Source organism: Oncorhynchus mykiss, chromosome 11 (genome assembly GCF_057628025.1).
Source record: "Oncorhynchus mykiss isolate SJ-2025 chromosome 11, ASM5762802v1, whole genome shotgun sequence".
NCBI classification, from domain to species: domain Eukaryota; kingdom Metazoa; phylum Chordata; class Actinopteri; order Salmoniformes; family Salmonidae; genus Oncorhynchus; species Oncorhynchus mykiss.
This window is the reverse complement of record NC_143032.1, coordinates 46,914,029-46,986,117: the sequence shown is the minus strand read 5'-3', so window position 1 is coordinate 46,986,117 and position 72,089 is coordinate 46,914,029. Positions and strand designations below refer to the sequence as shown.

The 72,089-nt window shown below is 40.3% G+C and overlaps 2 protein-coding genes across 2 annotated transcripts; both read right to left on the bottom strand.

Annotated features, from left to right (window-relative positions):
* Positions 1-19,614: 19,614 nt before the first annotated feature.
* LOC110535027 (uncharacterized) lies at positions 19,615-42,062 on the bottom strand. The gene is made up of 5 exons (XM_090189054.1): positions 41,946-42,062; positions 41,584-41,785; positions 41,195-41,263; positions 39,147-39,452; positions 19,615-20,732 (listed from the first exon to the last, which is right to left on the bottom strand). Exons 1-5 carry the CDS (start codon positions 42,060-42,062, stop codon positions 20,593-20,595), a joined length of 834 nt encoding a protein of 277 aa, XP_090045180.1. The 3' UTR covers positions 19,615-20,592.
* A 4,847-nt stretch (positions 42,063-46,909) lies between these two features.
* LOC110535731 (uncharacterized) lies at positions 46,910-53,339 on the bottom strand. The gene is made up of 4 exons (XM_090190220.1): positions 52,258-53,339; positions 51,363-51,665; positions 50,940-51,035; positions 46,910-48,010 (listed from the first exon to the last, which is right to left on the bottom strand). The coding sequence occupies exons 2-4, from the start codon at positions 51,574-51,576 to the stop codon at positions 47,859-47,861; spliced, it is 462 nt and encodes a 153-aa protein (XP_090046346.1). The 5' UTR covers positions 51,577-51,665; positions 52,258-53,339; the 3' UTR covers positions 46,910-47,858.
* Between the last annotated feature and the right edge of the window lie 18,750 nt (positions 53,340-72,089).

Genomic DNA, 72,089 nt, shown 5'->3' with positions numbered 1-72,089 from the left:
TCACTTTGGATTTGAAGAAGACACTGCACTCTAACCTCTTATGTCACTTACTTCTGGTATAGAAACCTTTTTCATTAGTTTTTGTACAGGCTGTGTGGATCAGTTCTCACTGTGGGTTCCCAAGACCCAGCAGGCACAGTAATAGGTGGCAGAATGGGACACTTTAACTAACTTAATCTTCAGCTCACTGGGGTGAGACGCAGACTCCCTCCAAACAATGAAATCTGCTCCCTGAGGATGAGTGGTAGCACTGCTGCCAGAATTGGCATCAACATTAATCCAAGTGAAGGCTTCACCCTCTCTCTTCTGGTACCAGTGGACTGTGCCACCGGAACACGAACCAGTAACTTTGCAGCTGAAGGTGACACTCTGTTTCTCTCTCTTAGTCTTTGATATCTGATCTTGTTGCAGCCACTGTCCTGAAGCAGCCACTGTAAAACAGAAGTGGATCACTAAAAAATTCACAGTAGAGTTACTCCATTCAAATATATGGATACCGGTTGGATAAACCACTTACCCAGAAAAAGAGAGAATATTATTATACCACAGTCCATGTTCAATTAATATGTGCTTAAGAATTGGGGAAATGAAAAGCTACACGTTATAAATAACATTGAACATCAGACTGACTTAACAGATCTTTACTGAAGTATGGTTTGGATCATATAGTCGATTATGAAGATGAGAGGTGAAAAACCAGCTGGAGTGTGTCGTCTCAAACAGTTCCTCTGACAATGTCACTTCCTGTGGTGCAAAACACTTTCTTTTTCATTAATTCCCAGCTCGAGAATCAAGGTAAAATGTTCTCCATTCTCCTTCCGGGTACCAGTAGACATACGTTGTACACTGATCGTTGTCTTTGCAGCTGAAGGAGACAGCCTCTCGCTCTGTCCTAATCCATTATATTTCCTGTCCCAATTTCTGCCCTGCCACTGACACTGCAATGACAATTGACAACAACAACACACTGAGACAAAAACTTATAGACAAAAGTGAAAAGCAATTAAATGTGTCCACAAGCTTTGCATCAATCATAGACTTAAATTCAGACAGAGACACTATTTTATGCCAGTCATTTCCAGTTGCTCCACGACTAGGGTGCATTGTAGGAAAAAAATGTACAGTACAGTACTTAAATAAAGTGAGCAAAGAATGACAACATAGCCTTGATACGTTTCTGTGAGGATTCTGAGATGTCCTTTATTGAACCTGAAGATAATTGTGTTTAGTTGGAGCAGAGATGATGTGAGGTCAAACACTGTCACTAACTGCTCCTCCAATCTGATATCACTTCCTGTGGTTGTTGACAAGGGCTATGTTCCAATTATATTATCTCTCCTTCCTCCCAAAGTGTGCACTTGTTCACTTCCCTTACAAAATTCTCTTACAAAAAATACACCTACCCCCTACAAATTCCTCATTTTGAGGAATAAGAATTCACACGAGACGCACTATAGCCTGCACATAGCATACATATTGTAGCCTACAACATATTTACAGTACTACATTGTATACAAAGACCACTTCCAGCTGCCCCCTGGTGGCGATTCAAAATATTTACTCAGATATTAAAGTTGTCCTGCGACTAAAGGGGTCAAATTAAGATCATACATCTGTAAAACCAGACACTCCTGTAATCTACATCAACATCTAGATAGGCTGATTGGGTACAATAATCCCTTCATCCAATCCCTGCCTGATATTTTTCTCTACTGTTATTCCTGACTACTCAATTAGATCATATCTAGATGGGTTCTTTTCTTTTGAGTGTGTCAGTGACAAACCAAAATAGGAAAAAGCACAGCATGGTTGTGATGCTGCAGGTGGCAGTGTGCAATAATCAGCTTTTCATATCCTGTCCATTGTTGTCATTTACCAGATGAAAAATTATAGACTACAACTTGTGTTATAATGCAGTCCTATAGGTGTAAATAAACGTATAAGACTACACTGAGATTCAATTTTACCTTCCCTGTACATTATATCTTCCATTGATATGATTAGCCATATACTGTCATTGCTGTAGTAGGGAACTGAACTATAACGGCACTGCCCACGTGTTACCAACAGTGAGGCTCATCCAGTGTATTGTTCCATGCGGCACTATGGAAAAACCTGTAAACTACGCTCACTCTTTCTCAGTCCAGAAAACCTAAACTTGATACGGCATTAAGCCGTCAGTTATTTGAGTGGTGCCACAGTCTTGGAATAAGGTTTCAACATAACAAATACAAAATATTAGGGCTTGGGAATTACAGTTGGGCATGGGCTTGAACTGCTGCCTCAGCATTAAACCTATTACAGATCCACCTCCTTTCAGACCCCCCATGACAATCATTAATGTGGCAACTACTGACTGGGTGAATAAGGCCTCTTCCTGTAGGTACGGGGCTCCATACACACACAAGATGACCCAGAGTGAAATGTGTCACCTTAATAATTCAGCTGCACTCTCAGAGCCATGGCTCTACTTATTCGATTGGTACAGGTATGTAGTACATAAACAAGAGTCAGCCAGAAGAGCACATCAGTTGAGTTTTTTTTCTTCTTCACTTCTCCTTTTGAAGGTATGCAATCCTTACCAACCACAGCTGCAAGCTCAATAAAACTACTACCATGCTTTGTCAAATCACACTAACTTTAATCTAATGCTTTGTGGCTCAGAGTGCAGTATTCATTTAGTTTCATAGTGGAAACGTTTGCTGGCAAGGTTCTCACTTCAATTCGGGCTAGGTGGAGAGCAGTGGTGGAAGGCGCCGTTTAAGACAAGGGAGGGCAATCATTTTTTTAGGCCTTATTTCTAGAACAACATATTGGATGACTGTCATTCATATTCCAGTCGCTCAGCTCATTTGAAAATTGATCGATTTAGGCTACTACATGATACTACATTTTTTTCCTATACCCATCATGAGGTTACGAATGATAGCCTACATAGCCTGCGGATCAAAGTTTATAGCATAGGTGATGTCATAAATCTCCAATGAAGAGCTGAAGGATCAGGTTACAGTGGGTCAGCTCTATAGCGCCCTCTCTCTCCCACAGAGGTGGGAGAGAGAATACTCTGTTTCTGAGCTCTGGAGTATCGAGATTGGAATGTGACTGCGGAACACATAGAGATACTTGGACATCAAAATGTTTTTTCTGTATTCCAAGCAGTTAGAGTGGTCCGTGGACACTTAAGGATCAGTCATGTCGAGTTTGTTTCATTTGGTGACCTCATGAAGGACAGGAGACACACATTACTGTTTCTTTGTTTGTATATAGTCACGCCTAGATCTGTTTCACCTGTCCTTGTGCTTGTCTTCACCCCCAGCCTGGTGTCACCCATCTTCCCCATTGTACTTACACCAGTGTTTTCTGTTGTCTGTTGCTAGTTCGTCTTGTTTGTTCATGTCAACTAGCGGGTTGACTCTGCTCCTACTTTTTCCCAGTCTCTCTTGTTCTCACCCTCCTGATTTTGTACCTTGCCGACCTCTGCCTGACCAGACCTGTCGTTTGCCTGCCCCTGTTGCTGTAATAAACATTCTTACACACAGTCTGCATTTGGGTCTTACCAGAAATGTGATATATACACTTCTCAATTATTGGGTTTGCATCTGAATGTTGTATAAAATAAATGATTGAGTATAGGAATGCTTTCAGAAAGATGTGATCTTAGTCTCCTAAATGAGAATTGTTTTTCATAGTAACATAAGATCAGTCATTGTGTGTCCTATTTCTGAGAGATATAAGACATTTCAGGATTATTATTATTTTTAGTAATGTATCTAACCCTTTATTTTTGGCACTAAACCGTGTCCATATATTCTATACTTCCATTCATTTTTAAACTGGTACGGGGACCTTTAGACGAGTTTTGTGGGGCGTGTGAGAGTCTCACCTTTCCACATAGGTGGATGTAGCCCAAACTTGTTGACCACTAAAGATAGAAATGGGCAGATCGGCTGTACCGAGGAGTCCGAAAACAGAGAACACCATTCTGTACACGAGAGTCTCATCTTTCCATAGTTGGGTTGTAGGCTAAACCGTTCGGGCTCTACAGACGATTCTGTGAGAAGATCGATTTTCTGGATGTCTCATGGTTTGACAAACACCGCTTGATCTCTGCCACCTTTCATCGCATTGGCGGATGCTGTGGATTGAGAAACATTCCATTTTGGGGAGAAGAAAGTTAAAATGGTATGATTAATTTGAGTTAATGATAGTATTATAGGCCTATATAAGTTCTGTTTTGCATTTCTTTAGATTTAAATCAGATGTAATATTTGCTAATTTTGGGAAGTGTATAGAAAAGAAAGCAATTAAAAAGACATTTCGATAGCACTTTACATTACAGCACAGAATGAATTGTAATACCATGATAACGTGGAAACATTACATTAAGTCTAATTTATGTAGGCCTACTACTTCTTTCGATAACCATATTAATTTCCTGGCTAAAATCTATGTTAAAAAAACAAATTAAACACTCCAACCCTGATTTTATTTAATGTGATTGTTTCAAATTAAAAGTACACATAAACAATCGTAAGAGCTTGTTTTGACATAGGCCTACAATTCTGCAAATGCAAGAACCTTAAGATATGTGGAATTGTCTTGTCTGCCCATCACTGTACTATTCTTGAATATTGCAAGACCGAACCCAGATGAGAAAAATAATAATACACCCGCACACTGCTCTTGCTAGTATCACTGCTTGTTAAAAAGCTTTAGGTGTCAGCCTCGAACCCACAGAAAGAGATGAAAAAGGTTAAATGCTTTTTGTATATAAACATCTAGCAGCTTTGAGTAACCAACAACTCATCACACGCTCGAACTGGGGTTATCATTTACATATACGTAATTTAGCAGATGCACTTCTCAGAAGCATTCGAAACGTAGACCTTTCGGTTACTGGCTCAACGTTCTTAACCGCTAGGCTGCCTGCCACCCATATAGCTTGTTTTCAGTAACTACCGTGTCACCTTTCATTTGAAAACCAAATAAATAACCACATTTTTCCACCACAAGAGTGTCTAGGCTCAACATCTGCGTCGGAAGATCCAGATTCAAGTAAACAGGTGAGGTGAGGTGAACTTATGATTTTATTGTTGGGGCAGCAGGGTAGCCTAGTGATTAGAGCGTTGGAATAGTAACCGAAAGTTTGCAAGTTCGAATCCTCAAGCTGACAAGGTACAAATGTGTCACTCTTCCCCTGAACAAGGCAGTTAACCCACCGTTCCTAGGCCGTCATTGAAAATAAGAATTTGTTCTTAACTGACTTGCATAGTAAAATGAAAAAAAATGTCATCTTCTGAAGTGATCCAATAATAAAAAATCACAACTAAGAATAGATTGTCTTATAGTAAAGAAATACGGTGTTTTCGGGGATTTAATTAGATATTATTGTGACAAAACAGCACAGAACTGAAAACCTTAAATATACCTCTATTCAAGTGTCTGCAGTGGGTAGGTCGCACAATCATCAAAAGTCAAATGTGATATTCATTTTAGTTTTAAGGAGGGAACACAATTTGCACCATGTTCAAAATGAAAGGTCCTGCAATTAATGTAAAAAGCATATTGTTATATCACAGTCCCTGTTCAGTGATTATGTGGTTTTAAAAATACGTATTCTCCATTGAACAGTATGAATAAGAATAAGAAATGATCACAGACATTCTAACTGACTTCACAAATCTTTACTGAAGTATGGTTTGGATAATATAGTTGATTTTGAAGCTGAGAGGTGAAGCACCAGGTCTGCGTTCAGTACTTTTTTACTTTATGGAATGTTCAATTGAAGAGAAATGGTGCTGTACTGAATAACCAGTTGAAAAATGGGAAGGGTTTGGGGTTGTGGGCATGTCATTGACTGTGGGTTGGGGAACGCTGTCAACATGGCCACAGCCCTTTAGATACGTCACTCATTGCTTCAAGCCACACCTCACCACACCCACCATATCAAAACGGACCTCAAAGTCTGTTTAAAAACTTACAAAACCTTTTGGGGAAACGTGCCGCTCTGTAGCAAACGTTCAAGTGAATTGAACTCACCTCAGCTGGGGTGTGTCTTCTCAAACAGTTCCACATGAATATGTCACTTCCTATGGAGAAATAAAAATGTATTCACAGCTTGATTAAAACCACAGAGATGTTGTACATGGTGAGTTGATTGGTTCTCATTGTGGGTTCCCCAGCCCGATAACAGACACGGTAGTAGGTGGCAGAATGGACCACTTTAACTGACTTGATCATCAGATCACAGGTGTTCTCCTTTCTCAAGGCTGATAAGTCATCTTTTTGTGGGATAGTTATAGCCTCTATAGACCATGTAATTATGCTTCTGTATGTTGAGAATCAAGGTAAAATCTTTTGGCACCAACAACAAGTTGTACACTGATCATTGTCTTCGCAGCTGAAGAAGACGGCCTGTCCCTCTGTTCAGGTCCATGATATCTGCTTGTCCAATTTCCGCCCTGCCACTGACATTGATTGCAATTACAAAATGTACACATTAACATGCACAAGGTTTGAATTATTATTATTCAGCACAGAATAAAATTATTCAATGTTTTGTTTAACCTTTATTTATCTATGATAAAATCCCTTAAGATTATTAACTTATTTGTGTGACCTTACAAGATTCAGCAGAAGAATATAGCAACAATACAGTGGCATTTAAAACAACAACAGCTCATCAACAACAGCACATTGAGACGAAAGTATATTAGCAGAAGTCTGAAGCAATTACATGTGTCCACAATATTTGCATCTATCATAGACAAATTCAGACCGAGACACTATTTTCCTCCAGTCATTTCCAGCTGTTCAATGACCAGGGTGTATTGTATAAAACATAGATTGCACGTGATGGACACACATAGCCTACTTCAATAAAGTAAAGAATGACAACAGATCCTGGAGATGATGATTCTGATGTGTCCTCTATTGAACCTGAAGATAACTGTGTTCAGGTAGAGAAGTGATGAAGACATGAGGTTAAACTGTCACTTGGTCCTCGTGGTTTCTAACTGATCCTCCAACTTCATGTCACTTCATGTGGTTGTTGACAAGGGCTATGTTCCAATTGTATCATCTACTTATCCTTCCTTCCTCCCAAAGTGTGCACTTGTTCACTTCCCTTTACTGATTTGAAAGAAAAATGGGAGCAGGTAGGCTAGCAGTTAAGAGAGTTGGGCCAGTAATTGCAAGGTCACTGGTTCAAATCCCCAAGCTGACTAGTTGAAAGATGTGCCCTTTAGCAAGGCACTTAACCTTAACCTTCAGCTAGGCACTTACCCTCCTATAAGTTGCTCTAGATAATTGTGTCTGGTAAATGTGGAAAGGCCACTAGCCGATACCTCCACCTATCTAATGCTTGCGGAGAAAGGAGTTCCCACTGGAAAAAAATTGGTTGAACGTCAACCAAAAAAAACAAAGTGATGATGTGGAAAACGATTTAGATTTGTAAAAAGTCCTCGACATACGGGCATTTTGTCTTTTTTTTTCACCCAACATTTAACCTTTAATTCAATGACACTAGCACATTTCTAGTTGATTTCACGCTGAATTCATGGATAGTTGACAATTCAACCAAATTTAACTGAAAACTAAACGTGCCCAGTGGGATATTATTCACCGTCTAAATCCAGCCATTCTAGTATTTTTACCAAACGTATCAATACTTCTCAAATTCAGCTTATAAGTGATACATTACAGAGGTATCCTTGGTCAAGGTCCACCTAACAAAATGTTTTACTTGATGTATTGTAGACCTCGATGTACCAATCCCAGATTGCTCCATTACTGCTGATATTGGTCCGCTGTGTCTTTCTCCACAAGATGGTGATAACACATAAGCCTATACATCACGTTTGAGAAATCAAGTTGAATTGAAAAATGGTTCACATAACAGACCAGTGACTATATCTTTTCAATCTTATGAACTGGGACTGCTGATTTTGGCTAGACGATCTGCTATCCCTGATGTTCTGTTATTATTAATTTACAGCGTTTTAATATACCATTTAATGTTTATAGTTCACCAGTTAAAAGTAATGATGTGTGATCTGAGTAAAGAACAACAGACCTATGACCATGTCAAATATCCATATTTGACATAAACAAGGTTAATATAGTAACATTCAGTGGTGTACTGCTACTTTTTTTAGGTGCAGGAGCCAGTTTTTGTTTTATATCTCAATCAAAGTTTGTACTGATAGATGTAGCCTATTGAATATCCTCATAGAACCCAGGGGGCTGGTGGCACCTTAATTGGGGAGGACGGACTCGCGGTAATGGCTGGAGCGGAATCAGTGGAATGGTATCAAATATATGTGTTTGATGCCATTCCATTTACTCTGTTCCGGCCATTATTATATGCCGTCCTCCCCTGTTATAGAATATGCGTTAAATGCATTTGCCAATTGCAATGTCTGCCTATGCCAACATGTTGTCTCAACAACATTTTATATTTGTAATAACTTCAAAGACCAACTTAGGCAACTTAGGGAACCACACCTTTATTTGCCAAGGAAGAGTATATGATCAGTGAATATATTCAATGTGCAGGCTACAATGTGGGGATCTCATGCATGGTATTAACTACATGTATATAGGACTTGCATCCTTGGCACAATAAAGTTATTATATTCTACTCAATCCATAGGCTTCATTAATGCCATTCAGACTATAAGCAAGGCAAGCAAATATAAGCAAGGCAAGCTTACACAATTGTACATTCAATTTGCAGTAAATACTTTATCTAGCTACATTCTTCACATCCACTGTTTCACAAGATGACAGTCTGGTTTGCTGGTTTTCTCAGGAGTCCCTAAAGCATTTAACAACACAAATGACAATTTAATTCTCATGTCATAACACTAGCTAGCTAGCTGGCTAATGTTAGCTAGTCAGCTAAATTGCTAAATAGTGATTTTTGTAAATGAACTTTGACAAAAAAATATGCACAATCGTTTGTCTCTACATTAACTAACATATTCCTCTCAATTTTTAGCTTGACTCATTATGACATTTTAATTACTTACATTTTCTTCCACTGTAATGTTTTGTCAGCCATCTTTGCTGAAGACAGTCACCAGGGACAGGTGGCTCACATCAAATTCATCATTGGAACGACTCGATATGATTGGTCATATAAAAACCTTGGGACCCAAGTGCATAATGAGTGTTCTAACTCCCCCTTGCGGTGGTCTGGAGCAATGAAGCAGTGACGCCGTGTACCTCTAAGACCCGCAGTGTAAGCTCACAACTTTTTAAAGGAGGTAGACATGCATGTACCTCTTACTGCACTGAATGCCTCTTCTGATCCTACAGCTATTGTATGCCATAATCATGTGCCTATGAACCAGAGTTATACTGATAGCACTGAGGCAGTGTGTCCTAGCAGGAAGTCCACTGTGTGCAGCTCATCATGCACTAAAATAAATAACCTGAGCATGTCTACCTCTCCTAAGCTTCCCAGTAAAGCAATAACAACAATCAAGCATCCCAGAATAGTGCTAAAAATAGCCCATGTTTACGTATGTAGCTATAAGAAACAACGTTCGTGAAATTAAAAAATTGCTAGTAACATAAGACATTCTTACTCTGACAATCTCTCAAACTCACTTAGATAATAAATTTGATGATACAGTGGTAGCAATACATGGTTACAAGATCTACAGAAAATACAGAAATGCCAGAGGTGGATGTGTGGCCGATTTATATTCAGAACCACATTCCTGTAAAGCTTAGAGAGGATCTCATGTTAATACTGTTAATAATATGGCTACAGGTTCATCTGCCTCACCTAAAGCCCATTCTGGTGGGAAGCTGCTATATACCACCAAGTGCTAACAGTCAGTATCTAGATAGCATGTGTGAAATGCATGTGATACCCAAGCCTTCCCCATTTCTCCTTCTCCCAAATCCGTTCAGCTGATGTTCTGAAAGAGCTGCAAAATCTGGACCCCTACAAATCAGCCGGGCTAGACAATCTGGACCCTTTCTTTCTAAAATGATCTGCCGAAATTGTTGCCACCCCTATTACTAGCCTGTTCAACCTCTCTTTCGTGTCATCTGAGATTCCCAAAGATTGGAAAGCAGCTGCAGTCATCCCCCTCTTCAAAGGGGGGGGTAACTCTTGACCCAAACTGCTACAGACCTATATATATCCTACCATGCCTTTCTAAGGTCTTCAAAAGCCAAGTCAACAAACAGATTACCGACCATTTCGAATCTCACCATACCTTCTCTGCTATGCAATCTGGTTTCAGAGCTGGTCATGGGTGCACTTCAGCCACGCTCAAGGTCCTAAATGATATCTTAACCGCCATCGATAAGAAACATTACTGTGCAGCCGTATTCATTGATCTGGCCAAGGCTTTCGACTCTGTCAATCACCACATCCTCATCGGCAGACTCGACAGCCTTGGTTTCTCAAATGATTGCCTCGCCTGGTTCACCAACTATTTCTCTGATAGAGTTCAGTGTGTCAAATCTGCTGTCCGAACCTCTGGCAGTCTCTAAGGGGGTGGCACAGGGTTCAATTCTTGGACCAACTCTCTTCTCTGTATACATCAATGAGGTCGGTCTTGCTGCTGGTAGTCTCTGATCCACCTCTACGCAGACGACCATTCTGTATACTTCTGGCCCTTCTTTGGACACTGTGTTAACAACCCTCCAGGCAAGCTTCAATGCCATACAACTCTCGTTCCGTGGCCTCCAATTGCTCTTAAATACAAGTAAAACTAAATGCATGCTCTTCAACCGATCGCTACCTGCACCTGCCCGCCTGTCCAACATCACTACTCTGGACGGCTCTGACTTAGAATACGTGGACAACTACAAATACTTAGGTGTCTGGTTAGACTGTAAACTCTCCTTCCAGACCCATATCAAGCATCTCCAATCCAAAGTTAAATCTAGAATTGGCTTCCTATTTAGCAAAAAAGCATCATTCACTCATGCTGCCAAACATACCCTTGTAAAACTCACCATCCTACCAATCCTCGACTTTGGCGATGTCATTTACAAAATAGCCTCCAATACCCTACTCAACAAATTGGATGCAGTCTATCACAGTGCAATCCGTTTTGTCACCAAAGCCCCATATTCTACCCACCATTGCGACCTGTACGCTCTCGTTGGCTGGCCCTCGCTTCATACTTGTCGCCAAACCCACTGGCTCCATGTCATCTACAAGACACTGCTAGGTAAAGTCCCCCATTATCTCAGCTCGCTGGTCACCATAGCATCTCCCACCTGTAGCACATGCTCCAGCAGGTATATCTCTCTAGTCACCCCCAAAACCAATTATTTCTTTGGCCGCCTCTCCTTCCAGTTCTCTGCTGCCAATGACTTGAACTAACTACAAAAATCTCTGAAACTGGAAACACTTATCTCCCTCACTAGCTTTAAGCACCAACTGTCAGAGCAGCTCACAGATTACTGCACCTGTACATAGCCCACCTATAATTTAGCCCAAACAACTACATCTTTCCCTACTGTATTTAATGTATTTATTTATTTTGCTCCTTTGCACCCCATTATTTTTATTTCTACTTTGCACATTCTTCCACTGCAAATCTACCATTCCAGTGTTTTACTTGCTATATTGTATTTACTTTGCCACCATGGCCTTTTTCTGCCTTTACCTCCCTTATCTCACCTCATTTGCTCACATCGTATATAGACTTGTTTATACTGTATTATTGACTGTGTGTTTGTTTTACTCCATGTGTAACTCTGTGTCGTTGTATGTGTCGAACTGCTTTGCTTTATCTTGGCCAGGTCGCAATTGTAAATGAGAACTTGTTCTCAACTTGCCTACCTGGTTAAATAAAGGTGAAATAAAATAAAAATAAATAAAATCAACAGAGGGGTATATTTTCTGTGTGATTTAAATATTGACAGGCTTTCATCAGGCTGGCCACTCAAGATAAAGCTTCAAACTGTAACTATTGCCTGCAACCTGGTTCAGGTTATCAGTCAACCGACCAGGGTATTTACAAACAGCACATTAATTAAATCATCAACATGTATTGGTCACATCTTTACTAATGCTGCAGAGATTTGCTTGAAAGCAGTATCCAAATCCATCGGATGTAGTGATCACAATATAATAGCCATATCTAGGAAAACCAAAGTTCCAAAAGCTGGGCCTAAAATAGTGTATAAGAGGTCATACAATAACTTTTGTAGGTATTCCTACGTTGTTGATGTAAAGAATATGTGTTGGTCCGTTATGGGAAGCAACCAGACTCTGCACTTGACACATTTATGCATGCACCCATTAGTAAAACGACTATAAACTGTTATATTCCTGTGGGTTGATGAGGAAACTAAAAATGGTATGGTTGAGAGGGATGAGGTAAAATAAATGGCAAATACGTCTGGCTGCACAACCGATTGGCAAATGTACTGCAAATTGAGAAATAATGTGGCTAAACTGAATAAAAATACAAATAAACTACACTATGAAACAAAGCTAAATGACATAAAGAATGATAGTAAAAAGCTTTGGAGCACCTTAAATACATTTTGAGGCAAAAAGGCAAACTTCGCTACATCATCATTGAATCAGATGGCTCATTCGTCACAAAACCCACTGATATCGCCTGGCTGCAGGGGCAGTATTGAGTAGCTTGGATGAAAGGTGCCCATATCAAACGGCCTGCTCCTCAGTCATAGTTGCTAATATTTGCATATTATTATTAGTATTGGATATAAAACACTCTGACGTTTCTAAAACTGTTTGAATGATGTCTGAGAGTATAACAGAACTCATATTGGCAGGCAAAATCCTGAGTTGAAATCAAAACAGGAAGTCAGAAATCTGAGTTTGTATGTATTCACCAGAGTCCCCAATGAAATCCCCTTGAGATATGAATGATGTTGCACTGCCTAGGAGTTCCACGAGATGTAAACCATCAATAGAAATTATAATGAGGCTTCTATGTTGTTGTGGGAGTGAATGAGAGCAGAATATCAGAACAGAATATCAGATGTCCATCAAGCAGCCATTTTGTGATCGCGCTTTTTCCTCATGGTAGTCACTTGCGTTCCATTGCTCACTAAGACAAGAAGGAACACTCCGGTTGGAACTTTATTGAAGCTATATGTTAAAAACATCCTAATGGTTGATTCTGTACTTAGTTTGAAATGTTTCTTCGACCGGTAATATCACTTATTGAAGTTTTTGTCCAATATAACGTTGACCGGAATTAGCGTTTGGATATGTATACCAAACGCGCTAACAAAAGAAGGTATTTGGACATAAATAATGGACATTTTCAAACAAAACAAATATTTATTGTGGACCTTGGATTCCTAGAGTGCTTTCTGATGTAGATCATCAAAGGTAAGGGAATATTTATCATGTAATTTCTTGTTTATGTTAACGCCCTCTTTGCGGCTGTGGTGTTTTTATTTTTGAGCGCCGTCTCAGATTATTGCATGCGTTTCTTTTTCTATAAAGTTGTTTTTGAAATCTGACACAGCGGTTGCATTAAGGAGAGGTATATCTATAATTCCATGTGTATTATCATCTACATTTATGATGAGTATTTCTGTTGAATGATGTGGCTATGAAAAATCACTTGATGTTTTTGGAACTAGTGAATATAACGCGCCAATGTAAACTCAGATTATTTTATATAAATATGAACTTTATCAAACAAAACATGCATTTATTGTGTAACATGAAGTCCTATGAGTGTCATCTGATGAAGAAAATTAAAAGTTAGTGATTCATTTTATCTTTATTTCTGTTTTTTGTGAATGCTATATTTTCCTGGAAAATGGCTGTGCTTATTGTGGTTTGGTGGAGATCTAACATAATCGTTTGTAGTGCTTACGCTGAAAAGCCTATTTGAAATCGGACACTTTGGTGGGATTAACAACGAGAATTGCTTTAAAATGATATAAGACACATGTATGTTTTAGGAATTGTAATTATGAGATTTCTGTGGTTTGAATTTGGCGCCCTCTATTTTCACTGGTAGGTTTCATATCGATCCCGGTTTCGTGATTGTAGCCATAACAGGTTAATTACTTTTTCATTGGCAAGATTAGAAAACTTATGCATGGCATGTCAGCAACAAAAGTTGACTCCAAGTATATCTGACCAAATTATGAAAGACATGCACTGTAATTTTGAATTCCGTAAAGTGAGTGTGGAAGAGGAAGAAATTACAGTTGTCTGTCAACAATGACAATCCACCGGCGTCTGACGACTTGGATGGAAAATTATTGAGGATAATAGCGGACGATTTTGCCACTCCTAATTGTCATATCTTTAATTTAAGCATACACGAAAGTGTTTGCCTTCAGGCCTGGAGGGAAGCGAAAGTCCTTCCCCTACCTAAGAATAGTAAAGTTCCCTTTACTGACTCAAATAGCTTACCAATCAGCCTGTTACCAACCCTTAGTAAACTTTTGTGTTCGACCAGATACAATGCTATTTTACAGTACACACATGGACAACAGACTTTCAACACGCGTATAGGGAAGGACATTCCACAAGTACAGCACTTACACAAATGGCTGAGAGAAATTTATGATAACGAAAAATGTTTTATGGCTTTACACCCCCTGCTATATTGTGGATAAAGAGTTACCTGTCGAACAGAACACAGAGGGTGTTATTTAATGGAAGCCTATAAACACAATCAGGAATGCCCAGGGCAGCGGTCTAGCCCCTTTACTTTTTTCAATTTTTACTGACGACATGCCACTGGCTTTGAGTAAAGCCAGTGTGTCTATGTATGCGGATGACTCAACACTATACACGTTAGCTACTACAGCAACTGAAATGACTACAACACTTAACAAAGAGCTGCAGTTAGTTTCAGAATGGGTGGCAAGTTAGTCTTGTATTTGGGACAAATCACTCACTAAACCCTAAAACTCAACTAAATATTTTAGTGAATAATATAAAAATTGAGCAAGTTGAGGTGACTAAACTGCTTGGAGTAACCCTGGATTGTAAATTGTCATGGTCAAAACATATTGATACAACACTATGTAAGATAGCGAGAAGTCTGTTCATAATAAAGCCTTGCTCTGCCTCCTTAACAGCACTATCAACAAGGCAGGTCCTACATCAATGTTGTGTTGTAGATATGTGGTAGTAGAGTAGAGGCCTGAGGGAACACACTTAACGTGTTCTGAAATCGGTTGTGAATGTATTCTAATGTTACATTTTTTAAAATATCTGCCTTCATTTTGCTGGACTCCAGGATGAGTGAAGTTCATTAGGAAAGTATTCAGACCCCTTTGCTTTTTCAAAATGTTCTTACTTCACAGCCTTATTCTAAAATTGATTAAGTTAATTTTTTTAGTCAGCAATCTGCAGACAATACCCCATAATGACAAAGTGAAAACAGGTCTTCAGACATTTTAGCTAATTTATCAAAAATACAACATTGAAATACCTTACAGTGGGGCAAAAAAAGTATTTAGTCAGCCACCAATGGTGCAAGTTCTCCCACTTAAAAAGATGAGAGAGGCCTGTAATTTTCATCATAGGTACACTTCATCTATGACAGACAAAATTAGAAAAAAAATCCAGAAAATCACGTTGTAGGATTTTTAATGAATTTATTTGCAAATGATGGTGGAAAATAAGTATTTGGTCAATAACAAAAGTTTATCTCAATACTTTGTTATATACCCTTTGTTGGCAATGACAGAGGTCAAACATTTTCTGTAAGTCTTCACGAGGTTTTCACACACTGTTGCTGGTATTTTGGCCCATTCCTCCATGCAGATCTCCTCTAGAGCAGTGATGTTTTGGGGCTGTTGCTGGGCAACACGGACATTCAACTCCCTCCAAAGATAATCTATGAGGTTGAGATCTGGAGACTGGCTAGGCCACTCCAGGACCTTGAAATGCTTCTTACGAAGCCACTCCTTCGTTGCCCGGGCGGTGTGTTCGGGATCATTGTCATGCTGAAAGACCCAGCCATGTTTTATCTTCAATGCCCTTGCTGATGGAATGAGGTTTACACTCAAAATCTCACGATACATGGCCCCATTCATTCTTTCCTTTACACGGATCAGTTGTCCTGGTCCCTTTGCAGAAAACAGCCCCAAAGCATGATGTTTCCACCCCCATGCTTCACAGTAGGTATGGTGTTCTTTGGATGCAACTCAGCATTCTTTGTCCTCCAAACACGACGAGTTGAGTTTTTACCCAAAAGTTATATTGTGGTTTCATCTGACCATATGACATTCTCCCAATCTTCTTCTGGATCATCCAAATGCTCTCTAGCAAACTTCAGACGGGCCTGGACATGTACTGACTTTAGCAGGTAGGACACGTCTGGCACTGCAGGATTTGAGTCCCTGGCGGCGTAGTGTGATGGTAGGCTTTGTTACTTTGGTCCCAGCTCTCTGCAGGTCATTCACTAAGTCCCCCCGTGTGGTTCTGGGATTTTTGCTCACCGTTCTTGTGATCATTTTGACCCCACGGGGTGAGATCTTGCGTGGAGCCCCAGATCGAGGGAGATTATCAGTGGTCTTGTATGTCTTCCATTTCCTAATAATTGCTCCCACAGTTGATTTCTTCAAACTAAGCTTCTTACCTATTGCAGATTCAGTCTTCCCAGCCTGGTCCAGGTCTACAATTTTGTTTCTGGTGTCCTTTGACAGCTCTTTGGTCTTGGCCATAGTGGAGTTCGGAGTGTGACTGTTTGAGTTTGTGGACAGGTGTCTTTTATACTGGTTACAAGTTCAAACAGGTGCCATTAATACAGGCAACAAGTGGAGGACAGAGGAGCCTCTTTAATTAGAAGTTACAGGTCTGTGAGAGCCAGAAATCTTGCTTGTTTGTAGGTGACCAAATACTTATTTTCCACCATAATTTGCAAATAAATTCATTAAAATTCCTACAATGTGATTATCTGGATTTTTTTTCTCATTTTGTCTGTCATAGTTGAAGTGTACCTATGATGAAAATTACAGGTCTCTCTCATCTTGTTAAGTGGGAGAACTTTCACAATTGGTGGCTGACTAAATACTTTTTTGCCCCACTGTATTTACATAAGCATTCAAAATGTGTCCTGTGAGATTTGAGAATTGAGCTCAGATGCATCCTGTTTCCATTGATCATCCTTGAGATGTTTCAACAACTTCATTGGAGTCCACCTGTGGTAAATTCAATTGATTGGACATGAAAAGACACACACCTATATATACCTATATATACACCTATATATATATATATATATATATATATATATATATATATATATATAAAGTTGACAGTCAAAAACCAAGCCATGAGGTTGAAGGAATTCTCTGTAGAGCTCCGAGACAGAGGCACAGATCTGGGGAAGAGTTCCAAAAAATTTCTGCAGCATGTCCTTGAGTAGCCCAGCCAGAGCCCGGACCTGAACCCGATCGGACATCTCTGGAGAGACCTGACAATAGCTGTGCAGTAACGCTCCCCATCCAACCTGACAGTACTTAAGAGGATTTGCAGAGAAGAATGGGAGAAGCTCCCCAAATACAGGTGTGCCAGGCTTGTAGCGTCATACCCAAGACGACTCAAGGCTGTAATCGCTGTCAAAGGTGCTTCAACAAAGTACTGAGTGAAGGGTTGGAATACTTATGTAAATGTAATATTTCATTTTTGTATTTTTAATAGATTTGCAAACATTTCTAAAAACCTGTTTTTGCTTTTTCAATATGGAGTATTGTCTGTAAATTGAAGAGTGAAAAAACGATTTAATCAGTTTCAGAATAAGGCTGTAACCGAACAACATTTTGGAAAAGTCAAGGGGTATGAATACTTTATAATGCACTGTAGCTAACGGGGATCTATAATAAATACAAATAGGCTATATCCCAGCTGTTGAGTTTTGACCGCATTAGAAAAGTGACTATTCAGCCTCAGCGAGCATCCTAAAAGCTTGTAAACATTTTTGTTGGGGTGTAACTGTAACATAGGCCCACCACTACTACTATGCTATAGCCTATGCTATTTGATCTTGCATAATACAGCCCCAAGTCCATATCAAACTGTTTTGATGACAGACGTTTTGGAAACACCTCATAGAGTTTTATGTCTGTGGCTGTTATTGTTATTTCGGATTTGGCCCAGGAGCGCAGAGCTTGTTGGACCAGGAAAGAGCTTGGCACCCAGTGTGTTCACATACGCACCGTTCTTTTGTAACTTAAGTTCAGCAGCCACTCAGCGAGTTGGTTAATTCTAAGCTGCTATACATATTTATTTGGTTTGTCATTCTATCGTTTTCCATGGAATTCTGTGGTAATTAAATAGCCAATAATTTATTTTGAATTTATCATAATTTCTTTTCCTCCAATATTTTTCCCTTCTCTGTGCATTCTTAAATTGAAGAAAGTGAGGGAGCGCAGCATATTTGAGTAATTTGCAGCTTATCCAGAGCGACTTTGTCACTCCCTGGCCTTAGTTATCTTTGTTTTCTTTATTATTTTGGTTAGGCCAGGGTGTGACATGGGTGATTTATGTGTTGGCTTGTCTAGGGGTTTGTATGTTTATGGGGCAAGACCTGTCTAGGTAAATTGTATGTCTATGGTTGTCTAGATTGGTTCTCAATTAGAGGCAGCTGTCTATCGTTGTCTCTGATTGGGAACCATATTTAGGCAGCCATATTCTTTGGGTATTTTGTTGGTGATTGTTTCCTGTGTCTGTCTTTGTGCCACACGGGACTGTTTTGTTGCGAGTTCATGTTGTTATTTTGCATATGTGTTCATGTTCAGTTTTTCACATTAAAAATCATCGACACTTACCATGCCGCATATTGTTCCAATCCTTGTTACACCTCTTCAGAGGAAGAGGAGGAAATCTGCCGTGACAGACTTACAGTAGTGAGTGAGTGAAAAGATTTTCGTACTGGTCACCCGTGGGAATCGAACCCACAACTATCTGAGCCACAACGGACGACTTTGGCATCAGATGTTGAATTGAAGATGGTCAGAGCATGTTTACACTATAATCAGTAATTCAACCATCGTCGGCATTAGCAAGTGTTGATGTCTGGGAAAACATTCTGCTTCATGTAGCTAACAAACTGTCAATACAAAGAGAATCAGATTGAATCCACTAAAGGGGGTATTATCTTATTCAATACAGTAAAATAAGGTATACCGTTCAAGGCATCAAGTACTTTTTCACAGTCGCAAGCCTGTGTGCATGTTGCAACACAACACCACATTTGTTCAAGAATTACATTGGGGGAGCAATACAATTGCCCAGGGAACAATACAAGATAGCACCGCCACTGCAACGAAGCAGTACTGCGTAGCTTTTTAGGAGTTTGTTATTGGTTTTAGTCACTCTGAATAAGAATTACCCTCCGCTAAATGTAAAAATGAATAACCAACAACTCATCACACGATCTAGCTGTGGTTATGCAGCTATATCTTGTTTCCACCTTATTAGAAAACCAAATAAATATATTGACCACATTTTCCCACCAGTATTGAGTCTAGGCTCAACATCTGCATCTTAACACGCAGATAGAAGCAAAAAGATTGAAAAAAAAATATGAGCTTATTGTCTCTGCTTCAAAGAGATTCAATAAAACACTTTTCACAAATAAGAATAGATAATCTTTTAGAAAATAAATACAATTTTGGGGGGGGGGGGGTTTAAGTAACCTTTATTTTTTCTGTTATGGTGACAATTTCATCTTACAAAACAGCCCAATACAGTATGTAGAATACTTTGCAGAGCCATGTTTGTTGTAACATTTCTTTCATGCAGTGATTATTAAACCCTTCCCCATCTGAAAGGACATGATAAATGTGTTAAGCAAGGAAAATGTCACTCTTCATACAAACCTATCAATGTAAACACCATCAATGTAAAAAAAAAAAACAATTAATAAATTCACTCATAGACCAATTTGTCTGCTCAATAAGCACATATTTTTGTTCTTCAAAGAAAATATAAAATATGTATTTTCTGTTACTCCTGTTCATTAACAAAATAATTGAATTATGATATGAAATATGTTAGAAAACAAACACATTTATTGGGGCGAAAAACACTTCATTACACACGACAAGTTACTAAATATTATATTGGATAATGTTACATAGGACTTTTAGATATCATGGCCCTACATATTTAATAACGTATCGGTAAATATAATACTTAGGTTCATATTTTTGTATAAATCAAATACAGATTTTGTAAAAAGTGATTTAAGCTTTGACAGATACTCAAGGGCAACTTTCATAAAATAGTCTACATTTAAATCGTAAGGATCTACCTTCAAGATTTTATTTTTCACACAACCTTAACTTAACCTTTATTCAAGTGTCTGCAGTGGGTAGCACCCACAATCATAAAAAGTGTAATATTAGGCTTCATTTTCATTTTCAGCAGGGAAACACAATTTACATTAAATGTTCTGCAATTAATGTCGTAATTGGCAGTTGAAGTTATGGGAAGACATGAAATCTATGGCTCAAAATATTTTAGCATCTTAAATATACAGTTTTGAAAAATAAGAAAATTGGCCTACAAATGAATGTTAGACCTCAATAGGATGTAAAATCCATGTTATTCCCAGCCTACAACATCTTTATTCATACTGGGGGGTATCCTTTCTACATGTGTTGTGTCCACTTCCCCATGTTCCTGTGGTGCAGCAGGAGAGAAAGCCCACAGCAGTACACCATGCTCTTCACTATCATCACTGTATAAACCAGAGAGGCCAGGTTCAGACTGCACATGAAGAAGAAGCGATCTGGGGAAAATAAAATAATATATTGGCAGAGATTTTAACCAGTGAATTTATTTGAATAAAGTCTTGTTTTCTGTAACTTTTTGTTTGCCGTCATCTTCTTCAAATAAGGCTTTATTTATACAGCACATTTCAGACATGGAATGCAACACAATGTGCTTCACAGGAAAAAACGAATACAAACAATGAAAATAAAAACTGAAATATTTACTACACAACAAACACAAGAGGAAAAAAATAAAACAATAACAATAAAAACTGTACGAATAAAAAAGCACCATCAAAGCTAAAAAGGTGTGTTTTAAAATGTATTTTAAATATGTCCAGAGTTTCAGCCCCCCTCAGGTTCTCTTGCAATGGCCTCAGGTTCTCTTATTCCAACGGCTGGGGGCATAGTAACTAAAGACTGCCTCTCCATACCTCCTTGTCTTTGGCTTTGGGATAAATAAAAAGCCAGTGACTACAAAGGGACCTACTGGGTACATAACTTAAAAGCTTGTCTGACATATTGGAGTGCACAATAGAGGATTGATTCCAAAACCAATAGAAGGCTAATGCGATTAGCATGAGGTTGTAACTAACAAGAACATTTCCCAGGACATAGACATATCTGATATTGGCAGAAAGCTTAAATTGTTGCTAATCTAATTGCGCTGTCCAATTTACAATAGCTATTACAATGAAATAAAACCATGATATTGTTTGAGGAGAGTGCACAATTTTGAACAGGAAAAGTTATTAATAAACAAATTAGGCACATTTGGGCAGTCTTGATACAACATTTTGAAGAGAAATGCAATGGTTCATTGGATCAGTCTAAAACTTTGCACATACACTGATTTCATCTAGTGGCCAAAATCTAAATTGCAGCTGGGCTGGAATAATACATTTTGGCTTTTCTCTTGCCAAGATGATGTTAAAAAAAATACAAAAAAACTGTTGTTTTTTTCTTTGTATTATATTCTCCTACATTCCTTTCAAATTATCACAAACTTCAAAGTGTTTCCTTTCAAATGGTACCAAGAGTATGCATATCCTTTCTTCTGGGCTACAGGCAGTTAGATTTGGGTATGTCATTTTAGGCACAAAAAAAATACAAAAAGGGGGCAGATCCTTAAGAGTTTTTAACATGGATTAATAAGTCAAATTTGCAGGTTCTTTCATTTAAAATTTGACATTTTAAACATTCCCATAATAACCTAGATGAACCAACTTCTCAGGTTAATTAAAGTTGAATTCCTAGTTGTCTATAAAGTTATAATTAATCATTATCATTGATTAACCAAATCAATATGCTTTTGCAAATTCATTCATGTCCAACTCCCACATTACTGATACAGTACTGATGGTTCATTAACATCTATAAATAGAATAAAATTGTCTTTGAAGCTTCCAACGTTTTCCAAAACCAAACTTTGGAAAGATAGGAACTTTATTATTATTATTTTTTCTCCTTTAAAATGTTTTAGCTAAAATGTGCAAGCTATCAGAGCGAGTGGTCCCCACTCCCCGCTAATTAGTGAACCCTCACCCACAAGATGATTGATCTCTGACCTTAGCAGCGATACCAACCCTAACTTTGCCATTAGCGGAGAAACAGTAGAAATCGCGACAAACGCTCTTCAAAATCAACCTTCGGGCACAGGCCTTGTAAAGGTTCTCTCCAGTTTAGCCCGGATGTCTTGCCATCCGAGATTGGCATCGGTCCAATACCGCAGTGCACAGCTGAAGCACGAGCAGGAAATGGTAGACATAAAGGGACAGGTGGAGAGAACCGGGAAACTGATGATAAATGCAGAAAAGGGATACATTTAGCTAGCTATGGAACTGCGTTTGAAAACGTAACAATTAAATGTAATTGCAAAACCTTATGAAGACGAAAGAGCAGAAACTCTTCAACAAAATCATCTTCTAAAGGAACAAAATCGCCTTCTACAGGAACAACTCGATTTAGCCAAAACTAAATACGACGATGTCCAAGCCAAACTAGATAAATCTGACGAGTTATCTACAAACTGGAGCGAGCAGCTTGATTTCATGCATGCAGTTTTGTGGAACGATACTCAAAGTAACAATGTTCTACTCAAAAAGGCTGCAGACCAAAGACGATCAGAACTTCTTCGGGATCGGTGTCCCGTTCAACGGGACGGTTATGCTAACATAGGCTAATACAATTAAGCATGAGGTTGTAAGTAACAAGGACATTTCCCAGGAAATAGACATATCTGATATTGGTAGGAAGCTTAAGTTCTTGTTAATCTAACTGCACTGTTCAATTTACAGTAGCTATTACAGTGAAAGAATAGCATGGTAGTGTTTAAGGAGAGTGTACAATTTTGAACATGAAAAGTTATTAATAAACAAATTAGGCATATTTGGGCAGTCTTGATACCAAATTTTTAACAGAAATACAATGGTTCATTGGATTAGTCTAAAACTTTGCACACACATTGATGCCATCTAGTGGCCAAAATCTAAATTGCATCTGGTGCTGGAATAATACATTATTGCCTTTCTCTTGCATTTCAAAGATGATGGTACAAAAAAAATATGAAAAAACGGTTGTTTTTTTCTTTGTGTTATCTTTTACCAGATCTATTGTGTTATATTCTCCTACATTCCTTTCACATTTCCACAAACTCACAAACACGATAGCTCACTGGCTAACACTGACAAACAAGCTCGGAATGAACACCCACATGCTTACTATCATATGCTTTGTTCAGCTTACTTTGGCCTACTCACTGAAAGAGGAATGGAAGAGCTTTTACCATTCAAACAAATGTTTCTGTCGAACATGTATCCCACCATTAACTTCTTGGGCCCTACAGCCCACATTGGCTTGCCTATCTTACAACTCAGAGAGCTTGCAAGCACAGCTTTTGAGGCATCAAAAGCTCGCAACGCTAAGAGCTTTGACAACTCGGTTTTGAAGTTTGACCAGGAGCACTCACTCCAGTTGGAGGGTGCATTATCAGGTATTGGAGCGTTAAGAGATGACGCGCAACATCGGTTTCTACCATGAAACCACGAATACAATAACCTCTATGGTCGAAATAACTGTAAAGTACATCGCCATCGAAATGACTAACGCTCTTCAATCGACCTGTTCGCTACGTTCCTGCACTCAACCCACAAAAAGTGTCAGAGCACAAGGGTAACAAAGGGTTAAAGGACAATCAAAACCTAGACCAATGTTCTCTAGAAAGAGAGAACATTTTGATAGGTTAATCGAGACTACGTACAACACCGTACGAGGCCGCCAGAGCAGAAAACAAATCTAGTTGTAAACTCCCTTATGAGAACAGTGAGGAGCAGACAGGCCCATAGAAGGGGATAATCTTAGCTAAGATATTACTGAGGTGTACCACACTGGTCGTAAAAGAAGTACAGTGGTCTTCCACCTCCAAAACAAATGGAAAAAATAATCGTGCCTTGCCATGTGTAAGTTCAACTACAATACAAATAGTAAAATGCTCTAATCATGTGTTCCGGTGGGATAATATTTCAGAATAAATCAGTAGGATAACTGTTCCCTTTGAGTACCAGTACCAATGCTACCACAGTCAGTCCAGCAACAATCAGTAAGAGGATTAGAGACCTCACAAGTCAAATTGTTATTGATAATAGTGACAGAGGAGTTAGTAGTCACTCAGATTGCAATATGTGTAAGGGAATCTCCAGAACATTATTCTGATGGTCAACACACATGTCACTAATAAATAGAACCCTCCATTCAGGAGGAAAGATATTAGAAGTCATGAACCACGATCACACCGCGTATGACTGGTTCAGTGCTTAGAGAGTACTTCCATCATGAGGTTAGCTCCTCCGTGGATAACATAGCTATGAAATAGACTCCTTCATACCTATCACCGCTACAATGGTGTAAGACACATTAACGTGTAGTAAAACTACTTTAGGTCCCCTTAACACGTCTTGAGGTCAACATCAATTATTACTGACCTCCAGGCATTAACCTGGAAATCATCTGATGATGTCAGAATCAATCTGAACAGGTTGCAACCTACCAGGACATTTGGTTCTTTCCCTTGGCATGTGTAATTATGTACGCATATAAGCACGCGAACAACGGAACATTTAATGAGGATTTATGCTCGGATTATTTAAGGGGTCGAACGAAATACCAGCCTTAGTAAAGTTGAACATTTACTCTTACGCCTTTTCGACTCTACAGCTACCGAACTACCAGTTTCTCCACAGAGGTCCATAGGTGATCCCTGTAGACTGGCCAAAGCTGGTGCCTTCAAGCTGTAGACTAATCATATAGTTATCAACTTGGAATAGTGCCCTAAGCAACACACCGCAAATTAGGAACCCTAGATATGACATTAGACAATGCCATGATATGGTCACTTTGCCAGGACCTTGGACGTATATAGAATACAGTTCAATTAGATGATTTTGGTGTGATATACAAAATCTGATTATCTTTTGTTCATGCTTTCATTACTTTTCGTTTCAGTTCCTTTGACACTTAGGAAGTGATAGAGCCATAATGAAAGCCCCATACAACCATCACTTAGTGCCACAACGCCACTCATTTGGGAAGAAATTGAATTATATATTCTGTGAGTGTGTGTGCGTCTGCTTAAAACCTGTTAGGTCAAGTGGAAGCATATGTCACTTTTTGATGAATTGCGTGCCCAAACTGAACCGCCTCCTACTCTGTCCCAGATGCTAATATATGCATAGTATTATTATTATTGGATAGAAAACACTCTGAAGTTTCTAAAACTGTGTGAATGATATATGTGAGTATAACAGAACTCATGTTGCAATCAAGAACCTGAGAAGAAATCCAAACAGGAAGTGAGAAGTCGAATTTCAAAACGGTGCCAATTTAAATCCCAGGTAGATATGAATTTGTATGCACTTCCTAGGGATTCCACGAGATGTCACCATCTTTCCATCCTAGTTGTAAGATTGTACTATAAAGGACGGGCTCATAATAGCTATTTGAATGAGTGGTCAGTCAGTGCGCATCGAAATCATGAAGCGTGCTCACGAGAGAGTGTCCTCTCATTCCAGGGCATATATTCAGACAATGAAATTCTCCGGTTGGAACCTTATTGATGATATTTGTTAAAAACATCCTCAAGATTGATTGCAGACATGTTTTGACTTGTTTCTACAACCTGTAACGGAATTTTTTGAGTTTTTGTCATGGAGGAAATGGTCGCGCCTCCATTATGGTGGATTACTGGACTGAACAGCTAACAACAGGTGGGCTGATGATGGGCTTTATGGAACTTTATGGAACAAATCAGTCATTTATTGTCGAACTGGGATTCCTGGGACTGCCTTCTGATGAAGATTATCAAAGCTAAGTTAATATTTATAGTGTTTTTTCGAACTAACGTTGACGCAGGTACTTAGCGCCATTCTCAGATCTTGCTTTTTCCGTAAAGTTTTTTTAAAATCTGGCACAGCGGTTGCATAGAGGATCAGTCTATCTTTAATTCTGTGAATAACACTTGCATCTTTTATCAATGTTTATTATGAGTATTTCTGGGAAAATCACTGGAAATTTTGGAATCAAAATATTACTGCACGTAACGCGCCAATGTAAACTGAGATTTTGGGATATAAATATGCACATTATCGAACAAAACATACATGTATTGTGTAACATGATGTCATATAAGTGTCAACTGATGAAGATCATCAAAGGTTATTGATTTAATTTTATCTATATTTCTGCATTTTGTGACTCCTCTCTTTCGCTGGAAAATGGCTGTGTGTGTTTTCGTGACTTGACTATAAGCTAACATAATCATATGTGGTGCTTTCCCTGTAAATCATTTTTGAAATCGGACAACATAGGAAGATTAACAAGATGTTTATCTTTCATTTTCTGTTTTGGACATGTTAATGTGTGAAAGTTACATATTTATAAAAAATATTTTTGAATTTCGCGCACTGCCTTTTCAGTGGAATGTTGAGGTGGGGTTCTGCTAGCGGAACGCCATTCCTAGACAGGCTAAGTTACTGCCCAGATCTTCCAGTCTGGACGACCAGACAATGGGTCCGAAACAGCGATCCCAATCCAGCCATCCACTTCCCATCCTTGTGTCGGCCTGTTCCATTTGCAGAAATCCTACCCGGGTTGACCACCAGAGGGAGACTGCAACGGCGATCACCAACCGGACATCCCTTGGCCATTCCTGTGGTACTTTGCAGCTTCCAGGAAACCTACCAAGGTAAACCGCTAGAGGGGAACCGCAACTGCAATCACCAACCGGACATCCACTGCCTATTCTTGTGGTGGACTGCTCCGCTTTTAGAGAGCTTAACAAGGACAACCACCAGAGGGGGACTGCAACAATGATCCACAACCAGGACATCATGTGGTCTTTGTTTTTATGTTGGTTTGCAACATGCAGGATAATCACAAGATTCAACCCACCAGAGGGGGACTGTCATGATGTGACCTGGGGGGAGGATCATAGCCTCCCCCCCCCCCTCTCTCTCTCTCCACAACAAGTCATAAATACCTGGTTGAAACTGCCATGTAGTATTGAGGGAGAGAGTCTACCAGAACAAAGAGCTTCTCTTAGTTCAAAACTCTTAATCCCCAAAATGGGAGAACTAAATATTATTTATACTTTGGAGAATGTGGGAATGGTCCGTGGACACTTAAGGGACATTCAAGTCGAGTGTGTTTCATTTGGTGATCTCATGAAGAACAGGAAACACATACAGTATCTCTGAATAAAGTGTACATTTCCCAGCTGTCAAGTTTACGTCTAGATATTGTGAAACGTATGTGATTAAATATGAAACTATTTGTGGAAAAATGTAATGTGATGTTTTCCTTCTAAATGACTATGGATTTTCATTTAAAGATTAACACGTGGCCATGCCCATGTGAGCGTAGACATTATGTCGGCGTTATGGAACAGCCCTTTTCTACTCCATAAAACCACCCGTGACGAAATTTACATTTCATGCCAAAGGGATCCACGGTAAGCCGGACATCTCAAATGGTTAAGAAGTCAGAGATCACTGGGCCAGACTCCCCACGTTGGAATGGCTACAATTCTATAGGCCACAGAGACCATACACCTGTAGTTTTGGCTACAGGGCTAGACATTTTTCAAATCTGAGGCTATCGATCACTGCAGAAGAAGGAGCAAATTCTAGATGACACAAATTAGTAGTCTGCAGCTATAAATGACGTAAACCTAGTACGAGAATACTGACACCCGCCAAAGCATCTATTCTATGAGAACATTTCTGAATGGTACTCTGAAGTAGCCATTCTATCCACCTACAACCACGAAAGCCATTGTAACTTCTGGGGAACTTAACCAGAGACTCTGATGAACTCTACAGGACGAGCAAGTGTTTTCAACGGTGAGACAAAAACGACATATGGGCGTAAATATATATATTGCAATTATTCTTGAATGAGTTCATGTGCAAAGGATTAGCATTTCAATTAGTATAATTATCCACTGTGTGTAGTGATTCCATTTAGTCTTTTCCGCTCTCTCAGTCCCCACCCCTTTCCTTTGTCTATCAAGCCGTCATATTGGCTTCATCTACTAGGGACGTTTTCTTTGTATCATTGCTAGTAACCAATATCTACTGTATGTTTGATGTATTTTTGTGGTTACTTAGTTAGTTAGTAAATAAATATTTAACTTCTTACGGGCAGGTAAAGCCTCTTGAAACTCTGGGGGCAGTATTTCATTTTGGATGAAAAACGTTCCCGTTTTAAACAAGATATTTTGTCACGAAAAGATGCTCGACTATGCATATAATTGACAGCTTTGGAAAGAAGACACTCTGACGTTTCCAAAACTGCAAAGATATTGTCTGTGAGTGCCACAGAACTGATGTTACAGGCGAAACCCAGATAAAAATCCAACCAGGAAGTGCCGCATTTTTTAAAATCGCCTCATGCCAATGACTCCTTATATGGCTGTGAATGAGCTACGAATGAGCTTACGTTTTCCACGCATTCCCCAAGGTGTCTACAGCATTGTGACGTCTTTTTAGGCATTTCCAATGGACAATAGCTGTAAGGGACCATATTTAGCGAGTGGTCACATGGTGTCTCCCGGAGAAAATCTTGCGTAAAATACTGAGGTAGCCATTTTTCCAATCGCTTCTTATGAGAAACCAATTGCCTCGACGGATATATTATCGAATATATATGTTAAAACACCTTGAGGATAGATCCTAAACAACGTTTGCAGTGTTTCTGTCGATATTATGGAGCAAATTTTGAAAAAAGTTTGGCGTTATAGTTGAAGCATTTTTCGGTCGATTTCTCAGCCAAACATGATGAAGAAACCGGAGCTTTTTCGCATTTTTGGAAAAAAGGAACATTTGCTATCTAACTGGAAGTCTCCTGAGTGAAAGCATCTGAAGTTCTTCAAAGGTAAATGATTTAATTTGGTTGCTTTTCTTATTTTTGTGAAAATGTTGCCTGCTGCCAGCAGAGCCTAGCATAGCATTATGCCATGATAAACTTACACAAATGCTTGTCTAGCGTTGGCTGTAGGGCATATTTTGAAAATATGAGATGACATTGTTGTTAACAAAAGGCTAAGCTTGTGTTTGAATATATTCATTTCATTTCATTTGCGATTTTCATGAATAGGAAAAGTTGCGTTATGCTAATGCCTTTGAGGCTATGATTATGCTCCCGGATACGGGTTTGCTCGTCGCAAGAGGTTATTAACTTCTTGTTTATCCAGCCGCTGTGTCAGATTTCAAAAAGGCTTTACGGCAAAATTTTACGTGGTGCCCCACCTTCCTTGATTAATTTATTCACGTAATAATTAAACAAAGAAAAATTATTTTATATAAATTAGTCTTCACATTTAATGATAGTCCATACTCGACACCACAAGTATCTCTTAGATACATTTTCGTCTTATACAACGGGTGGGTCTCATCAGCCCAGGCAGGGAAGTTATTTACTTGATTTCCACAATAAATAGCATCTAGACATGATGTAACATTTCTTTTAGACTAACATTTAGTTTGCAACAGCGGAGATTTGTATAAACCGTTGTGTCTGTTTCTCCGGCATTTGCCACATTGTTTCAATATTAAAATTCGATCTCCTGATGTCCCACAGTAATGAACGTGTCCGGAGTCCGGACAAGACCGACAGGCAGGCAGGCAGTGATTCTCAGCCAGTCGAAATCATGAATCAGCTGGCATAATTTTTATGGATTATACAAAAAAATGTCAATTGATGAAAAGACAAATGAAACGCACTAAGTTTGCAGTCTTTCCATCTTCAGTTTTAAGTGATTGTATTACTGTAGCTGTGTTGTTGGCTAGCTCCTCTGAACAACAGTGTCCTGATGAGTGAGCATATTTTCTATGTCAGGCGAAATCGTGCGTCATTAGATCATTGTTATGGATGATCCAAATAAATGTCACTAGAAAAAAGATTAAACAAATGCAAATGCTGCTACTTTGCTGTTATTCTGGCTGCACTTTTTGACATGACTGGAAGTTAGCCATAGTTGGCTAGCTAGCAAGCAAGGGATAAGAACGTTGACAGCCTGGATGGCAATGGAACATTTAGAACAAACGACTGGGTTGCGTCCTTAGATAGAGTACAAAAAGACTGAACGACTAGGTTGGGTCGTGTCTCTAGCAACAGAACCAATAGAATGAAAGACCAGCCGGCTTGAGTAGCAACCCTCGATTTGTGTCGGGACTATTTCTTGTGGAAGGATGAAATAGTATTAATAAACTCATCAAAATATCATTTTTAGTGAAAGTATATCAATCATTATTTGAATATGTTGGTAACCTATAAAAATGATAATGCCCTCGAAGCTGGTGTTTGGAGGATGTACTGGCACTGTTTGCCAGCCGTCGACTTCCTCTCGGGCATAACAACACCCCTGCCAATATATCCAACAAACACCGGCGTCTCGGGCATTATCACTTGTTTTATCCTGCGATCGATAAACTTACACAAATGCTTGGATTGCTTTCGCTGTAAAGCATCATTTCAAAATCTGTCACAACAGGTGGATTAACGAAAGGCTAAACTGTGTTTTCCTTTATTGCACTTGTGATTTCATGAATAGAAATATTTATAGTAATATTTATTGTATGCAGCGCTATGCTATTCAGCAGTTGTTGATGACACTTATCCCGATAGTGGGATTGCAGCCATATTAAATGTCATTCTCAACATATCCCTAAAAATAGCAAGTTACAATGTTTCCCTTTGTTTACACTGTGTGGTCCTGTCATCATGATTACGATAGGCTAGCTTGACAGGAGCTACATTTAGCCGACATTAGCTTGCATTAGTATGCTAATGGTCTCTTATAGATCAATTAAACGTATAAATTTTTTTTGCTAAAAACGAATATTATCATTACACTCTGCTTAACTTGGTGTTTCATGTCCTATGCGTTATAACTCGTTCACCATGATGATAACATTTAAAATATTTAGTTTATCTAGTTTTCAGTTGGCTTGGCTCTCTCATTCAAATTGAATGATTCAACTGATCAGGGTTGCCAGGTCAATCAAAAATGTCTAGCACAATGACCACCCAAAACCTACGAAAAGGCCTGAAAACTATCCCCATTTTTCTTTCACAACAAGAGAGGAGTTGCGATATCTATACAATAATCCCATTTTCCGTAACGTTATTGAGCCAATTAATAAGGAATATCATAGTAATGTTAGAAGCAAATTTCGTGTTTCCTCAAAATAATAATTATTGCAAGCTATGACATTGCTTAGTCATAGCAGTCAAACGAGTTAAATCGACATTTATTGACAGAACATTTTCTGCCGAGTTTGATTAAGGCAAATTATATTTTCTCTTGCCACATATTCAAATTCATTTATTACGTCATAAGGATCTGGGTATGGTATATGGCCAATATACCACGGCTAAGGAATGTTCTTAACCATGAAACAATGAGGACTGCCTGGATACAGCCATTATCCGTGGTATATTGTTCATATTCCAAAAAACCCCAGTGTGGCTTATTGCTATTTTCAACTGGTTATAAATGTAATTGGAACAGTAAAAAGCAATGTTTGGTCATACTTGTGGTATATGACAAATCAGCATTCAGGGCTGAACCAGGTTTAGAGATAAATCTGACAGAAGAGTTTGAGTGATGAAAGTTGGACAGAGGATCTCAGTCTCTGAGCAAGAAACATTTGGATGAACATAAAAAATGGCAATGGTGCTGTTATTATGTGCCATATGTTAAGACTACAAACCGTTATAAATGGCCCATTTGCGAGATTGACTTGTCATTTCAATAGGCATAGACTACTGATAGGCCTACATCTCTTTTCAGATAGTCTACAGTAATCTAGACAAGATGTAGGCAAGATGTAAACTGAACAATTTAGCAGCTTGCTTAGTTCAAATTAACAGACTAATTTATTAATGAATAGGAAGGCGATTTCATAATAAGAAGTGCTTGTGTTTTCCAGTAGCATGCTAGAATAAACTACTAAGGATGGGGTCATAATTTCAATCACTGAATTAAATATGAATAATATGTATATGAACTGAATATGCTTGTCAACAACAGTCAGTGTTTATTTATTTTTGAATTTGTTTTACCTGTAGCCTAATCTGACTACTGTTACCGTCAATCTAATGCGTTCAAAATAACACAAGGCTACAACAACAAACTGAAGTCATAGGCTATTTATTAAATTGATTTACCAGCTCCAGGTAGGCTACACAAGTAGCATGAATTTATTTGCAATGATTCCAGTGATATTGTCATTTCAACATAGTGTAACGAATCTGCCGCACTAGCATGCTTTTGCAGCACAGTCGATTGCGCGTGTCAGAAGTGATCGGACCTTGCATCCACGACAGTGCGTGTGCATGGCCGGTGAGCGCGTTCCTATAAGACGTAGCGCGAAGCTAGCGCGAGGACGCACTCTTTGAAAGGAGGGAGTAGTGTAACTACCCTGGGTTTATAAGTGCGGAAATCGTCTCTGCCTGCAGGAGCATGCTTTTGGGGCACTGTCGATAGCGCGCCGAGACCTGCTCCCTGCTGTTTCATTACAATATGTATTCTATCAAATGGTAGCCTACTTGATGGCCAACAGAGGCAAATGTATAATTCTTCACATTTAGCCTAATGTCAGTTTCATTGAAGACTTTTCCCCATAAAAATAACCACGGGATGGAGTTCCAGAACTTCCATTTCAAATTTACACTCGGGCAGCCCCCGAGACCCAAGACATGAGTATGCCTAAAGCACTTAGCTTGATACCGTTTTCTTTAATAAGCAGTCAACATAATAATTCAGTTTAAACCACCTCCATGACTCAGCCCTACAACTGTAGTGCTCTCTCAACACACATGGCCTCACGGCCTGGCAGTAAGCAGCAGGTCACAGTGATATATATTGTAATGAAACAGGCAGGGAGCAGGTCTCGAACCCTCAACCTTCTGTCCCCAAGCACAGCGCGCTATCGACTGTACCCCAAAAGCATGCTCAAGCGATATCCGCGCTTATAAACCCAGGGTCGTTACAATATGTTTTAACAAGAGAAATGCCGCGGCGCAACTTAGAAATAGGCCAAGAACCGGCAAATGGGAAATTGTTTGCAAAGTAGCTCAATTTGCGGGTACCGAGAACATGGCAACACTGTAACTGACTTACTGACTACTAGGATGCTAGCGCAAGAGCCACTGTAGAGTGAGTGCGCGTGAAGCAACCACCAGAGCGAGCGGCTCCCTCTGCGGGGCGAAACAACCACAACACCCCTTAACTATAAATACTCTAAATTATTACAAAATGCCAAAGATTAAGCTACTTAAAGTTTCTTTATAAATCGTACCGTTTTTTGCTCATGTTTTGGTTCCCTGTGTTGCCAACCTGAAATAAAAACGGTACTATTAATACAGAATGTATTACCCCTTTTTCATTGATGTTACAGACAAACTAGGACCAACAATAGCAGCCTGCCTCTGATTTGATGAGAAACTTGCCCATACTGGTATATAAATTAATCAATATAATACCAAGCAACCTCTTTTGACCTTGTGGTGTTTATTTATTTAATGCATTATACTGCCACTGTGCTATGGTAACATACACACGTTTTAAAATGTTTATGCATCCTTTATTTATACAGGTTTTTCTCATTGAGATAAAATACATTTTTCACTTAATAAATATGGTACCATATGATATTTTTTGGCACCATTTATCATAATTGTGTGTTACCATGGTAGATTGTATAATGCAGTACCATCACACTTCAAAGCTAAAACCATTGTTCAGATCTATACCATGGTATAAATGATGCAATACCATGGTGATATTTAGGTATAGGCCTAAGCGGAGGTGGTGTAGCTCATCTATTCACATGCTCATCTAACACTGTTCAGAAACATTTAGCATGCAATAATGTAGCCTATGTTAAGTGCTCCCTAACAAAGCGGAGTAAGGGTAGGAAAGAGATGAAAGGAGGATTAAAAAATAGCATGGGCTTGCCTTCAAAATATGACTTTTATACAGTGCCTTGCGAAAGTCTTCAGCCCCCTTGAACTTTGCGACCTTTTGCCACATTTCAGGCTTCAAACATAAAGATATAAAACTGTATTTTTTTTGTGAAGAATCAACAACAAGTGGGACACAATCATGAAGTGGAACGACATTTATTGGATATTTCAAACTTTTTTAACAAATCAAAAACTGAAAAATTGGGCGTGCAAAATTATTCAGCCCCTTTACTTTCAGTGCAGCAAACTCTCTCCAAAAGTTCAGTGAGGATCTCTGAATGATCCAATGTTGACCTAAATGACTAATGATGATAAATACAATCCACCTGTGTGTAATCAAGTCTCCGTATAAATGCACCTGCACTGTGATAGTCTCAGAGGTCCGTTAAAAGCGCAGAGAGCATCATGAAGAACAAGGAACACACTAGGCAGGTCCGAGATACTGTTGTGAAGAAGTTTAAAGCTGGATTTGGATACAAAAAGATTTCCCAAGCTTTAAACATCCCAAGGAGCACTGTGCAAGCGATAATATTGAAATGGAAGGAGTATCAGACCACTGCAAATCTACTAAGACCTGGCCGTCCCTCTAAACTTTCAGCTCATACAAGGAGAAGACTGATCAGAGATGCAGCCAAGAGGCCCATGATCACTCTGGATGAACTGCAGAGATCTACAGCTGAGTTGGGAGACTCTGTCCATAGGACAACAATCAGTCGTATATTGCACAAATCTGGCCTTTATGGAAGAGTGGCAAGAAGAAAGCCATTTCTTAAAGATATACATAAAAAGTGTTGTTTAAAGTTTGCCACAAGCCACCTTGGAGACACACCAAACATGTGGAAGAAGGTGCTCTGGTCAGATGAAACCAAAATTGAACTTTTTGGCAACAATGCAAAACGTTATGTTTGGTGTAAAAGCAACACAGCTCATCACCCTGAACACACCATCCTGACTGTCAAACATGGTGGTGGCAGCATAATGGTTTGAGCCTGCTTTTCTTCAGCAGGGACAGGGAAGATGGTTAAAATTGATGGGAAGATGGATGGAGCCAAATACAGGACCATTCTGGAAGAAAACCGGATGGAGTCTGCAAAAGACCTGAGACTGGGATGGATATTTGTCTTCCAACAAGACAATGATCCAAAACATAAAGCAAAATCTACAATGGAATGGTTCAAAAATAAACATATCCAGGTGTTAGAATGGCCAAGTCAAAGTCCAGACCTGAATCCAATCGAGAATCTGTGGAAAGAACTGAAAACTGCTGTTCACAAATGCTCTCCATCCAACCTCACTGAGCTCGAGCTGTTTTGCAAGGAGGAATGGGAAAAAATGTCAGTCTCTCGATATGCAAAACTGATAGAGACATACCCCAAGCGACTTACAGCTGTAATCGCAGCAAAAGGTGGCGCTACAAAGTATTAACTTATGGGGGCTGAATAATTTTGCATGCCCAATTTTTCAGTTTTTGATTTGTTAAAAAAGTTTGAAATATCCAATAAATGTCGTTCCACTTCATGATTGTGTCCCACTTGTTGTTGATTCTTCACAAAAAAATACAGTTTATGTTTGAAGCCTGAAATGTGGCAAAAGGTCGCAAAGTTCAAGGGGGCCGAATACTTTCGCAAGCTACTGTATATGACAGCGCATATAGGCTGCACACACCAGTAGCCAAATTAAACTCTAAATATGCCATCATATTATTTTGAGATTATTTTTTTATTAGTCTTATGTTTCTTAGGACCTACCTAAAACGAATTAATGATGGATTTCTTTGTGTTAGTGTATGTTATGAAGATTGATGTCCACGCACATCTGCACAGATCTAGTCCCACTCCTAAACTTGCTGAGAGATATAAAAGGCTTATCCCAGAATGTGGTAAAAATAGGACTGTATGAATTGGTCTCTAAAAAGCATTTCCTGATTTGTTGTTTTACAGGCAAGGTAAAGTCTGTCTGTAAAGGGTATAATTTACCAATCCAAAAATGGTTAGCTGACATGGCCAATTAAATTACTGTCAGTGACTGACAAAACAAGAGAAACTGCTGATGCACATGCTTATTTCGAATTTACACCTTGCGTATTCTACTATTCTAACTCTCAACAGTAAATTGCGACCACGACTGAGGGATGCCTGGCACTGAAAGGTATGCACTACATCAGGGGTGTCAAAGTCAAATGGACGGAGGGCCAAATAAAAAAATCAGCTACAAGACGAGGGCCGGACTGTTCGAATGTTCATTGAAATTTTTTTAAATGAGGCATATAGTCTAGTGAACCTAATTGAACCTACTGAAAACCTAACAAATATATTACAATATGATCAGATAAATAAAGCAATATTTTCTTATGGCTCTGTCAGTAATCTTTAATTTTCAACAGACACAAAAGACAAATTTCCTTTATATAAATATCCCCATAACATGAACATTAAATGAAAGAAACCGGTATTCAAGGCACCATCAGTAGACTATATTTTCTATTTTAGCAAAAGTGGGCTAAATTTACTTCAAAGAAAAAACAATAATAGCAATTTTCTATCATCCACTCAACTGAAATATTTTTAAAATATAATTGGATTGAAATACAAAAAAATAAAGTGCAAAAATCTATTAATCAAAAACAACACTTTGTTTAAGGAGAAGTAACATGCAGTGAAAACAAATATTAAATTTTAACTTTTAAACTTGAACTGAGTAAAAACTCTAAATATGTGATTGCACAGTAATGTTCACTTGTTTGAGGTTGAGGGTGATACTTGGTGGTGTCCCATCTTTTCCACAAGTTCATCAATGTTCGGGGTAAGGCTCTGAGCTGAAGAAATCCTCAGAATTGAGTGGAGGTGTTCAGCAGTAAGTCGACTTCTGTGTGATGTTTTGTTCAGGTTCATCAAAGAAAACAGTTGTTCACACAGGTATGTGCTGCCAAACATAGACAACGTTTGAGCAGCCTGGATGCGCAGCTGGGGCATTGTGCCGGGGAGGAAACGGGCGAACTCCGCAGCACCCACTGCCGCATATTTTGCCCTCAGTGCATCATTGCATTGGAGGTCAATCAACTCCATTTGGAGGTTTGGTGGTGAGCTTTCCACGTCAACAGCAAATGGGTTACCGAGCAGTTCCAACCTGCTTTTTTGTGCTTCAAAGTCAGCAAATCGGCGTCGAAAGTCAGCGGCAAGCATACCTATTTTATCAGCCAACTGTGTGCTCGGGAACGCACTGGTAGAGAGCTTCTCTTTCATGGTCTGGCAGCTGGGAAAGTGGCTCAAATTTTCTTTCCGCATCTGCGTCTCCCACAGAGTCAGTTTGGTTTTAAATGCCTTCACTGTACTGTACATATCAGAGATGACACGATCCCGACCCTGCAGCTGCAAGTTTATTGCATTCAGATGACTCGTAATGTCACACAGAAAAGCCATTTCACACAGAAACATTTCGTCTCGGAGTTGTGTTGTGTCTTTCCCTTTGCTGTCCAAGAACAGACAAATCTCCTCACGAAGCTCGAAACATCTTTGAAGCACCTTTCCCTGGCTTAGCCATCGCACCTCTGTGTGATAAGGCAAATCACCATGCTCCGTTTCTAACTCCGTCAGAAATGCCTTGAACTGGCGGTGATTCAAACCTTTGGCTCTGATAAAGTTAACTGTGCGCGTGATGATGCTCATTACATGCTCCATTTTCAAGGCTTTACCGCACAACGCTTCCTGGTGTATGATACAATGATAAGCTGTCAGCTCACCTGTCGCGTTTTCCTCTTGCATCTTTTCCCGTATCTTCGCCACCAGTCCGCTCCTGTGTCCACACATCGCAGGTGCTCCGTCGGTTGTCAAACCCACGAGTTTTTCCCAAGGCAGCTCCATCTCATTTACACATCTTGACACCTCTTCATACAAATCATGCCCCGTAGTTGTGCCATGCATAGGACGTAAAGCCAAAAACTCCTCTGTCACGCTTAGGTTGGAGTCCACTCCGCGGATGAAAATTGACAACTGGGCAATGTCAGAAATGTCGGTGCTCTCATCCACAGCCAAGGAATATGCAATAAAATCTTTTCCCTTTTTCACAAGCTGCTCTTTTAGATTGATGGACAACTGGTCTACTCTCTCGGCAATGGTGTTTCTGCTCAGACTCACATTTAAAAAGAGTTGCCTTTTTTCTGGGCAAACTTCGTCACAAACTTTAATCATGCAGTTTTTGATGAAATCCCCCTCCGTAAATGGCCGGGCTGATTTAGCGATCTCTTCTGCCAAAATAAAACTGGCCTTGACAGCAGCCTGGCCTTGTGATTTGGCTTTTTTGAACAGAGCCTGTCGAGATTTGAGGCCTCGTTTTAATTCCTCTGCCTTTTGTAGCCTTTGTTCCATGTCCATATTCTTGTTTTTGTCCGCGTGTTTCGTTTCATAATGTCGTCTCAGATTATACTCTTTCAGTACCGCCACACTTTCTCCACACAGAAGACACACAGGTTTTCCAGCTACCTTCGTGAACATATACTCCGACTCCCACCTTGTTTGAAACCCCCGGTTCTCAGTATCCACCTTCCGTTTTGCCATTTTTGATGGGTATCTGAAAGTTAATTTTACTGTGATGCTGACGACTGCTGTGCCAATAAATATTGAAATGAAGCAGCCTACTGCTCGGTGCGTCACCTTTGCATTGTGGGAAATGTAGTATTGGTGCGTGTAAAAGATCTGCGGGCTGCCGGCTTGCTGCGGGCCGGTTCTAATAATAAATCAAGATCATCCCAGGGGCCGTTAAAAACCTTCTTGCGGGCCGGATGTGGCCCGCGGGCCTTGACTCTGACATATGTGCACTACATGATAGCCGACTCATATAAATATATTACATGAATACATATACATAAAGATTACACACGAATGTAAAACTATTTCGATGACTGGCTTTACCTTTTAGCATGTCAACATCTTGAGCGCCCCATTCATGCTCCACAGAACAGATGTATTTGTTCCTGTACGCATTCTCTTTATCAATGATGATCATACTGGTCGTCCGCCCTTCCTCCCTCTGCTCCAGCTGTTCCGTCTCTGCTTTGGACACCTCCACTGTTTGGCCGCATTCATCCTCCATCTCCCATGAGATCTTGACCAAGTCTGGAAACATGTCTCTAGCCAGACATAGCAGGGTGATCTTCCCATTCGACTCAGGGTTGGACGCTGGGTAGACGGTCACTTTGGGTTTACGAACGTGATTGTCTGATTTTCAAGAGAAAAAATAACATTTACAGTCTTCTTGAAAGGACCGTCACACACACGTTTTCAGACTTCAGATGTATTATGGTGTCAAGATTAATCGCAATGTCCCACACCATTTGTTTTATATCCATCTTTACTGCCTATATTCAAGTAAACAATTAATTACATACATCATTAATTTCCACGTAACAACTCGTCTTTTTTTGTCATAACAACTATCCTTTATTGGAATATATAATTTCAATATAAAGTAAATTATAACGTTCAATATTATTTAAAATATTAAGATTCTTAGCTCAGTAAACAATTCGACATTCTTGCCCTAAATCAGACTACTTTACATTTATATCACACGTTTAACTGAGAGTGTATAAGATTAAGGACACGCAATATATTGCAAATTGTGTGTATGGCTTCCTTGAAAATCTGAATAATCAATTATACAGGCTAATAACAAACGTTCAAATAAAAAAAAATTGAGATTTTTTAAAACTTGGGATGATCGTAAATAGTGCGTGCATATTTGGAGCAATACTGCAGGAAGTTTTGTCAATTATTTTTGGACTGATTAGACATAGAATAATTATTAATTATTAATGACTACTGCTTAGTTTATTTCTGCCGAAAATCCGAGGAATGGATCTCTTACCTGTCACATAAAGTCTCGTACCAGAGCCAAATACATAATCATACACTGTGAAAATTCCCTTGTCAAAAAGTAGTCTTCACTGTGTCTTGGGTGAGTGAGCTTGTGTTAACAATACAAAGGTTCAGCGGCATCATGCACCCCAAATGTCTTAGGGGGCACATATCTGAGGGGGCACATTCAAAACATGTTTAATTCTACAGTATGCACAAAAATATGTATATTTTTATGCATACCTAAGCATACCTCTTGAGCTAAAAAATATATATACGCACATAGAATGAGTTGGAACATGAAGCCTACTGCCAAAGTATTATTATAATTTTTATTTTTTATTTTCTTTATTATTATAAAAACACAACCCCGCCAAGCCGCACTGCTTCTTGACACAATGCACGCTTAACCCGGGAGCCAGCCACACCAATGTGTCAGAGAAACACCGTACAACTGGTGACCGTGTCAGCATACATGAGCCTCCTCGCCCCTAACTGGGCTCAAACCAGGAACACAATGACAACAGCTACACTCGAAGCAGTTTTACCCATTGCTCCACTAAAGCCGCGGCCCTTGCAGAGCAAGTGGAATAACTACTCCAAGTCTCAGAGCGAGTGACGTTTGAAACGCTATTAGGGCACACCCAGCTAACTAGCTAGCCATTTCACATCAGTTACACCAGCCATTAGGCTTGAAGTCATAAACAGCGTTGTGCTTGCGAAGAGCTGCTGGCAAAACGCACGAAAGTGCTGTTTCAATGAATGCTTACGAGCCTGCTGCTGCCTACCATTGCTTAGTGAGACTACTCTATCAAATCATAGACTTAATTATAACATAATAAAACACAGAAATACGAGCCTTTGGTCATTAATATGGTCGAATCCGGAAACTATCATTTCGAAAACAAAACGTTTATTATTTTAGTGAAATACGGAACCGTTCGGTATTTTATCTAACGGGTGGCATCTCTAAGTCTAAATATTCTTGTTACATAGTTAGGGAAGGTGACAGGGAGGAGGACGGGCTGGGTGGACAGAGAGGAGTAAGGCACATCCATGCCAACCTGGGAAGGTGCAGGAGCGCTCCTCGGCCTGTCACTTACTCGCCTGGTTCTCGTTCTGGGATAGGTGTTCCAGGGGTGGTCCGACTCCCCGCAGTCGGAGCAGAGACCCTGTTGATGGCGGCGTTGACGTTCCTCAGGGGGAAGGTCGTGCCACCTTCATGGGCTCAGTCTCGCTGGAGGTTCCTCGGACAGACCCGAACCCCCGAGATGGGTGACGACAGGCAAGCAGGAGATTATTCAAGCGGATGGCCATGGCAATGAGCTGGTCCTCATTGCGACAGGCCAGCTCGGTCTGGACATCCGCCTGTAGTCCGCTGCGGACAACAAGACCTGGTCGTCCCAGCCAGTGGACGCAGCCACCGCTCGGAAATCCAGAGCGTACTCCAACGCTGTCCTAGACCCCTGGCGTAGACAGAGGAGATGCTCACCTCCAACTCGGCCCTCTGTAGGTTGGTCGAAGATGGCACGGCAGAGTTGTGTGAAGCTGTCATAGGACTGCACTTCTGGCCCGTCCCTCTCCCAGATGGTGTGCGCCCACTCCAGATCCCGGCCTGTCAGCACCGAGATTACAAAGGCCACCTTGTCCTTCTCAGAGGCCGTCCAGGCATGACGGGCAAGGTGGAGATCACACTGCAGGACAAAACCCCATACAACGAGCTGGGATGCCTTCAAACCGCTCCTGGAGGGGCAGGTGGACATTGTTGATCGGCCAGGGTGATGTAGATGGTGGTGGGGTGGCTGAAACGACCGCGGGGAGCTGGAAAGATGGTGTAGCCTGCAGTTGGCGTACGGCCCGGAGCACTTCGTCCATGGCAGTCCCGAGGCGTTCCAGGCACGAGTCGTGGTGGCGGAGCTTCGCTCCTACAGCGGAATGTCCTGCTGCTTCCTGTTTTCTTGGGTCGGTCATTCTGTCACTGATGTAGAGTGGAGGAGGCAGTAGCAGGTTAAGAACTACTGAATTTATTTAAGCACCATAGATCAAAGTGGGACAAAACCTAAATGCTGTTGTGCTCAAAATATATTTAGTCGATGCCAAACACGTGCTGGATAGGAGGGCGAAGGCTGGATAGCCAAAGCAAAGGCTGTTCTGACACCTGGGTTGAGTTGGGCTGGGCGATACGAACAAAATATATCACACATTTCTTTTCAAATATTTTAAGGTTGATATGGTGTATATAATAGGTATAATTCATTTCTTCATATAAGAACATATACAAGTTGTATGGCTTTATTGTCAAAATGTCCTTTTGATAATGTTGACATGAAAATACTTCCACATTACTGTATTTTTAGGACACTAATTCTGCTTTGATTAATTATGTGGTTCACTGATCACTTATTTTAGAATACAAGGTTAAAATTGAATTTGTGTTTTGCTTGCTTACAACATGCTTTCTTTTAGTTTTTTAGAAGTACCAGTTTTAGTGGTCATCCTGGAAATTGCAACGTTTGAATATCACAACTTTGAGCGATAGAACCCAAATTCTCACAGCAGCTAACCCATCTAACTGTGAAGGAAGTCTTTGCCTTACAACCACTGCATTGTCACGTTCTGACCTTAGTTATTTTGTTATGTCTTTGTTTTAGTATGGTCAGGGCGTGAGTTGGGTGGGTTGTCTATGTTCCTTTTTCTATGATTTGGGATTTCGGTGTTTGGCCTGGTATGGTTCTCAACCAGAGGCAGCTGTCAATCGTTGTCCCTGATTGAGAACAATATTTAGGTAGCCTGGTTTCACCTTTGAGTTGTGTGTGATTTATTTCCTGTTTAGTGTTTTTGTCATTCACCTTACAGGACTGTTCGTTTGTCATTTATTGTTTTGTTCAGTGTTCTAGTACGTCATTAAAAGCTATGAACACTTACCACGCTGCGCATTGGTCCTCCTCTTCTTCCACCACAGACGAGCGTTACATGCGTGTTCTGTATTCCTCCACAGAGATCCACATTCCTCAGCCTACTCACCGTCTACACACCTGCTTCATTTCTATTTGCCTCGTCACTCAAGCTTCCAAACAGTTGTATTTAAAGATGAAGATGTTAAATTTTTCCTTGACTTTGTGCATACAGTTAACATTTGTTGAAACCATATTCTTTCATATAAAACTAGATCCTGATGTGTTTATATTGGTAACTTTACATTGGTAAACCATGGCTCCAAAATCAGTTCAGAGTTGAAGACTGTGAAGTCAGCATGGGCAGTGTATGACCATTGAGTCCTTAATGATGGCACTTGAATATCAATAGATTGTCTAATATAAATAAAACATAAGTTCAGAGTAATCTCCTTTGAAATACTATCAAGAAAAAAATAATAAAAAAAATAGAATAGGCTGCATAACCAAGACAGCTGTTCAATCCATAATCTACAGTCGTGGCCAAAAGTTTTGAGAATGACACAAATATTACTTTTCACAAAGTCTGATGCCTCAGTTTGTATGATGGCAGTTTTCATATATTCCAGAATGTTATGAAGAGTGATCAGATGAATTGCAATTAATTGCAAAGTTCCTCTGCCAGAGGGTGGTGCTTGGAATCATTGTTCTTCGTCTGTCAATCATGGTTACCTGCAAGGAAACACATGCCGTCATCATTGCTTTACACAAAAAGGGCTTCACAGGCAAGGACATTGCTGCCAGTAAGATTGCACTTAAATCAACCATTTATCGGATCATCAAGAACTTCAAGGAGAGCGTTTCAATTGTTGTGAAGAAGGCTTCAGGGCACCCAAGAAAGTCCAGCATGCGCCAGGACCGTCTCCTGAAGTTGATTCAGCTGCGGGATCGGGGCACCACCAGTACAGAGCTTGCTCAGGAATGGCAGCAGGCAGGTGTGAGTGCACCTGCATGCACAGGCAAAACATATTGGAGGATGGCCTGGTGTCAAGAAGTGCAGCAAAGAAGCCACTTCTCTCGAGGAAAATCATCAGGGACAGACTGATATTCTGAAAAAGGTACAGGGATTGGACTGTAAGTTTCTCTAATGAATCCCCTTTCCGATTGTTTGGGGCATCCGGAAAAAAACTTGAGCGCTAGGTGAGCGCTACCATCAGTCCAGTTTCATGCCAACAGTAAAGGATCCTGAGACCATTCATGTGTGGGGTTGCTTCTCAGCCAAGGGAGTGGGCTCACTCACAATTTTGCCTAAGAACACAGCCATGAATAAAGAATGGTACCAACACATTCTCTGAGAGCAACTTCTCCCAACCATCCTGGAACAGTTTGGTGACGAACAATGCCTTTTCCAGCATGATGGAGCACCTTGCCATAAGGCAAAATTGATAACTAAGTGGCTCAGGGAACAAAACATCGGGATATTTTGTGTCCATGGCTAGGAAACTACCCAGACCTTCATCCCATTGAGAACTTGTGGTCAATCCTTAAGATTAAAAACCCACAAAGTCTGTCAAACTCCAAGCATTGATTAATGCAAAAATGGGCTGCCATCAGTATATAGCCCAGAAGTTAATTGACAGCATGCCAGGGTGGATTGCAGAGGTCTTGAAAAAGAAGAGTCAATCCTGCAAAGAGTCACAGTCCAAATGTCCAAATTCATGCATTTGGGAACTCAATGACACAATGTTTTTATTTTTATGGCTGCCATCTCTTCATTGTAGGAAGTGAACAAATTGTGTAATCATACAGTACAACCATTAAAGCCACTGGGAAGTGTTATACTATTTGTTTGCTAAACTGACATTTTGAAAGAAGGGCATTAGTGTGGAAGCTTCTTGATAAACTTTGCATTTAGCTTTGCAAATTGCATCAATGTACAAATTCAACATGTCTTCCATGTTGTACAGGACTGAATACTTTTTCTATGAACTGATTTTGGAGTTCACACTGGCATCTAACAGCCACCTGTAGTGGTTTACAGAAGCTGTGTTTGAGCCCTGAATGCTGATTGTCTGACAGCTGTATATCATCCCACGGGTCTGACTAGACATTTATTTTTACTGCTCTAATTATGTTGGTAACCAGTTTATAATAGCAATAGGGAACCTCGGGGGTTTGTGGTATATGGCCAAGGCACTCCGCGATGCGTCGTGCGTAAGCAGCCCTTGGCCATGGTATTTTGGTCATATACCACACCCACTTATTGCTTAAATGTAAGCTGTCCCCATGAGATGAAACAATTCCATATAGCTTAGGGTTCTAGGTTAAGGAGGTTATACCAAGGATCATTTAGGTTTTAGCTTTTTATTTTAAGACCCCTTCAAGTATCAACAAAATAAATTGAGAAAATATTTTGGACTTACTGCTATTAGCCAATAGAAAGTCATTGAATTACAGATTCAATACATGGAACAACGTAGTCCCCCCCCCCCCCCCCCAATAAAATCGAAAGACGTTTGTTTTGAAATGTCTATCTGAGAGATGTAATAAAGTTCAGGAAACATTTTAGCCACTTATTTTTGGCACTAAACAGTGACCATATATAGTCTTTATAGGGCCTGTGAGAGTCTCACCTTTCCACAGAGGGGTATGTAGCCGAAACTGTTCGGACACCACAAAACACAGAGCACCATCGTGTTCGTGAGAGTGTCATCTTTCCATAGATCGTTCATAATAGGGTATAGGCCAAACCGTTCGGACGCTACAGACGATTTTTGTGAGAAGACCGATTACCGGGACGTCTCATGATTTGACAAACACTGCTCTAGCTCTGTCACCTTTCACCGCAGATGCAGAAGTGCAACATTGACAGATGCGGTGCATTGAGACGCATTCAGTGCAACTCATAACTCAAACTGACTGGTTATGGGGATTTTTAGATTGTGGGATTATTTCCGTGGGGTTGCAGACAGCGACCTTTTGGGTTGCCTTTTAAAGGTGCACGCTGTCAAAACCCGATCAGATTTAATCCTGGCCTTAGTGTTCTATATTGAAGAGCCACTAAACAGAGCACTCTCTTATTCAATACAGTAAATGAATAAAGTTTACCTTTTTAGACACCAAGTTCATTTTCAGTGACAAGCTTGTGTGTGTTTATAAAGTAGCCTAACAATTACCTACCATATTTGATCATGAATTACATTGGTTGTCAATTCAATAAAGTGTATATGTGAAAGTTACAATTCTATGATTAATTTCTGTTATTGATCGTATTATAGGCGTCTATATAGGCGTTATAAGGTCTGTTTTGCATTTCTTTAGATTTTAATGAAATGTAACACTTGCACATATTGTTCTTCTTTGGGAAGTGTAGATAAAAGAAAGCAATTAAGACAACATTTTGTTAGGGCGTTACATTAAAACAGAATAAATGGTAATAACATAACGGAAACAAGTCTATTGTATTTACTACTTTGGATAACAATGTTAGTTTCCTTTCCAAAGATGTGTTAAAAACAAACTAAACACTCAACCCTGATTTCATTTCATTTGATTGTTTCAAGGTAAAACAAAAAGTACACAGACTGAAGTAATTGCTTGTTTTGTCATAAGCTACCATTATGGACTCGTCTGCCCATCGCTGTCATATTCTTCAATTTGATGGCAGGAGCCGAACCCACACATGGAGCTGAAAACGGACCAAGATAAAAAAAATGAACCATCCAGCAGCTTTGCATAACTATCTCTTCACACACTCAAGCTGTGGTTATGCAGCTAGCTATATCTTGTTTCCAGTAACTACCGTTTCACATTTCTTCAGAAAACCAAATATACATTAACCACATTTTCCCACCACTATTGAGTCTAGGCTCAACATCTGTGTTGGTACATGCACATTGAAGCAAACAAGTTGAAAACAGAGAATAGGGGATCTTACAATTTTATTGTTTCACTTCTGATGAGATCCAATCAAATAACATTCACAAATTTGAATAGATGATCTTATAGGGGGGGGGGGGGGGGTAGCCTTTATTCATACAAAGCAGAAAGGAACCGTAAAAAAGTTATTTACAATAATTTGCAGAACATTTTTGTGACTTTTCATTCTCAAAGGCAGCGTTTATTAAATCCATCCTCATCTAAAAGGATATTATTATTTTGAGCAACGTGGTTCATTTGAGCAGGCTGTGTTACTCTTCATAAAAGCTGCATTAAAAAAACATTGTATTAAATGTAAAAAAGCACCAATAAATGATTTTGCGCATAGCCCAATTTTTATGCTCAATAAGCACTCAGCATTCAGATATTTAAAGCAACAATTGATTCTCCTATTCATTAATTAAGATGTGAAATACTATGTTAGAAAAACTAATTTCTTGAGAAAAATTACACTTCAATACAAGACAAGTTACAACATATTATATTGGATAATGATTTAGAACTCATGGGCCTACATATTTAGGGAAATGTTTTGTATAAATTAAATACAAGTTGTGAGTATAATTTAGGCCTACCTCTGACATATTGCAGGGCAACTTTACCAAATCTAAATTAAAATCATAATTTATTTACATTCAAGATTTGCTCTGCTTATTTTCCAGAAAACCTTTATTCATGTGTCTGCAGTGGGTAGCTCCCACATAAGGAGGGTAACATTACTCCATATACAAAATTAAATGTGCTGCAATTGTCATATTTGGCAGTTGAAGCTATTAGAAGACATGGAAAACTATGGCTCACAATATTGTAGCATCTAAAAAATAAAGCAGGAAAAATAAAAGCAATACAAATTAAATGTTAGACCTCAATGGGATGTAAAGTCCATGTTGTTTACCGCCCACTACAATTCTATCCATACATGGGTGGTCTCCTTTCAATGAATGTGTCTACAGGTGCTGGGTCCTCTTCCCAAGCTCCTGTGGTGCAGCAGGATAGAGAGCCCACAGCAGTACACCATGCTCTTCCCTATCATCACTGTGTAAACCAGAGAGGCCAGGTTCAGACTAAATGTTGACTGGAAGGATTCTGTAGAAGAGAAAAGAGTAAGGCCGGGGTTCAATCTGATTGTTGGTTACAGGCATTACGGTTTTTAAAGACATTCTCCTTTTAAGCCGACATATGCCGCATTTACCGTGGATGGCATCTCGGCAAACAGGAAATACCCTTTACTCAATACTTTGTTGAAGCACCTTTGGCAGCGATTACAGCATTGAGTCTCCTTGGATATGACGCTACAAGCTTCGCACACCTGTATTTGGGGAGTTTCTCCCATTCTTCTCTGCAGATCCTCTTAAGCTCTGTCAGGTTGGATGGGGAGCGTTGCTGCTCAGCTAAATCTTGGTTTCATCAGACCAGATAATCTTGTATCTCATGTTCTGAGTCCTTTAGGTTCCTTTTGGCAAACTCCAAGCAGGCTGTCATGTGTCTGACTGAGGAGGAACTGTGGAGCTCTGTCAGAGTAACCATTAGTTTTAGATGTCGACCGATTTATGATTTTTCAATGCCAATACCGATTATTGGAGGACCAAAAAAAGCCGATACCGATTTATCGGCACATGTCTTTTATTTATTTGTAATAATGACAATTACAACAATACTGAATGAACACTTATTTTAACTTAATACATCAAAAAAATCAATATAGACTCATAAATTAAACATGTTCAATTTGGTTTAAATAATGCAAAAACAAAGTGTTGGAGAAGAAAGTAAAAGTGCAATATGTGCCATGTAAGAAAGCTAACGTTTAAGTTCCTTGCTCAGAACATGAGAACATATGAAGGTTGGTGGTTCCTTTTAACATGAGTCTTCAATATTCCCAGGGCAGAAGTTTTAGGTTATAGATATTATAGGAATTATAGGACTATTTCTCTCTATACAATTGGTATTTCATATACCTTTGACTATTGGATGTTCTTATAGGCACTTTAGTATTGCCAGTGTAACAGTATAGCTTCCGTCCCTCTCCTCGCTTCTACCTGGGCTCGAACCAGGAACACATCGACACTAGCCAGCCTCAAAGCAGCGTTACCCATGCAGAGCAAGTCTCAGAGCGAGTGACGTTTGAAACGCTATTAGCGCGCACCCCGCTAACTAGCTAGCCATTTCACATCGGTTACACCAGCCTAATCTCGGGAGTTGATAGGCTTGAAGTCATAAACAGTGTAATGCTTGAAGCATTGTGAAGAGCTGCTGGCAAAACACACAAAATTGCTGTTTGAATGAATGCTTACGAGCCTGCTGCTGCCTACCACCGCTCAGTCAGTCTGCTCTATCAAATCATAGACTTAATTATATCATGACACACAGAAATACGAGCTTTACGTCATTAATATGGTCGTATCCGGAAACCATCACCTCAAAAACAAAACTTAGATTTTTTCAGTGAAATACAAAACCGTTCCGTATTTTATCTAACGGATGGCATCCATAAGTCCAAATATTCCTGTTACATTGCACAACCTTCAATGTTATGTCATAATTACGTAAAAGTCTGGCAAATTAGTTTGCAACGAGCCAGGCGGCACAAACTGTTGAATATACCCTGACTCTGCGTGCAATGAAAGAGAAGTGACACAATTTCACCTGGTTGAAATTGCCTGCTAACCTGGATTTCTTCTAGCTAAATATGCAGGTTTAAAAATATATACTTCTGTGTATTGATTTTAAGAAAGGCATTGATGTTTATGGTTAGGTATTGATGTTTATGGTTAGGTACAGTCGTGTAAAGACAGTGCTTCTTTTGCAAATGCGCTTTTGTTAAATCATCCCCCGTTTGGCGAAGTTGGCTGTCTTTGTTAGGAAGAAATAGTCTAAACACAGTTCGCAACGAGCCAGGCGGCCCAAACTGCTGCATATACCCTGACTCTGTTGCAAGAGAAGTGACACCATTTTCCTAGTTAAAAGAAATTCATGTTAGCAGGAAATATTAACTAAATATGCAGGTATAAAAATATATACCTGTGTATTGATTTTAAGAAAGTCGTTGATGTTTATGGTTAGGTACACGTTGGAGCAACGACAGTCCTTTTTCGCAAATGCGCACCGCATCGATTATGTGCAATGCAGGACACGCTAGATAAACTAGTAATATCAACCATCCCTAAGTAGTGATTGTGATTTGATTTATTGTTTTTTTATAAGAGATGTTTAATGCTAGCTAGCAACTTACCTTGGCTTCTTACTGCATTCGCGTAACAGGCAGGCTCCTCGTGGAGTGCAATGAGAGGTAGGTGGTTAGAGCAATGGACTAGTTAACCGTAAGGTTGCAAGATTGAATCCCCAAGCTGACAAGGTAAAAATTTGTCTTTCTGCCCCTGAACAAGGCAATTAACCCACCGTTCCTAGGCCGTCATTGAAAATAAGAACGTGTTCTTAACTGACTTGCCTAGTTAAATAAAGGTGTTAAAAATAAAATCTGCCAAATCAGGGTCCAAATATACAGATTTCCGATTGTTATGAAAACCTGAAATCGGCCAACCAATTAGGTTCTTGGTCACCTCATTGACCAAGGCCCTTCTCCCCCAATTGCTCAATTTGGACGGGAGGCCAGCTTTAGGAAGAGTCTTGGTGTTTCCAAACTTCTTCCATTTAAGAATAATGCAGGCCACTGTGTTCTCGGGGACCTTTAAGGCTGAAAAAAATACATGTAAACTTGTTTTTGCGTTTTCATTGTGTTAATCCGAGAGAACATTTTAATTTAATATATTTTGGAAAAAGTCAAGTGGTCTGAATACTTCCCGAATGCACTGTATGTGAAAGCACCCTTTAAAGGGAATTTTCAATTCTGCAGACATAAGCCATGAATGCCTTCTCCATCCAAAAGGTGCAATTGTGACAAAGCGCAATCAAATTTAATACCTGTCTAAATTGGTCAATTTATCCAACCACTTACACTCCCCCCCATATTTTTGAATTGACCTGAACCATGCATGAAATACACATAAATTTTTACCGTCGGCAAGATGTAGAGTCTGTGACTGCTGCGTGTCATTTCTGAACAGACAGGTTGGTGCAGCCACGGTGGTTCGCGGAGCTTCAGTTGGTTTATCTGAGAATGAAATGGAAAAAGATCAGAATAAGATTTTTTTCCGAGCATTCTGTAGGCTACTGTCGAGGATAATTGTTGAGAAAAAAAGGCTATTTTGTTTCAAAACTTGAGACTAACTACATAACATTCCAATACAATTACCAAGTATGAGTCCAATTTTTGTATACTTTCTTTTTTTCTTTGAAAAGGTAATAGGCCTGTCAATTTTACAAGGTTGAATACACAATAACCTACTCATAATTATATTACATACATATTAAATGAATAATGTTGTATGTAAAACAGTTTTACATTAGTATGTAGGCCTATTTCAATGACTGGCTTTACCTTTTAGCATGTAAACATCTTGAGGGCCCCCTTCATGCTCCACAGAACAGATGTATTTGTTCCTGTCCATCTTCTCTTTATCAATGATGATCATACTGGTCGTCCGTCCTTCCTCCCTCTGCTCCAGCTGTTCCCCCTCTGCTTTAGGCACCTCGACTGCTCTGCCGTTTTCATCCTCCAGCTTCCATGAGATCTTGACCAAGTCTGGAAACATGTCTCCAGCCAGACATAGCAGGGTGTTCACCTTCGACTCAGGGTTGGACTCTGAGTAGACCGTCACTTTGGGTTTTTGTACGGTATTGTCTGGTTTTCAAGAGAAATAATAACATTTACAGACTTCTTTAAAGAGCCATCACACAAGTTCAGACTTCAGATGTATTCTGTTGTCAAAAGGAATCATGATGTCCCACACCATTTGTTTTATATCCAGCTTTACTGTCTATAGTCAAGTTAACAATTACTTACATAAATAAACCAACTGATTTGTCTTAGCTATCGTTTAGGGAATATATTATTTCAATAAAGTCAATTATAACATTCAAAATGATTTAAATCAGATTCTTAGCTCAGTAAACAGTTTGACATTCTTCCCTATATCAGATTACTTTACATGTCACACATTTAACTGAGGGTGTATATCTAATATTTAGGACATGCAATATACTGCAAATTGTGCATATGGCTTCCTTGAAAATCGGAATAATCAATTGTACAGGCTGATAACAAACGTTCAAATTCATAGCTTTTTTTTCTAACATGGGTTGATCATAAATAGTGTGTGCATATTTGGGTAGCAATACTGCAGGATGTTTGGTCAATTATGTTGGACTGATTCATTATTAATGACTACTGCTTAGTTGATTCTGCCCGAAAATCAGAGGAATGGATCTCTTACCTGTCACAGAAAGTCTCGTACCAGAGCCAAATACAAATCCATACACAGTGAAAATTCCCTTGACAAAAAGTAGTCTTCACTTCGTCTTGGCAGAGCTTGTTAGCTATACAAATGTTCCACGGCCTCATGCACCCCAAATATCTGAGGGGGCGCACTCAAAACATGCTTAATTTTACAGTATGTAAAAAAAATAGTATATTTTTATGCATATCTAAGTATACCTCTTAAGCTTAAAAAAAATCTGGAGGGGGCACGCACACAGAATGAGTTGGAACATGAAGCCTACTGACAACGTTTTTCCATTGGTAGCACTGCTGTTAAGAGCACAAACGTTAAGAGCATAACATAAACATTAGGAGCACCAGAAATGATGTTTTTAATCAATTGAAGCACACCTGCCATTGAAACTAATATAACTGCAAAGACATGTTTATTATAAAAAGCAAAAATGTTGATACAAATACCTGTTATTGAATTAAAAGGTTATTTGTAGAATCTTAGGTTTCTACATTGTATAAACACACTGCCCAAACCAGCTTAGGCTTACTGCTGTGCTATGTCACATGCTACAGCAAATCTCCAACAATTAAACAAGTATGTTAATTTGTGATGATAATGAAAATGTATGATGTAAATTATCACTGACTTGAGAGGAAACAAGAGAGTTCTGACTTACATTTCATTGCAATAGGTTGGCCCTATAAAGGCACAAGGCGAGACCCAGATGCAGACACGGGAGGCAGATATCTTTGATATTTACTAAACAATCCAAAAGGGGTAGGCAAGAGAATGGTCGAGGACAGGCAAAAGGTTAAAACCAGAGTCCAGGAGGTACAGAGCAGGAGGCAGGCAGAACGGTCAGGCAGGCAGGTACGGAGTCCAGAAAACAGGCAAGGGTCAAAACCGGGAGGACTAGCAAAAAGAGAATAGAAGCAGGAGTACAGGAAAACACTCTGGTTGACATGAAAAACATACAAGACAAACTGGCACAGAGAGACAGGAAACACATGGATAAATACACTGGGGAAAATAAGCGACACCGGGAGGTGCTGGAGACAATCACAAGGTGAATCAGATCACAGCGTGACAGGCCCTCTAACTCCTCCTTGCAGATACATTTTCCCCTCACTCCTAGTCTTTCCTATGTTGGGCTCTGATGAAGGTTGACTGGGCGAAAGCTCAGCTACTATTAAAATACATTTGCATCTGATTAGAAGTGTGCAGAAACTATTTCCCGCTTTTTCATCTTTGCATTTTGCCTCCAGCACCTTCACTAATCTTACAGGCTCCATGATTTCTATCAAAAAAAGCCAATGCTCACCTTCAGCCCTGTCATCACGCAAATGCTTACAATATGGTGTTAAATGGGGAGTCATTGCAAATACTGTATATTATTAATCATCACCCCCATTTTACATTGTTTAATAATCACAGTCTCCTCTTGGGTGACCAGCAAATATATTTTCCAGCTTGGAGTGAGAGGGGAATTCATACTCTCTCTGATATTGTGGACAGTTGTAGCCTACGTGCTTTCCAAGACTTGATAAAGCAAAATGATCTGCCTGGTTCTTCATTTTGCTTTCATTAGCAGCTTTGTTCTGCTCTACCCTGTACCCTGAGATTCAGACATAGTATCCAATTCTATCCACAAAATAATGACAGCAAGGGTAAGGCCATATTCTCAAAGTGTTACATTCTAAATAGAACCAACATATCACCAACTACCAATCTATTCAAAATGGAACAAAGATATACCAGCGATATATATTATTGTTCCTCTGGAAAGTACTCAGACACCTTGACTTTTTCCACATTTTGTTACATTACAGCCTTACTCTTAAATGGATTGTATAAAAAAAAAATCCTCAGCATTTTACACCCAATACCCCATAATGACAATTGCAGTCAGCATGTCAATTGCACACTCCCTCAAAACTTGATAAATCTGTGGCATTATGTTGTGTGACAAAACTGCATATATTAGAGAGGCCTTTTATCGTCCCCAGCACAAGGTGCACCTGTATCATGATCATGCTCTTTAATCAGCTTATTGACATGCTACACCTGTCAGGTGGATGGATTATCTTGGCCAAGGAGAAATGCTCACTAACAGGGATGTAATCAAATTTGTGCACTAAATTTGAAATACATTTGCTCAGCGACCCAAGCCAGCATCTGCCACTGATGTATGATGTGTGCCACAAATGCACTGGCTGGCTAGGCTACCTAGACGTTTTCATTCCAAATTAGTGACTGAAAGTAGTTAAATTTTTAACATAGTGATGACCTACACTTTGCAAATAACTTTTGAATTACAGGTGCATAATGATGCACCCTGCAACAAGCAAGCTCAGCCATATTTGTTCTATTGTCCAATTACTGTACAAGGTTGCTGTGGTTCGGCAGTTCACACAGTGCCCTTTTGGAAAATACCCTTAAGTGGGGGAATTTTCGGGACACCAGCATGAGGGAGCTGACACACCTTGCAGTTATGGAGCACAACAAGATTGTGGACAGAAACCAGCTAGGGATAATAAAGGCATAAAATCATGACTACAACAGTAATGACACAACCACCTAATTTTCTTCTCTTCAGATTCTCAAAACACAATACAAAGACATGTCTACAAAATTCCCCTGCAAAGGGTTACTATTGAAACACCAAGATGGCGCCGAAGTAAAAGGCAGACGTGCCCCCAGCCGATTGAGTTTGTTTATTTGTAACTTATTTTGTAACTTATTTTTTTACATAAAGTTGCCGAAAATGACTTCTAGACATCAGGACTGCAATTTCTCAACATGGACTAGCAGAATATTTATTTTCCTTTCGCGACTCTGACGAGCCCGACACAATGCATATACTGCTTCCTCGGGAACAGGCCCCAATCCCCATGATCTGCATGAAAAGGAGGCAGAGAATAGGGGCCGAAGAGCGGGCTGCCTTCTGAGAATTCGTAGGCGATCCAATAAACCCCACTTCTCTCCATTATGTTAGCAAACGTGCAATACTTGGAGAATAAAATCGACAACTTATGCGGAAGATTAAACTATCAACGGGACATTAAAAACTGTAACATCTTATGCTTCACAGAGTCGTGGCTGAACGACGACAATATCAACATACAGCTGGCTGGTTATATGATGTACCGGCAGGATAGATAAATAACAGCTGGTAAACGATATCTAAGGAAGTCTCGAGCTATTGCTCCCCTGAGGATACTATCTCATGATACGCTGTAGACCACACTACCTACCGAGAGAGTTTTCATCTGTATTCTTCGTAAATGTTTACATACCACCACAGTCAGAGGCTGGGACTAGGACAGCATTGTATGAGCTATATTCCGCCATAAGCAAACAAGAAAACACTCACCCAGAGGCTGCGCTCCCAGTAGCCGGGGACTTTTAATGCAGGGACACCTAAATTCGTTTTACCAAATTTCTATCAGCATGTTATATGTGCAACCAGAGGAAAGATAATTCTGGACCACCTGTAGTCAACACACAGACGCATACAAAGCTCTCCCTCACCCTCCATTTGGCAAATCTGACCATAATTATATCCTCCTGACTGCTGCATAGAAGCTACAATTAAAGCAGGAAGCACCAGTGACTCGATCAATGACAACGTGGTCAGAAGATGCAGATGCTAAGCGAAAGGACTGTTTTTCTAGCACAGAAGGTAATATGTTCCGGTATTCCTCCAATGGCGTCAGTACACCACATCAGTCATTGGCTTCATCAATAAGTGCATCGATGAATTGTCCCCACAGTGACCGTACGTAATTAGCTCAACCAGAAGCCATGGATTACAGGCAGCACTGGGCTAAAGGCTAGAGCTGCCGCTTTCAAAGAGCGGGACTCTAACCCGGAGGCTTATATGAAATCCCGCTATGCCCTACGACAAACCATCAAACAGGCAAAGCCTCAATACAGGACTATGATCGAATCGTACTACACCGGCTCTGATGCTCGTCGGATTTGGCAGGGCTTGTAAACCATTACAGACTACAAAGAGAAGCCCAGCCGAGAGCTGCCCCCCTTCCAGACGAGCTGAACTACTTCTATGCATGCTTTGATGCAAATAACACTGAAACATGCATAAGAGCACCAGCTGTTCTGGAAGACTGAGATCACTCTCTCCGCAGCCGATGTGAGTAACACCTTTAAACAGGTCAACATTCACAAGGACGCAGGGCCGGAGAGATTACCAGGACGTGTACTGCGAGTATGCGATGACCAACTGGCAAGTGTCTTCACTGACATTTTCAACCCCTCCCTGTCCGAGTCTATAATACCAACATGTTTAAAGCAGACCACCATAGTGACTGTGCCCAAGAACACTAAGGTAACTTGTTTAAATTACTACCGACCCGTAGCACTCACATCTGTAGCCATGAAGTGCTTTGGGGTTGGTCATGGCTCACATCAACACCATCATCCCAGAAACCCTAGACCCACTTCAATTTGCACACCGCCCTAACAAATCCACAGATGATGCAATCTCTCTATTGCACTCCGCACTGCCCTTTGCCACCTGGACAAAAGGAACACCAATGTGAGAATGCTATTCATTCACTACAGCTCAATATTCAACACCATAGTGCCCTCAAAGCTTATCAATAAGTTAAGGACCCTAGAACTAAACACCTCTCTCTGCAACTGGATCCTGACAGGCCACCCCTAGGTGGTAAGGGTACGTAACAACACATCCACCACACTTATCCTGAACACAGGGGCCCCTCAGGGGTGAGTGCTCAGCCCCCTCCTGTTCTCCCTGTTCACTCATGACTGCAAGGCCAGGCACAACTCCAACACCATAATTAAGTTTGCCTATGGAACAACAGTGGTAGGCCTAATCACTGACAACGACGAGGCAGCCTATGGGGAGGAGGTCAGCGACTTGGCCGTGTGGTGCCAGGACAACAACCTCTCCCTCAACATGATCAATACAAAGGAGAAGATTGTGGACTACAGGAAAAAGAGGACCAAAAGAGGACCAAGCAAACCAAGTTCCCTGGTGTCCACATCACCATCAAACTAACATGGTCCAAGCACACCAAGACAGTTGTGAAGAGGGTATGACAAAACCTATTTCCCCTCAGGGGACTGAAAAGATTTGGCATGGGTTCTTAGATCCTCAGAAGGTTCTACCGCTACACCATTGAGAGCATCCTGACCGGTTGCATCACATTGCCTGGTATGTCAACTACTCGGCCTCTGACCGCAAGGCACTACAAACGGTACTGCGTACGGCCCTGTACATCGCTGTGGCCAAGCCTCCTGCCATCCAGGATCTCTATACCAGGTGGTGTCAGAGGAAGGCCCTAAAGTTATTCAAAGACTCCAGCACCCTAGTCATAGACTGTTCTCTCTGCTACCACACGGTAAGCGGTACCGGAGTGCCAAGTCTAGGTCCCCCCCTCTTTTATACCGCTGCTTCTCTCTGTTGTTATCATCTATGCATTGTCACTTTAATAACTCCACCTACATATACATATTACCTCAACTAACCGTTGCTCCCTCACATGAACTCTGTACTGGTACCCCTCTGTACATAGTCTTGCTATTGTTATTATACTGCTGGTTGGTTAGGGGCTCGTAATTAAGCATTTCACTGTGTTGTATTCCTGACTAATAACATTTGATTTGAAGAAGCTGATTAAACAGGATGATCATTAAACAGTTGCACCTTGTGCTTGGGACAATAAAAGGCCACTCTAAAATGTGCAGTTTTGTCACACAACACAATGCCACAAGTTGAGGCAGCCTGCATTTGGCATGCTGACTGCAGGAATGTCCACCAGAGCTTTTGCCAGAGAATTGAATGTTCATTTATTTACCATAAGCCAAATCTAACATTCTTTTAGAAAATTTGACAGTATGTCAACCGGTCCCACAACTGCAGACATTGTCATTTTTTAAATTTTAGTCATTTAGCAGGCACTCGTATCCAGAGCGACTCACAGAAGGGTTGTGCATACATTTCTGTACTTATCCTCCTTGGGACTCATACTCACAACCATGGCATTGTAAGCAACATGCTCTACCAGCTGAGCCACACGAACTACGTGTAACCACACCAGCCCAGAACTTCCACATCTGGCTTTTTCACCTGCAGGATCAGCTGAGACCAGTCACCCGGACAGCTGATGAAACTGTGGGTTTTCACAAGAGAATCATTTCTGCAAAACCTGTCATAAACTCAGGGAATCTCATCTGCGTGATCGTCGTCCTCACCAGGGTCATTACCTGACAGCAGGTCGGTGTCGAAACTGACTTCAATGGGCAAATGCTGACATTCTATGGGCACTGGCAGGCTGGAGAAGAGATTCATCTTCACGGACGAATCCCAGTTTCAACTGTACCGGGCAGATGGAAGACAGAGTGTATGGTGTTCTGTGGGCGAGCTGTTTGCTGATGTCAACATTGTGGACAGAGTGCCCCACGGTGGCGCTGAGGTTATGTTAAATAATTGCATTTATCGATGGCAATTTGAATGCACAGAGATACCGTGACGAGATCCTGATGCCCATTGTCGTGCCATTTATCCGCCACCATCACCTCATGTTTTTTTTTCTCAATATAACCTTTTTTTAACTAGGCAAGTCAGTTAAAAACACATTCTTATTTACAATAACAGCCTTCCGGGGAACACAGAAAGACAGATTTTTACCTTGTCTGCTCACGGATTCGATCCAGCAACATTTCGGCTACTGGCCCAACGCACTAACTACCCGATGTTTCAGCAATGATCTGTACCCAAGTCCTGGAAGCTGAAAATGTCCCAGTTATTCCATGGCCCGCATACTCACCAGACATGTCCTCCATTGAGCATGCGTGGGATGCTCTGGAAGGACCTGTACGACCGCGTGTTCCAGTTCCTCCAATATCCAGGAGCTTAACACAGCCATTCAAGAGGAGTAGGACAACATTCCACAGCCACAATTAACAGCCTGATGAACTCTTTGCGAAGGAGATGTGTGCATGAGGCAAATGGTGGTCATACCAGATACTGACTGGTTTACTGATCCACGCACCTCCAGTTTTTTAAAAGGTATCTGTGAGCAACAGATGTATACAGTGAATTCAGACCTCTTGACTTTTTCAGATTTTGTTTTGTTACATTCTTATTCTAAGATTAAATAAATAGTTTTTTTTCCCTCATCAATCTACACACAATACCCCATAATGACAAAGCAAAAACAAGTTGACATTTTTGAAATTGTTTTTAAAAATATCACATTTACCTAAGTATTCAGACCCTTTAGTCAGTACTTTGTTGAAGTACCTTTGGCATCGATTACAGCCTAGCGTCCTCTTGGGTATGATTTTACAAGCTTGGCACACCTGTATTTGGGGAGTTACTTCTTTGCAGATGTTCGATCGTTTTCAAGTCCGGGCTCTTGCTGGGCCACTCAAGGACATTGACTTGATGGCTCCAAACTCCATTTAAGAATTGAATGAACCTTAATTTAAACAGGGAGTCACACTGAGGTAAAACTATTTTACATGAGAGCCCTGTATACATTTACACATAAACCACAACAGCCCTACAAAACACTATAATAAAACACATAATACACAACATTAAATATATTTTAGAAACGCAATCGCATTCTGTAACGTAAAAGTCTCCAATCAATCATTTTATTTGCCTGAAAGGCACCAGAATATCTAATTGCAAGGAATTCTGCATTTTGTTCCACACAAGGAGCAAAAAAAATAAGCAGATTTTCCCAATTCTGTGGAGACCAACGGGTTGAAAACTGCAGCTCTCTTCTTACAGACAGAGGTCCATCCCACATGTTTGTAAAGAATACAATGATGAGTTATAAAACCTTCCCCAGTAATAAAACATATGGCTGAATGGAAAACTGAATCCAATGGTTTCAACACAGGGGCTTCTGCATGCATATAAATAATGTAACGATAGAATGATGAAGGCCACTGTGTTCTTGGGGTCATTCAATGCTGCAAACAATTTTTGGTACCCTTCCTCAGATCTGTGCCTCAACACAATCCTGTCTCAGAGCTCAACGGACAATTACTCCTACCTCATGGCTTAGTTTTTTGCTCTGACATGCACTGTCAACTGTGGGATCTTATATAGACAGGGGTGTGCCTTTCCATATGTCTAATCAATTTAATTTAGCACAGGTGGACTCCAATCAAGCTGTAGAAACATCTCAAGGATGATGATGGAAACCTCGATGCACCTGAGCTCAATTTTGAGTCTCATTGCAAACGATCTGAATATTTATGTAAACAAATTATTCAGACCGTTATACCCATATATACCTAAAAAGCAAACAAACCTCTGTCCAACCTCTGCACACAATGTACATATACAGGACACATCAAGAAGATCCAGATTAGACACTGTTTGCTCATTGGCAAGACATCTTGTTTATTTATTTATAATTCCTTTTATAATTGCAATTCACTTTGGATTTGAAGAAGACACTACACTCTAACCTCTTACTGTGGTATAGAAACCTTTTCATGAATTCAAAGCTTGATTTAAACCACAGAGTTTTTGTACAGGCTGTGTGGATCAGTTCTCACTGTGGGTTGATGAGTCCCAGCAGGCACAGTAGTAGGTGGCAGAATGGGACACTTTAACTGACTGGATCTTCAGCTCACTGGTGTCAGACTCCCTCCCAACAGTGAAATCTGCTCTCTGAGGATGAGTGGAAGCACGACTGATAGAATTGTCATCAAAATCAAAGTATAGAATCCAAGTAAAGGGTTCACCCTCTCTCTTCTGGTACCAGTGGACCAGGTTAGCCCCACACCGACCAGTAACTTTGCAGCTGAAGGAGACACTCTGTTTCTCTCTCCTAGTCTTTGATATCTGGTCCTGTTGCAGCCGCTGTCCTGAAGCAGCCACTGTAAAACAGAAGTGGATCACTAAAAAAAAATCACAGTAAAGTTACTATATTCAAATATATGGATATAGGTTTGATGAACCACTTACCCAGAAAAATAGAGAATATTATTATACCACAGTCCATGTTCAGTGAATGTGTGCTTAAGATTTGGGGAATTGAAAAGCTACACGTTATATATAACACTGAACATGAGACTGATTTAACAGATCTTTACTGAAGTATGGTTTGGATCATATGGTCGATTATGAAGATGAGAGGTGAAAAACCAGCTGGAGTGTGTCGTCTCAAACAGTTCCTCTGACAATGTCACTTCCTGTGGTGCAAAACACTTTCTTTTTCATTAATTCACAGCTTGATTCTTTCGCAGCTCAAGAATCAAGTGAAAAGGTTCTCCCTCCTTCTTCTGGTACCAGTGGACATTAGTTGTACACTGATCATTGTCTTTGCAGCTGAAGGAGACAGCCTGTCCCTCTGTCCCAATCCATGATATCTGCCACTGACACTGCAATGACAATTGACAACACACTAGGACAAAAATATATTCGCAAAACTTAAAAGCAATTACATGGGTCCACAATCTATGCATCAATCATAGACTTAAATTCAGACAGAGACACTATTTTCTGCCAATCATTTCCAGTTGCTCCACGACTAGGGTGCATTGTAGGAAGAAAAGATACTTCAACAAAGTGAGTAAAGAATGAGCTTAGAGACATTTCTATGATGATTCTGAGATGTCTTCTTTTGAGATGTCTTCTTTTGAACCTGAAGATAATTGTGTTTAGATGGTGCAGAGATGATGTGAGGTGAAACACTGTCACTAACTGCTCCTCCAACCTAATGTCACTTCCTGTGGTCATTGACAAGGGCTATGTTACAATTATATTACATACTTATCACTCCTTCCTCCCAAAGTGTGCACTTGTTCACTTCCCTTCACTGATTTGAAATAAATATGGTGGAAAGGCCACTAGCCAATGCCCACGTATTCAATGAAGGGAGAAAGTTGATATTATGGAGGCACCCATTCACTGTCTAAATTCAATAATTATTTTCTTTGTACCAGACGATGACGTAGGTGGAGTGGGTGGCGTCATCTGTGGGGGAGCCGGGGTAGACGTTGGTAGACCACTCCTCTCCATCATCTGGTCCATCGGCGAACCGATCCGATGGAGGACAGCTGTATGATGATGGACGCGCTCTTCCATAGTTGGGAGAGGGGTGGTCGCTGCTCCTGCCTTTCCATTCAGTTGGTGCGGGGTCCTGTCAAGACTTCTATGAATGGTGGGTGGAGGAGTCAAGCGCAGAGAGCAGGTAGTTCCGTACGTGGATCTTTTATTCCAATGACAGCTGAAAAACGGACATGCAAAACACAAGGGCGCATGAAACAACCCGTCCAAATAAACAGGACTAAAACTGTCCGGAAAAATAGAGATCACAATCAACCAACACCATAAAACAGAGAACAAGCCCGCACAATAACCAGCGGGGCTAGTGCCCTTAAATAGCCTACAAACAAAACTAAACTCAAAACAGGTGTAAACAATTAGACCAAACTAACAGAAACAAAAGGAAGGAAATCGATGGCAACTAGTAGGCCGGCGACGACGACCGCCGAGCGCCGCCGAACAGGAACAGGCACCATCTTCGGCAGGATTCGTGACACTCACCCTCTATCTTAGTCCAAAAAATGGTCCAATGTCTATCCTGCCACTGAAACTGCAATGAAAACGTGACAACAACAACACACAGAGAAGAAAATACATGAGCAAAAATAATTAAAAGCATTTACATGTGTCCACAATCTTTGCATCAATCAAAGACTTAAATTCAGACAGAGAAACTACTTTCCTCAAGTAATTTCCAGTTCCTCTATGACCAGGGTCATTGGAGAAAAAAAGGATTGTAAGTGATGAATGGACACACACATACTTAAAGTGGAACTGACAGCATTTTAGCAACATTAAATCTTCTTAAAATCTGTTCATATACACCCTAAGGAAGAATATGACATATTTAAAAAGCTGACAAGCGAGCACCAAGATCATTTTCACTTTTTCATAAATTCTTAGAATGTTTGGGAATTACGCATACTAAGGCATTTGTGAAAATTCTTTAGCAATATTGAGTTGGAAAGTGGCTGTGCGTTTGGACAATTAATAAACACTGCAGAAAATAAAACCTAATAAACAACACAACAGCGTAAAAGCCACAAAATACACCTGAATGGATTTCTGCAAATATGTAAACACCACGTGAGTCCTCTTATATATTTGGGATCTCTACTGTCCTATTGATCAAATAACCAAGAAAAGGTAGGCTCCCTCTCGATCAGTTATAAACATCAATAACAACAAGATCAACAACTAACGCTAGCCAGAGCAAGATGAGCTAAAATCTAATGAAGGAAAATTAGATAAACCCTCAAACGTTTTCAGCTAGTTGGCTGTCAAAATCGCACTCATAACTCATGGGGAATTGTAGCCTACTCATCCTTCTGCAGCTTCCCTGCCAATACATGCTTGTCCCAACCAACCACCCAAGCTAACTGGCTAAAGTTGGCTAGCTTGCTAGCTAGCTAACGTTAGCTACTTCCAGGCACAAATGAGAGAAGACTTCACTGACCCTTTTACTCACCGTAGTAATGCTGGTTAGGCCGTTTACATGTTACCTAGAGCGTTCATGACGAACTATTACTTTGTTTGTCTACGTTTACTGACAGCAATCATATTCAGGGGGTGTTGAGTGTTAAAGATATTGTCTGATTGCTGATTTCACCAATAAGCCAAGGAACAAGGAACGTACCCCAACAAGTATTTAATGCAGCTGGTGGCCACACCAGATTCTAACTGTTACTTTTGATTTTGATCCCCACTTTGTTCATCCCCACTTTGTTCATTTCTGTTAGTCACATGTTGTCACGTTTGTTGTAAGGAGGAGACCAAGGTGCAGCGTGGTATACGTACATTCTAATTTATTAAAGAATGAACACTGAACCAACGAACAAAATAACAAAACAAAACGTGAACCTATCCTTTGATAGGGAACCAATTCAGGCCACCATAGAAATACATATACCTAGACTTACAAAACCCCTAGATATACAAAAACCCTAGACAAGACAAAACTAGCATACCCACCCTCGTCACACCCTGACCTAACCAAAATAATAAAGAAAACAGTGATAACTAAGGTCAGGGCGTGACAGTACCCCTCCCCCCCAAAGGTGTGGACTCCCGACCGCAAACCTGAACTTATAGGGAAGGGTCCGGGTGGGCATCTACCCTCGGTGGCGGCTCTGGTTCTGGATGCCGCCCCCCTTTTTACACTGATCTTTGTAGATCCGGACCGTGGATCATCGCCGGAGGCTCTGGACTGCAAATCATCGCTGGAGGCCCCGGGCTGGGGACCGTCGCCGGAGACCCCGGACTGGGGACCGTCGCTGGAGGCTCCGGACCGTCGCTGGAGGCCCCGGACTAGGGTTCGTCGCTGGAGTCTCCGGACTGTGGCCCGTCGCTGGAGTCTCCGGACTGTGGCCCGTCGCTGGAGGCTCCGGACTGTGGCCCGTCGCTGGAGGCTCCGGACTGTGGCCCGTCGCTGGAGGCTCCGGACTGTGGCCCGTCGCTGGAGGCTCCGGACTGTGGCCCGTCGCTGGAGGCTCCGGACTGTGGCCCGTCATTGGAGTTTCCGGACTGTGGCCCGTCGTTGGAGGTTCCGGACTGTGGCCGTCGTTGGAGGTTCCGGACTGTGGCCCGTCGTTGGAGGTTCCGGTCTGTGGCCCGTCGTTGGAGGTTCCAGACTGTGAAACGTCGCCGGACGCTCTGGACTGTGTACTGTCACCGGACGCTCTGGACTGTGTACTGTCACCGGACGCTCTGGACTGGGTACTGTTGCTGGACGCTCTGAACTGCCGAGTCGCACTGATACCTGGTGCGTGGTGCCGGTACTGGTGGTGCCGGGCTGGAGGCACGCACCTCATGACGAGTGCGGGGAGGAGGAATAGGACGTACTGCACTCTGGAGGCGCACTGGAAGCCTGGTGCATGGTGCCGGCACTGGTGGTACCGGGCTGGGGACACGCACCTCAGGGCGCGTTCGGGGAGGAGGCACAGGACTTACTGGGCCGTGAAGGCGCACTGGAGATTTGGAACATAGAGCTGACTCAATGCGTCCTGGCTGGATGCCCATTCTAACCCGGGAAATGCGAGGAGCTGGAATAGAGCTCACCGGACAATGAATGCAAACTGGTGACACAGTATGCAGAGCAGGCGCAGGATATCCTGGTCCAAGGAGGAGGTGTATTGGAGACCAGGAGCGCTGAGCCGGCACCATCCGTCCAGGCTGGCTGCGAACTGGAAACACTGTGCGCATCTCTGCATAGCATGGTGCCTGACCAGTCACACGCTCCCCACAGTAAGCACGAGGAGTTGGCTCAGGTCTCCAACCGGACTCAGTCAATCTCCTCGTGTGCCCCCTCCCCAAAAATTATTGGGGCTGCCTCTCGGGCTTCCGTGCTATCCGTGTCCCCTCGTATCGTCAACGTTCCTCCTGAGCTGTTTACACCTGCTTCCATGGCAGTCTTGTCCCCTCGGTCCTTCTCCCCGGCTGCGTCCAGGGACCTTCTCCATCCAGTATCTCTTCCCATGTCCATGAAGTCTGCTCCTCCTGGCCACGCTGCTTGGTCCTTTTATGGTGGGTTCTTCTGTCACGTTTGTTCTAAGGAGGAGACCAAGGTGCAGCGTGGTATGCGTACATTCTAATTAATTAAAGAATGAACACTGAACAAACGTACAAAATAACAATACGAACCGTGAAGCTAATACAAATAGTGCAGACAGACACCTAAACATAGAATAATAACCCACAAATACCCAAGGGCAAATGGCTACCTAAATATGGTCCCCAATCAGAGACAACGATAAATAGCTGCCTCTAATTGGGAACCAATGCAGGCCACCATAGACATACATCAACCTAGACTTACAAAAACCCTAGACAGGGCTAAACTAGCATACCCACCCTCGTCACACCCTGACCTAACCAAAATAATAAAGAAAACGGCGATAACTACACATTTCTGTGGAACAGTATATGTCTAAGTTGTTGAATCTTGTTATGTTCATACAAATATTTACACATGCTGAAAATAAACACAGTTGACAGTGAGAGGACGTTTCTTTTTTTGCTGAGTTTATATACAGTATATATATTTTTAAGGGTAGATCAGCTTTAATAGTGCAGATAGATTGTGGCTTCCATCAATGTAATTGTCTGCCTAATTTCCAATCCACCATATACATTTTTGTAAATATACCTTCCTTTATTATTTTCCCCTAACCTTACCATCCCTCCCCTATTTGGAGTAATCTAATGGACAACAACACTTATCTTCTACTTCTAGCTCATACATACTGTCACGCCCTGACCTTAGAGATCCTTTTATTTCTCTGTTTGGTTAGGTCAGGGTGTGATTAGGGTGGGCATTCTAGTTCTAGTTTTTTTCATTTCTATGTTGGCCTGGTATGGTTCCCAATCAGAGGCAGCTGTCTACAGTTGTCTCTGATTGGGAATCATATTTAGGCAGCCTGTTCCCACCTGTTGTTTGTGGGATCTTGTGTTTATGCATTGTTGCGGGTGAGCACTGCATTGATTCACGGTCCTGCCTTTTTTCTGTATTGTTTTGGTGAGTTTCTTAAATTAAACATGTGGAACTCTACGCACGCTGCGCCTTGGTCCATTCTAACTTACATACTATATACATTTTACATACACAGTATATTTTACAATAGTTATCTTTTCTTTGTTTTTAGTCCCGTCCTTCAGTTCCACTCAACCATTCCCATCTATCTTTGAACACCATACAGTTTTGATTTCTATTTGCCTTTTTTTCCCCAACTGTAATGTGATGCTTCACCAAAGTTCTGAACCTTTCTATTCTCATAGATTCTCCATATTGTAAATGTAAAAAAAATGTTTACAACGAGTATTATTATATTATTGAACGATTGACTATGACTTTTTAAATCACCCAGCAGTGCTATTTGCAGAGGGGGACATAACTTGGCAGGGGTCTGGGGTCCTCACATTTTTGGAGGCATCTAAAGCACATTTTCTGCATTTCTACACAATCTAATATGACCCATGGCCCTTCTAGCCGTCCATTTAGAACAATAAAAAGTAAACAAAAATGCCCACAGTCATCAAGCTAGGTAAGAGATTATTAAATATGTTCAACTTAATTGGGATCGGGGGCAGAATTTTCACATCTGGATGAAAAGCGTGTCCAAAGTAAACTGCCTGCTACTCAGGCCCAGAACCTAAGATATGCATATTGTTAGTGGATTTGGATATAAAACACTCGGAAGTTTCTAAAACTGTTTGAATGATGTCTGTGAGTGTAACAGAACGTATTTGGCAGGCGAAACCCCGAGGACAAACCATTTAGAATTGTTTAATTTTTTGAGGTCACACTCTTTTTCCTTGGGAATTGGCTGATGTATTTTGTGGATTTGGTGCATTATATGTTCATCTTATAATAATACAGGTTTAATAAGTGTGAAGAAGAAAGGGAATACCCAGCAGAAGTTGGTATTAAAAATATAGAGTAATATTGTTAGGATGGAATGAAATTAAAACAATGCCTTCTAATAATCTGAATGGAAATATGTCATTAGTTATTAGTGGCTTTTGGATAGACTAATAACGCCATGTTTAAATCCGTGGGTGAAAGCGAGTCTTGCTCGCTGGGCTATATCAGGCTGTAAGGGGGACATTTGAAGCGTAGGTCTGAATGGTTGAATCAGAAACGATCTTTGACAGTTTCTGATTACTGTTGCTCGGTTTTGTACTTTAAGTAAGACCAGTGAATTTGAGCAGGAAGGTAATGTAATTTAAAACGAACCAAGTCTGTTTCTATTATGTGGAACAGTGGCAAGTATATAAAGTGAATGTTTTAGCACTGAATATTGAGCTGATAAATATTGAACTGATGGCACCAACTTTTTGAAGGTCCTAGATTTGTTAAAAAATATTTTATATTTTGACTAAATCAAGCCAATAGGTTAAAAGGATAGGATTGCCAGAAAGGGGCTCTGGGATTGTTTACTTTGGAAGCTGTCTATTCCTCGTAATGTGACTGACTATATTATCTGTTTTGAGTAGGATTCTTTCTTCCAGGACTGATGGAAGTCCACTACCACATGTATGTTAAGGGAACTTCCACATTAAATAAGGCCTGGGAATGTTGTTGGTTTTTACCCTACTGTCACGCCCTGACCATAGTTTGCTTTGTATGTTTCTATGTTTTGTTTGGTCAGGGTGTGATCTGAGTGGGCATTCTATGTTGGATGTTTAGTTTGTCTGTTTCTGTGTTTGGCCTGATATGGTTCTCAATCAGAGGCAGGTGTTAGTCGTTGTCTCTGATTGGGAACCATATTTAGGTAGCCTGTTTTGTCATTGTGGTTTGTGGGTGATTGTTTATGTGTAGTTGCCTGTGTCTGCACACGGTTTCATAGCGTCTTTGTTGTTTTGTTTAAGTGTTCTTCTTGTTTTTTGTCATTCAATAAAATAATGGACAAACACCACACTGCGCTTTGGTCTACTCCTTACGATGATTGTGACACCTACATCAATAATGTTTGTTAGTGTTTCAATACCATTTCTGATTTCTTGTGTGGGGTTATTTTATTCGGTTTCAGTGGGTTTTTCACCAGTTATAGCCGAGGTACCTTGAAAGGCGTACACAAATAGAATTTCTGAGTTTTAATTGAACATGTGTATTCTTTTGGTAAGGAATGTACTGAAGCAACTGTAACCTGGAATATGAAATGTATGACATGTATGACTGACTGTTTTAAAATAATTAATCTAATACAGAAAGAAACACTTTCTAGTGTGGTTTGATCACCCTCACTGGAAAGCCAAGAGATGGTTGGTTGATTTAACTTGTTATGGCTGCAATCCCGTTAACAGGATAAGTGTCATCAACAACCGCTGAATAGCATAGCACTACATTCAATGAATATTAGTAAAAATATTTATATTCATGAAATCACAAGTGCAATATAGGAAAACACAGCTTAGCCTTTTGTTAATCCACCTGTCGTGTCAGATTTTGAAATTATGCTTTACAGCGAAAGCAATCTAAACGTTTGTAAGTTTATTGAACGCACGACAAAACATTATGTAAACTTAGCATTAAGTAGCTTAGTCACAAATCAGAAAAGCAATCAAATTAATCGTTTCCCTTTGATCTTTGGATGTTTTCACTCACGAGACTCCTAGTTACACAACAAATGTTCCTTTTGTTCCATAAAGATTATTTTTAAATCCAAAATACCTCTGTTAGTTTTATGTTCAGAAATCCACAGGAAAGAGCGGTCACGACAACGCAGACAAATTCCAAATAGTTTCCATAATGTCCACAGAAACATGTCAAACGTTTTTTATAATCAATCCTCAGGTTGTTTTTAAAATATATAATCGATAATATATCAACCGCAAATGTCTTTAACAGTAGGAGAGGGAAAAACCATTGCTGTCCAAACTCTGTTGACCACTTGACACAATGTTATCTTTCTGGCTCATTTATCAAAATAAAAGCCTGAAACTATGTCTGAAGACTGTTGACACCTCGAGGAAGCGATATGAAAAGGAATCTGGTTCATATCCCTTTAAATCCAGCAAAGGGAGGCTATGGAACGTGGAGTTTTCAAAATAGAAGGCACTTCCTGTTTTGATTTTCTTCAGGATTTCGCCTGTAATATCAGTTCTGTTATACTCACAGACAATATGTTGACAGTTTTGGAAACTTTGGAGTGTTTTCTATCCAATACTAATAATAATATGCATATATTAGCAACTGTGACTGAGGAACTGGCCATTTACAATGGCACCTTTTCATCCAAGCTATGCAATACTGCCCCTGCAGCCATATTAAGTTAAGGTCATTTGTAATACTGATTTGAAGGTCATTTATAATACTGATAATTACAGAAAAGTATATATTTAATAGTTATATGTGTGATTCGGACCACGAGTTGGACAGTCCTGTCTCTAGTCTACTTTTCTATTCCTTGAATCACGTTATTATGGGTAGTGATTCTAATTCAATGCTGTTTTGTTATGGTTTTTACACATTAGTCACTATGGTGAGTCATGTGTCAAAATGGGGGAATAACCAGTGTTTTGAGGTTTTTGGATTGAAGTTTATACACCTTGAGTGATATGTAGGGATGTAATGACTGATATATGAAGGAGTGTATTGTTGTGTTTGTTTTGTTTTCAATAAATCTCACCAGATTGGGTCTGCTGGATGATCGGGATAATTTCCTGATCCTATGACTCTGCGATGACTTTGACAGTGTGATAAGGTGAGTATAACCAATTTGGAGAAAAAAAAATTCAACAGAATGTGTTGTTATTCTCTTTGACATTTTTTAAAGAGGTTTGTATTAATAATATTTGTATGAAGTAATAGTTTGTCATATAGTAGATAATTTATCTGGATTTCCTGAATCAGATATGAACTGAATTGTTGTTCTGATCTGTCCTTTCTCGAGGTGATGGACGATATGGTATCTAGATGCATTGAAAGGGATAATTTGACCAAACTGTGTGGACCTCCAAACCCCCTCTCACCGGCTGAAGAAATGGCGTTCACTAAATCAAATCAAATCTAATTTTATTTGTCACATACACATGGTTAGCAGATGTTAATGCGAGTGTAGCGAAATGCTTGTGCTTCTAGTTCCGACACTGCAGTAATAACCAACGAGTAATCTAGCTAACAATTCCAAAACTACTACCTTATACACACAAGTGTAAAGGGATAAAGAATATGTACATAAAGATATATGAATGAGTGATGGTACAGAGCGGCATAGGCAAGATGCAGTAGATGGTGTACAGTATATACATATGAGATGAGTATGTAAACAAAGTGGCATAGTTTAAAGTGGCTAGTGATACATGTATTACATAAAGATGCAGTAGATGATATAGAGTACAGTATATACGTATACATATGAGATAAATAATGTAGGGTATGTAAACATTATATTAAGTAGCATTGTTTAAAGTGGCTAGTGATATATTTTACATCAATTCCCATCAATTCCCATTATTAAAGTGGCTGTAGTTGAGTCAGTGTGTTGGCAGCAGCCACTCAATGTTAGTGGCTGTTTGATGGCCTTGAGATAGAAGCTGTTTTTTCAGTCTCTCACTACGGCCCTGTCCTGCACCACTTCTACCAAGAGACCTGAGTCCGACCCAGCAACCAGTGTACAGCATCCAGTTAAAGTTATCAACTGCCTTTTCTCTCAGGAGTGCAACAGAAGTCCACGTGAAGTGAGCATGGACAATGGACAAGCCATAGTAGGGGTTGTGGTGGGGTTCAGGTGAGAGTTGTGGTGGGGCCATCAACTTTGAACTGTGAAGCTATATGAAGAAACACGAGAAATGCCAGAGATTGAATGGTCAACTGCTATTGTTTTAGACTTGTCTAAAATTGTTATTTTGGGGTATCAGATTCATGGAGGAGGTTTACACACTGCTAAATGTATAGTTATTTAGGCTAACAATACATTGAGATACCCATCTGTCATTAACATGCCACTCAAGACAGTGTAAAACAGGGGATAAACAGGGGATGTAATAATAAAAAGTGAATACTGGTAATTAGTACAAACTGTCTATATTTGATCCCATTTGTAAATGTATTTTCTAACTTTATTGGTGTGTGCTAAGTTGAGGGTCTTGAATTTGAGTGATAGACTGAATGAGACCCCTCATAACCCTATTTAGCTGATTTTTTTCCTATGCCTGATTACTGATTAGTCTGTTGAAGACTATGATAATCCATAACACAGACGTAAACATATTGAGTTAATGGTGCAGCATGTCCATAGGCCATGCTCACGGTGGGCGTTATGTGAATGGT

Bases quoted from the DNA above. Each gene is read 5' to 3' on its own strand.
- LOC110535731 (XM_090190220.1), bottom strand. From the start codon at position 51,576: ATGTTTCCAGACTTGGTCAAGATCTCATGGAAGCTGGAGGATGAAAAC. The intron at 51,036-51,362 runs GTAAAGCCAGTC...TTTCATTCTCAG, and splicing joins AGATGTTTACATGCTAAAAG to ATAAACCAACTGAAGCTCCG. The intron at 48,011-50,939 runs GTAAAAATTTAT...TCTCTTCTACAG, and splicing joins GACTCTACATCTTGCCGACG to AATCCTTCCAGTCAACATTT.
- LOC110535027 (XM_090189054.1), bottom strand. From the start codon at position 42,062: ATGACCGACCCAAGAAAACAGGAAGCAGCAGGACATTCCGCTGTAGGA. The intron at 41,264-41,583 runs GTGAGCATCTCC...CGCCATCAACAG, and splicing joins TACAGAGGGCCGAGTTGGAG to GGTCTCTGCTCCGACTGCGG. The intron at 20,733-39,146 runs GTAAAGCCAGTC...TATTTTCCCCAG, and splicing joins AGATGTTGACATGCTAAAAG to ATCGCTTCTTCTTCATGTGC.